A 72089-nucleotide genomic window follows, 5' to 3' on the forward strand; every position below is an offset into this window, starting at 1 on the left:
TGAGAGAAAAAAGGTAGAGAGTGATGATGGTGACTAATTGCAGCATGCAGTGAAGCAGGAATGGAGGAAGTATGAGGGCAAGAGCAAGAAGATCATGCAAGTATATTATTAAACTATTGCACACTTTGATGGTTCAGAACTGTTTGTATGTTTACTAGCACATTTACCTGGCATTTCTCTGGTCCTTAACTCAACTGAGAGGTTTTTTTTGGGGGGGGAGGGGGAGAAGGGAATAAAAAAAAATGTATATGCTTTATTTAAATGATAGTATTTTTTAAAAAATACAGTGTTATTTTTATAAAGTTAATTTTATATTGGATTTCTTAAAAAGACAGATTGTTAAAATATTTCCATTTCCTGCCTGGCTCTTAATACATTTAAAAGGCTAAAGCGCAGTGGGGCATGATTCCAAGCCATGGAATCGGTGGTCTCAGCTCATGCCAGGCCCCCTCTTGCAGCTTCTGGGACTAGGCACAGGCAGAGAATTAGCTGATTCCTGGCTTGTGCCTGGTCCCCACTACCTCCTGCCTCCCCTGCCTGACATGGAGATGGTGCTGGGGGGAACCAGCTTTTAAGCTGGCTCCCCCCAGCACCGGTTCCTGCTCCCCTCTTGCTGCCTCAAACAGAGACAGCAAGAGGGTAGAAGTCACTAGTAAAGGGACTGGTCGACTATCCAATAAGCTTTTGCTTAACGGATAGTTGACTAGTCACCTAGTTGCTTACATCCCCACTCTGGACAGGGCAGTGTGTGTGTGTGTGTGTATAGAAGGGTATCTGGGGAAGGTGGGGACCAAATCCTCCCTACTCCCAAGATTCATACTAGGACTGCTTGCTCTTCCCCATTCTGTCAGTGCCTGGGCTTGGAGCTGGGCAGTCCCAGAGGGGGTCATGTTTTTAGACATCCTCTTTCATCCACCTTCTGGTTCTGTCTCTTTTCTGTTTTATGAGAAGCAATCCAATTCTAGTCACATCCCATTTTCCTGGCACAATCAAACCCTTAACTTGCGTTAAGTGTTGATAAGAGGAAGCTGTATATCAAATTTGGTGGTCCTACTTTTTAGGCTGTGTTTAGAGAGTGGGGCTATTTCGGCATACCAAAAGTATCTTGAAATAACAATTCCGTGTCTTTAAACACACCGGTTATTTCAAAATATATTTCAAAATAATGAGCATGCTATTCCAGCATCCTGTAACTCTCGTTCCATGAGGGTTAAGAGATTTGTCAGAATAGCTCTTTATTTTGAAATTTGGCACTGTGTAGACAGCACCAAATTTCAAAATAAGTTATTTCGAAATTACCTTGAAATAAGCTATGCAATTTTCATATTTGCAAATTGCATAGCTTATTTCGAGTTAAGAGTGCTGCGTAGATGCACCTTTTGGAGGAGTTCTGTTTTGGAGGAGTTCTTGAACAAACAGACAAACAGACAAACGCTTTAAAATAAAGAATAGATGATAAAATAAATAAAGAAGCTGCTCAAAATTATTCAAATGAAATGTTTTCTCCCCAACAACCCCAAAAGATTTTTAATGGACATTGTTTCTGTCAATTTTACAATACAAAAATTTTAAAATAAGACTTGTTTATTGGAGTTTTTTTCTTCTATCTTTCTCTGTTCCTCCTCACTTTCTCCCTCTTTTTCCTTTTTAAAATTGGTGAAAAAAGGAAACAAAGAGGGCAGAAGGAAATCGCAAACTAAAATATTCTGATTGTTTTCCCATCCAACAGGAAACCTGCCCTCAAAACACTGAAATAATGAACATTTATTTTTTTCCATGAATACGCCCCAGATTGAGAGAGAAGTGAGGGGAAAGGGCTCGGGGGAGTTTATGTGAGGAGATTAGAAGATACGTTTTGGCCATTTTGAGGTTAAGCTGACAGCTTGACATCCAAGAAGACATGTTAGAGAATTAGGCTGAGATTTTAGTTTGTGCAACAGGAGGCAGTACTGGAATTGAGAGGTAGACCTGTGATTTATCAGCATAAAGATTGTAGCTGAGTTTCCATTTCTGGATGAGATTACTCTGAGACAGTGAATAGCAGGAACAGAGAAGAGGAGCAAGGATGAAGCCCCCACAGGAAGTTGGAAGGGGATCATGAGGACTTGCCAAAGGACACGCTGAAGGTATGATTTTAATCTTCTGCATTATTCTGTAAGTAAATCTAAAATCACTGCTGATAAGATTTGCTGATGACACAAATATTAGAGTGGTAAATAATGAAGATGCTAGGACAATTATACCAGCTGGATTTCCATTCCATATGGTTATACTCAGTGCCCTGCATATTTAAAAGTCTCAGAGGGCAGCTGTGTTAGTCAGTAACTAAAAAACAAACAAAACCCACCCGCAAAAAACACAACAATGGTCCTGTAGCACTTTAGAGACTAACAAAATACATAAATAGTATCATGGGCTCTGTCACCTGAAGAAGCGGGTTATGCCCACAAAAGTATGATACTATTTAAATATTTTTTTAGTCTCTAAGGTGCTACAGGCCCATTGTATTTTTAAGTTTTTTTTTTTATTACAGACTAACATGGCTACTACTGTGAGACTTTTATACCAGCTGGGGCTACTTAAATAAAATTTGTTTTAATAGAGCCAAAAGCAAAGTTACATTTAGAGACAAGGAATGTGGGTCATACCTCAACTGGGGAATTGTACCCTGGGAAAATGAAACACTGGACAGTCTTCTCAACATGAGCTCCCAGTGTGATTCTGTAGCAGAAGAAGGATTAATGTAGTCCTTGGATAGAGAAACAGGGGAGTGCTGAGTAAGAAGTAATTTCATTTCTGTTTTCTGAAATATCATGATACTAGAATACTGTGTACAGTTTGGATATAAAGCTGCTCCCCGAGTTGTGAATGGTCGACTTATGACCGTTCGCACTTACGACCAAAGCTCCCATTGAGCGGCCGTAAAGGCAGTCCCCGAGTTACGAAAGCGACCTGCGCTTATGAACAGCGCGGTCATGTGTAACTCAATGGGGTCCGAGTTATGAACGGATCAAGTTATGGCCAAGTGTTTGGTCCGTAACTCGTTTGTAACTCGGGGAGAAGCTGTACACATTTTTAAAACAGATGTTGAAAAATTGGAGAGGGGACAGAAAGCCATCAAAATGACTTTAGGGCTAGAGAAAATGCCTTTCAACAATAGATTTATGGAGTACAATCTGTTTATCTTAATATACAGAGTACTGAGAGGTGACTTGATTATAGAATATAAGTATCTTCACAGGGAGACTATATTGGGTTATAAAAGTTTCTTTAATTTAGCAGAGAAAGGTCTAATAAGAACCTATAGCTGGAAGGTGAAGCCAGACAAATTCAAATTAGAAAATAGACTTAAGAAAAAAAACACTGAAGGTGATTAAACACTGGAATAAACAGTCAATGAAAATGGTGGGTTTTCCATCTGGTAATGTCTTTAACTCAAGTCTGGACACTTTTCTGGGCATTACTGATTAGCCCAAAACAAATCATTAGGCTCAATACAGGGATAACTGGGAGAAATCTAATGGCCCGTGATATACAAGAGGTTAGACCAGATGATCTAATGGTCATAAATTCTAGCCATAAACTCTATGAATCTAATCATATTATAACCTGATTACTGAAGAAGTATATTTTAAAATAAGTGAGTCCTTCCTCACAACTGTTTTATTCCCCCCATTTTTACCTAGAATCTTTATGAAGTGAGAAAATGTGCAGTCCTATTATTTCATTTTATGGCATTAAATATATGAGAAGATAAAGTTTCCAAATGGATTTAACATTAATGGTTGAATATTGCAAAAATGGGTCCACTTGGTCTCTAATTCTGTGCCCATAATTAAGTGTGAACACAATTAATGATAGGGGGAAATTTGAATATTACTAGCCTCATTTTAGCCTAAGTTACCCATGTGGCAGTCAGAAGTAACTTCACAGTGCACAGTGAAGTTACACCAGTGCACAAAAAAGGGTAAACAAGACATGAAACAAGATTTAGGGTGAGATTTTGATGGGAGCTTACGTGAGTCAGGAACACACTGTTGATGGTCAGTGGGACTGATGCTCTTGATCTTGTTAGGCTCTTTTGGAAAAATCATCCCAACCTACAGAATCAATGAGAAACCCAAAGCTTTCATTTGTGCCCACAATTAACAGTGAGTACAAAATTAAATTTAAATTCTCATTTTCCAAATTTGGCCCTAAGAAGAAAGGGAAGATTAATATAAAATACATTGAATCTTCTGATGTCTTAAATGGCTAAAGATTAATATGCATGGTAAGATGTTCAAAGGTGCATAAGGAATTTGAATACCCATTTCCTATTAATTTTAAAGGAAATAGATATCTTTGACTATCTCTAGCTTAGTTTTTAAGGAATGCAGGTAATTGGTTTATTATTACCAGACATAAAAACACCATAATATTGTTTTCAAAAATAATAACTTCTTATTCACTTTTTTGGGGGAAGAGTGGGAGTCAAGTAAAGTCTGACTCAAGTGTTAAGTGCCTTCAGCTTCACCTTTACCTTTAAATCTAGGTAAAAATTACCTGATGGTTGGTGCTTTGTGAACACTGTGTACACGATTTAAATATCTTAGGGTATGTCTACACTACAAAGTTAATTCGAACTAACAGATGTTAGTTCGAATAAACTTTGATAGGCGCTACATTAGCACTCCGCTAGTTCGAACTTAATTCGAACTAGCGAAGTACTTAATTCGAACTAGGTAAACCTCATTTTACGAGGACTAACGCCTAGTTCGAATTAGCAAGTTCGAATTAAGGGGTGTGTAGCCACTTAATTAGAACTAGTGGGAGGCTAGCCCTCCCCAGCTTTTCCTGGTGGCCACTCTGGGCACCACCAGGGAAACTCGTCTGCCCCCCTCCTGGCCCCGGAGCCCTTAAAGGGGCACGGGCTGGCTACGGTGCCCATGCCAGGTGCAAGCCTGCCAGCACCCAGCCAGCAGACCCTGCACCTGGCACGGCTCGAGGCAGCCACCTGCTGCCACCCAGCCCTCCGCCTCTTCCCGGGACCAGGCTGGCAGCTCCCGGGAGCCTGCCCGGGTCCGCAAGAGGTGGGCGCCCACCTGGTCTAGTGCGGAGATCGTGGACCTCATCCACGACCTCCGCACTAGGCGCAGGAAAGTGGCCGTTTAGGGCAGGAGAGCTGCCATCCTGGCCACCCAGGAGCAGGTGTGCATGAAAATCAAGGGGGTCCACTGAGACCCCCGACCCTGAGCCCTGAGCTTAGAATGGCCGTACTGGGTCAGACCAAAGGTCCATCTAGCCCAGTAGCCTGTCTGTCAACAGCGGCCAACACTAGGGACACTGGAGGGGATGGACCGAAGACAATGACCAAGCCATTTGTCTCGTGCCATCCATCTCCAGCCTTCCACAAACAGAGGCCAGGGACACCATTTCTACCCCCTGGCTAATAGCACTCCATGGACCCAACCTCCATGACTTTATATAACTTCTCTTTAAACTTTGTTATAGTTGTAGCCTTCACAGCCTCCTGCAGCAAGGAGTTCCACAGGTTGACTATTTGCTTTGTGAAGAAGACCTTTCTGTTATTAGTTTGAAGCCTGCTACCCATTCATTTCATTTGGTGTCCTCTAGTCCTTCTATTATGGGAACTAATGAAGAACTTTTCTTTGTGCACCCTCTCCACACCACTCATGATAGACCTCTATCATATCCCCCTCAGTCTCCTCTTTTCTAAGCTGAGAAGTCCCAGTCTCTTTAGCCTTTCTTCATATGGGACCTGTTCCAAACCACTGATATTGTAGTTGCCCTCCCCTCTCGCACCCTCTCTCTTCCCCTCTCCCACCTTCTTTTCCCAGTCTCCCTGAGTTTTGTTCAATAAAGAGAGTTTCTATTTTTGAACACACGTGTCCTTTATTTTGTACATGAGGAAGGGGGGCTAGGGAGGGGTAAGTGGAAGGAGGTGAGGGAGGAATGGGGTACGAGCCCCCGATGGGGAGGACTGGGGTGGCTCTGCGGGCTTCTCAGGGTGGAAGCTCTCCTGAAGCCCCTTGATTGACCCCTCCTCTGGATGGCAGCCTGCGGCAAATGCAGCCGGGCTGATGGCCGAGTGCTGTGATGTGCCGAGTGTGGGCACTCAGGGCACTCCAAGCCAGGACTGCTTTGCAAGCAGGGCACCCCTGAGAACTGTCTGTCCGGGGTGGGGGAGGGGTCCCTTTAAGCACAGCCCTCAGCTAGCCTGAGGCAGCAGCTCCATGCTCTAAGTCCTCATCTGATGCCCTACCAGCACTGCTTCCAGCCATCCTTAACCTCAGTTCAGGGTCCACTCAGTGTGGACATGCTAGTTCGAATTAGCAAAATGCTAATTCAAACTAATTTTTTAGTCCAGATGCACTAGTTCGAATTAGCTTAGTTCGAATTAACTAATTCGAACTAAGTTAGTCCGAATTAGTGCTGTAGTGTAGACATACCCTTATTTCTTTAAAAGGGTTTTTCATTATATAAAATAACAAAAATAAGAAATGATAATACATTTTATCAATTTGGTTGCTAACAGGGAAATATTAAAAATCCCAAGTGTACAGCTATTAACTGGATGATCCTTGATCCCTGATGTGAGTTATCATCCACAGTCCAGTAGCTGGCTGCTCATCACCCTGTGGGAACCACAGTCTTAAGGGGATTATACTACACAAATAGCAACCAACTCAGATAGAGGAGGAAACAGGAGAGAGTCCATTAAATCTTTCACATAACTAAAAGACTCATTGTTTTGCAAATCAGCAACACAAAGTATAACATGTACATGAGGCTGCCGACAGACTCTCTGGATACCAGGGATTTCAACTATCTGAGCCCTGCTGATTAGTGGTAAATGAATAACCTAGTGATAATCCATCCGTTTTACCAAAGAGGCATCCAGTTTAAATGCCAGGCCATGAAACATGTCAAGATTTTTCTGTATACTAGTTTTGACCCAGTTTTTCCATGTGCTATATAACCATTTCCATACTCACTTGAGTTGCTGAAACTGGCTCTATCTATCTATCTATCTATCTATCTATCTATCTATCTATCTATCTATCTATCTATCTATCTATCTATCTATCTATCTATCTATCTGAATTATGTAGCAAAACTTTAAAGCAGTTTTCAAACATTGACTGATTTAAGATCTCGGCCATCTCTGGAAATTATATTCTTCACAGAGTTGTCAAGCCCTACAGTTATCAATTTCCATGGTTCTGTGTCACAACAAGTGGATAAAAGGTGATTTATTTAAAATTTAACTGTCTGGCTTCTCTTTCTAATGTGCTACTACAAAGGCTATTATTCATTTTCTGTGCTAGGTGACTAGATTGATCATATTTCATTTATCACATTTAATATTTGTTTTCATGTAATGATTTTTTCAGTATTATTTTCCTCTAATGTCAAAATGCTGACTTGTTTATTTTATTTTTGAATTATTGCTATAATAGCAAGGGATTCTAATTATAAAGTACGCACATCAGAGCAAAAGTGTGCTGGTCTTTTTGGTATGTGATCTAATGACAAGGAGTGTATGTGCAGTTAATATTTTGCTAGACTATCCAGAAATTCTCAGACTCACATTTTATAGAAAAAATGGGGTAAAATGGAAAACATAAGCTTTTATGGGTCTATGAAAATAACTAATAAAATAATAGAGTTCCTAAATCCAGGTGGCTAATGATAGCTTTTGCTCCAGGCCACTGGAAGTTGCCAATTAGCTAAAATTAGTCAGGAACAAACAAGTATCATGAGTATTTACACTGACTTTTGATTTACTACAATAAGCAAAAATATTGATTGACTATTCCTTAGCTTTCTTTTTCCAAGTAGCAGAAACTCTTATTACTTTAAAACAGTTTTTTTCACACCACACCAGTAAATTGCTTTGTGTTCTTAATAGCATTAATTAGTATCTTGATAAAGATGCTTGCTTACATTTATATAGCATCTTTCATTCTGAGGTATTTATGGAACAGACAGGGCCTGATTTTGGTCTCACTTGCAGTGCTTTACAAACATGTGACTTTCTTGACTTCAGTGCAATCATGCTTGATTTATGGCAGGACCCTATATTCAGAGGTTTTCGCTTGATCCCCCCTCTTCAGTAGGATTCTACGGAGAGACACGCTAGTGGATTTTGTTTATTCCTATTTTTTTCCTTCCCTTCCTGCTCAAGACTAGACAAATACAGATGGAATGTTCAGTTACTGTTTACTTTTGAGCATACATATTTTCTACATAGGTTTGAAGCCCTTCAGAAGTATAGTGCCACCACAATGAAGCCCACTGTGTATATACGTTTAAATAGTTAAATCAATAAAATTCCTATGGCTCTGGGAACACTGAGTGTGCACAAGAAACTTCCCATAAATGAGGTGGGGTGAATTCTACATGCCCAATAATTTTAGCTTTATTGCTTAGCCTAAATGCTGAAAGTAATGATGGGTGAACTGAAAAGGTTCACAGATTTGCTAAGGATATGGCTAAAAAACAAACAACCCACCAAAACAAATGCTTAACCTCAGCAAATCACCCAACACTATAGGGAACACAGAACTGAGCTGCAAATCAAAATAAGAGACTTTCTCACATGATTTCTGCTACTTATTGCTTCTAGTTGGGCAGAAGTACTGTAAGAACAGCTTCTCTTTTTTAGCTGAGATTTGGCACTACTCTCTTTTGCTCCTTGAAAAACCAAATACAGAGTATGGAGAAAACAAAAATAATGTGGAAAAAAAAGTTGAAAGAACCCTTTAAAATTTCCCAAATGATTTTAATTTGGATTTGGTTCACATTTTTAACAAAAGTTGGAGTTGATTCTGTCATCTATTGAAAATGGTTCACGCACATCTAGCAGAGAGGGATCTATTTGCTCCATGATCAGTAGCCGCTATGAATAGCAAGATAACAATAGATACCTGAAGCATTAGATAATAGGTGCTTTAGGTACAATTAGAAAAAAACACATAGCAGGGGCATTCTATAGATAGATGGACAGATAGATCCCCATTGTCATTGTTTCATTTACTGCCCTTCCTACATTCTTCAAGGTTCCACTTACTTCTCTGCCTAAAGTCCTTGTGACCCACCTAATGCACAAGTCAGCATGACTGGTCAGGTTCTGCTTCTAAAAAGCCTAAGCTTATACAAAAGAAGAGGAGTTGCAGCTTCCTACTCAAAACTAAGAAGTATTTAGTTTATGATTCTTAACTAAGATTAGTCAGTGGTTAGCTGCATGGATCCCATGGGTCCTATCAGTCCTTCATTTTCATGATCCTAAGCATAAATTCATTACACCGACAACAACAACAACAAAACCATAGTATAATGATGCAGTGATTTCTTTCATCTGTTTTTCTTTAAAAATTATTATTGATAGAATAAACAGAACACAGTTTTGTGATGTGTTTGCCACAATAAATATTCTACTACTTGTACAAATATTAAATTCATGCCCATCACATAAATATTTTACATAAAGTCAAGTCCTAGAAACAGAAAAAAATAACTCAGACACATCAAACATTGATGCCACAATAAATACATCTTCCATTGTAAATCAATCACAGTTTGATTCGGTTAAAGGGTAATCATCTACAAAACTATCTGCCTGTAATTTGATGTTGCATTCCTGATGCTCTTTCTATTTCAGTTATACTGTTCTGCAGGTTGAAACTTTCTTCACACAATGATGGGCCCTCACAATTGTTTAAGACAATAGATACACATAAGTAAATTAGTTTCGCTTCTCTTTGTAACCAGGTCTTAGGTCTCTAAAAATGAGTACATTCAAATGCCTATCACATCCTTTAGAGAATTTGCCATTCTTTCCTAGTATCTTTCCTTTTGTTTTCCTTCTCTTTTCCAACTCTCTCACCTTCTGAGCTATGCCATAAACACTGCGGTATTGTTTGAATGTAAAAATGTCACCCTATGGGCAGAGGCTGACCTGATTTTCCTCCTACACTCACTGGCTATCATTAGCTTTCCCATATGTGCTTCCCCTTTTACATCTTTACTATTAGGTAAAGTATTACTAGTCTGGAAGGATTAGATTTGTATGAGTAAATGTGAGTAAACTTCAATTTCACCCCCCAAACACAAAATGATAAAATATTTCTGATGATAATCAAATTTACAGAAAAGAAGTAAGAAAAGTTTTCAAGCAGCATTTATTAGATTTACTTTGTATGTTTTTACATGTGATGTTGACAATCTGGGTTTTATTGGCTATAAGCTTTAAACTTTTTGAATCTCAACAGCTACATTTATTAGATCATTGTCTGATCCTGCTATAAGTTCCTGCAGTTGTGAAAATTTAAACTGATGTAAGTATAGAAAAATGTTTTAAAATAAACATCATTATTATCCATATGAAAAATATTGAATCGTCTCAGACTTTGGTATTATCTGTACAAAAACAGTGTTGACCAGTATGGGAAAGACAAAGAGAAGTTCTGAGGTGTCTCCCTCTGTGTTACTCTGAGTGTGTCCATCACTCCAGTGGTTATGAGGGTTTAGCTATGCTTCCCCTGCACATTGACAAAAGGGCAACAGGCACTTTCTAATTAAACTTCTAATGGGTGATACAAAGTAATATTGTTTACCATGCTGGTCTTCCACTGTCTTTAGAGTGCAATTTGACCCTCTCTGTGTGGGAAATACAATAGCTACTTATTCTAGCAATAACTTAGTTTACAGTAAAAAAGTGGAAATAAATTATTAAAGGCTCTTGCTGGGTCTGAGAGCTTTATGCCAGCCTCTTCCTTTGCCCAACCTATTGTGCTTAAGAAACAGAAGAAAATCTTATGGTCAAAGCAATGAATTGGGCCTCAGGACTTCTGTTTTTGGCTCACCTATAGATTTCCTGTATGGCCGTAGTCAACTCAGTGACTTGGTATCTCAGTACTCTATGTGTAAAATGGATATAAAAATGCTCATGAATATATAACTGAATTTTATAGCGATGGGTACTATAGATAGCCCTACACAAAAACATAACCCTTGTCAAATTCTGGGCTGGATGGGGTTTGGGGTAAGGATTGAAAAGTAAATGGAAGTGCGGGAGGAAATGTCAGCCAGGATGCACTATGAGCAGGATGCTTGATCTAGCCCTTTGTTGCAAAACTCTTGCCACCTATTTTAACTTCTCTCCTTGGCACAGTAATGATGCCCAAGTTCTGGAAATTAACTAGTCCTCAGGGGACTTGACCTTTCTAACTTTCACAAATTCACAACCCACTCCTATTATTTATGGAGAATTACAGAAAACAGATCTTTTAATGGCAGAAAGAGATTTCCTCATCCTATAACTAAAGAGTGAGACACAGCACATACAACTAGAGCTGGATGTGAAATGTTTTTCATGCCTTGTGAGTGTTTACAAGACTTGGAATTTTTTCCCCCATCTCGAATCAGGATATTTTTCGCAAACCAATGGGCTAAAAAGTTTTTCTGCAGCTGGTTGATCAAAATGTTTAGTTTTTGTTATTTCAACAGATTTTTTTTTAATTTTGACATCTCAAGCCCTTTTTAGATAAATTATCTAAATTTTTAAACAAAATTTAGAAGTGGAAAATGAAAGTTTAAACTTAGTTAATATTGAATTGGCACATTTCAACAATTTTGAAAGTTTTTAAAAGTTTTTTTTAGATTGGGATTAATCAAAACTGGCCCTTTCTTGTGAACTGATTTGGTTTTGATGAATCAGAATTTTCCAGAAGAAAAAAGTTTTGATCAGGAATTTTCCAACAACTCTACATACAACCATACAATATGGGTATGTCTACACTACAGTGTTATTTTGAAATATCTTATTTTGAAATAGTTAATTCGAAATAGGTTATTTCAAAATAACGTGTCTACACACAAAATGCATTTTGAAATAGCATTTTACAATTTCGAAATAGTGCGTCCAAACTGAGTGAATGCTGAATTGCATTTAAGTCTGGCTGGAACCAGGTCTGGCAGGGATTCAGATTAGGAGTTATTTTGTGTGGCTGCTCCCTGAGGTTATCTGTGCTTAAAGGGACCCCCCCCCCCCCCGGACAGACGGTTCTCAGGTTTCCCTGCTTGCTTGCCTACCTCGATGAGGAACAGCAAAGCATTTTGTCTCTGTGTGCTCTGGTTGTCCTCACTCGGGACACCACAGCACTCTGCAACATGGAGTCAGAGCTGCTCCTGGGCACTGTGGTGCTTCTTGTAGACATGTTGCCATGAGCTTAGCTGCACTTTCTGCAGGCTGCTATCTGGGAGATCCATCAGGGGTCTGTCAGTATCCAGGCGTCCCTGCAGGAGAGCTTTCACCCTGAGGAGCACTAAGAGCATCCCTGGTCTGCCCCACTGGGTGCTTGTGCCTCATACCTCCCTCATGTCCTTCCGCTTACCCCTCCGTAGCCCCACTTCCTGATGTCAAATAAAATACATGTATTTTCATGAACACAAACTCTCTTTATTTAATGAAACTGGGGCGCAGGGAATGAAACTCTGGTGAGATTGGGGAAAGGAGGTGGGAGAGGGGAGAAGAGAGGGTGAGAAAGGGGAGGGGGAAACCTGGGAGGAGGGAGCTGGAAGAGGGAAGCAAGGGGAAGAAGAGGAAGGGGAAGCTCAGGGCTCAGGATTGGGGGTCTCACTGGACCAACTTGATTTTCATGCAATCCTACTCCTGGATTCGCATGTGGCCTTTGGTGGCCAGGCTGGAAGCTATCCTGCCATAGAGGGCCATGTTCCTCCATCTAGTGCAGAGATCATGGACGTTGGGGGCATCCCCGCCCACTCCAAACTTGAATAAAGTCCATGATCTCCACCCTGGACTAGGAATGGGCCCGCTTTCTCCAGGCCCTGGCAGGCTCCTGGGAGCTGGCAGACTGCTTCTGGGGAGCAGTGGAGGGCTGGCTGCCAGTAGCTTGCTGGCTCATGTTTTGGGGCCATTGGGTCAGGGGCAGTGACTACTGGCTCTGGGCTGGCAGGCTTGGAGCTAGCACAGGCACTGTGGCCAGAGTCAACCCCATTAAGGGCTCTGGGCAGTGGGGAGGGAGAGGAGTGTTCTTGGTTGAGGCTGGAGTGGCCACCAAGGCATCCTGGGAAGGCTGGAGGCCCCCTACTTCGAAATACGTGTCTACACAGCACTTATTTCAAAATAGCTATTTTGAATGTGGTATTATTCCTCATGGAATGAGATTTACCAAATTCAAAATAAGCACTCCACTATTTTGAATTAATTTCAAAATAGCAGTTTGGCTCTGTAGGTGCTAGTAAAGTTATTTCTAAATAACAACTGTGTAGACATATCCTATAGGAACTAATCCAAGCTAAGCTTTTTTCATTTCTGTGGTGTCAATAGTGATGTTATTCTAAAAATGAACTTTTATTTTAGTAGCACTCTTAAGTTCATGAAAAGCTTGGAGGTACAATTTTTAATACTTTCTTTGGGTTCAGGACTCCCTGTGAGCTCTGTGGCTGTATTAAGTTAAACACTAAAAAATCACAACAAATTTGCTCATTTTAGCTCACTAACACTTATTTGTTGCTGTGGCTCTTCTGTTTTTATGTCTGTCGCTCTGCCACAGACAGTAGCTATAAGATTATAATTGTATCTTGATACACCGATGTGAATCTGGATAAATCTAATTGAAATTACCTTCATTTAGAAGACACTCTCATAACATAGACATCAAAGATGCCTTTCAGTAAACTCCTTGGTTTAGACTGCAGTTTGTTCCTTATTTAATTCTGAATTTGAGCCTCAAGACTCAGCTCCATTTCATATCTTTACTGTTAGCTATCAGGTGTGTCCATGCAATCCATGTGTTGATATTTAAATAAGCCTGGAGAAAATTCAAGATACTTCTTTAAAAGAGTAAGAATTCTTCTGTGATGCAATACCCTCATATTTGTATGGAAATATGTTTTTGAATGTGAATATGCGTAACTCAAATATGCTTTATGCAAAATGCCAATGTAACCTCTCCCTGAAAAGCTTGAAATCCACTGAATGTATATATTCTACTTCTGTGTATACAGAATATTGTTCTTCATATGTAAAGCTGCTTATTAATCTAAGTTTTCTAGTGAAAGCTATTAGTAGTACTTAAGGAACTTAATGGCCTATTGGTAAAGACATGAGCTGCAAATGGTTTTGTTTTTCCTGTAAGTTTAAACTGTGGTTGATCCTACAAAGACACATGATCATACCACCTGGTGCTAGAATTCATCTTAAATCTTATACTCTTCAAGGGGTGAAGGTTGCAACATAGGTTTCCCAACCCGGGGAAATTCTATTTAAGGAGGGGGAACAACCAATGATTGTCTTCAGCTTGCTTCACAAACAGCTAGGCTGCGTCTAGACTGGCATGATTTTGCGGAAATACTTTTAATGGAAAAGTTTTTCCATTAAAAGTATTTCCGCAAAAGAGCATCTAGATTGGCACGAATGCTTTTGCGCAAAAAGTGCTTTCGCGCAAAAGCATCCATGCCCAGTATAGACGCGCTTTGCGCAAGAAAGCTCCGATGGCCATTTTAGCTATCGGGCTTTCTTGCGCAAAAAATTAGGGTGCCTGTCTACACTGGCCCTCTTGCTCAAGTATTCTTGCACACGAGGGCTTATCCCTGAGTGGGAGCATCAAAGCATTGGCGCAAGAAGCACTGATTTTGTACATTATAAAGTCAGTGCTCTTGCGCAAATTCAAGAGGCCAGTGTAGACAGCTGGCAAGTTTTTGCACAAAAGCGGCCACTTTTGAGCAAAATCTTGCCAGTCTAGACGCACCCCTACACTCTTCAAAAGGACACATGAAAAGACCTGGAAACCAAGGAACTAATGAGCGGAGAAGCTGTTAGACCCGGATCATGGAAAAGATCAACTCTGGCTTGAAGAATTTTACCTGAAATAAAGACTTGGGTGAGGAATGTTCTTTGTAGCAATCTCTCTTAGACTATGACTACAATGCAATGCTACTTTGGGATACCAGAGTATTCCAAAATAGCTATCCGGTGTCTTCACATCAAACCAGTTATTTCCGGCTTGCTATTCTGACATCCCTGTAAAGCTCAATTCACAAGGAGGAAGGGACATTTCAGAATGGCAGGTTATTTCAAAATTTGGCACTGGCTACATTTAGACTGCACTACTTTTTTAGGATACTGCAGGTGTCCTGGAAAAGCAACGCTGCATCCAAGGAACACATCCGCTTTTTCGAAAAAAAATTCAAAAAAACAGATCATTCTTTCACCATCCCTGTAAACCTCATTCTATGAGGAATAAGGGATGTATCGAAAGAGCACTTTCTTTCGACATTTGGTGCCATGTAGATGTACCACATTTCAAAAGAGCCTCTTTCAAAAGTAAATTGGAAAAAGATATGCAACATGCGTACTGCAAAATGCTTTTCTTTTTCCGATTTAACATTGCAATGTAGACCTAGCCATGGTGTACACAGTGCCAAATTATGAAATAAGCTATTTCAAAATAAGATTGAAATAACATGTGCAGCTTGCATAGCTCAAATTGCGTATCTTATTTCAAGCTATGGTGCAGTTTAGATGGCACCTTTAACATATTAGGCTTAGCTGCTTTTATTTATTTTAGCTTAGTAACTTACTTTGATTGCTCTGTCACCACTTGCAACCACTTAATTCCTACTTGTTACACTAACTATAATCATTTTTGTTTATTATGAAACCCACTGTAAGTAATTGTTATTTTGGGGGGAACAACAGCTGTGATATCTCTTTCATTGATAAAGGGGGAGAACTTTATGAGCATTCTTTGCATAAAACTTTTATACAGTAATATGGATTTATTAAGGGCTTTGGTTTCTTTTGGGGGCTGTGCTCCTGGGTGCTGTCAAGTCCCTTTAACTGAGCCTTCCCATAACTGATCTGTTGTCAGTGTCTGTGTTACTGTGGTAAGGAGCTGTTACTCCAACTATGTGCCTTCCCTGGGGGAGACCAGAGCTTTTGGCTCTGCAGGACAGGGTGGCTGCGATGCCCCAGAGGGCAGGTAGGCAGGCTCAGAGGTATGATCATCACAGTGGGTGACAGTCTCAAGAGGATCTCTCTGATCCAGCTCATCACATCTTCACACACTAAAAACTCCCAGCCAGCTTGAAATTTCTATGATCTCTGACAAACTGCAAAAAAGTTCACTGAAATAAATATATACAATAAAACCTAAACTGAGTTTGTTTAGGATAATCACTCATTTTTTCTTCAACATGAAATTTTAAATTTTTCATTACAATATTGGAACTAGGGTTTTGTGTAACAAAATATTTATTAATATTTTAAACAAAGAATTAAAATAGTAAATCATGCTAATGCTAATCTAAATAAATCAATTAGAAAATTAGGACAGAGTGTTAATCAATACTAAAAAACAGAACATACTTATTGATTTTTATCAGCTTGGACTGTAACAACAAAAGTAAACATTTGCCTAGACCACCTTGGGCCATAATAGAGCATCAGTGGATCTAAGTGACTCTCTTAGGGTATGTCTACACTACAAAGTTAGTTCGAACTAACGTCCGTTAGTTCAAACTAACTTTCCTAGGCGCTACACTAGCGCTCCCTTAGTTCGAACTTAATTCGAACTAACAGAGCGCTTAGTTCGAACTAGGTAAACCTCATTTTACGAGGATTAAGCCTAGTTCGAACTAGCTAGTTCGAATTAAGGGCTGTGTAGACCCTTAATTCGAACTAGTGGGAGGCTAAGGCTTCCCAGGTTTCCCTGGTGGCCACTCTGGCCAACACCAGGGAAACTCTATTGCCCCCCTCCCGGCCCCGGAGCCCTTAAAGGGCCACGGGCTGGCTACACACTTTGTGCCAGTTGCAAGGCTGCCAGCACCCGTGCCTGCACAGCCTGCACCTGCCACAACATGAGCCAGCCATCCGAGGGCTCCCAGCCCTCCACTGCTCCCCAGGACCAGCCTGGCGGCTCCCAGGAGCCTGCCCGGGGGTGCAAAAGGCGGGCGCCAGCCTGGTCAAGTGAGGAGATCGTGGACCTCATCGAGGTTTGGGGGGAAGCCTCCAATGTCCACGATCTCTGCACTAGCCACCGGAACGTGGCCGTTTACGGCCGCATGGCTGCCAGCCTGGCCACCAGGGGCCACCAGCACAGCCGGGAGCAGATGCGCTGCAAAATTAAGGACTTGCGGCAGTCCTACTCCCAGGCCTGCTTGCCAGGGGCCGACCCGGAGGCCTGCCCCCACTTCCATGCCCTGGACCGCCTCCTGGGGGCTCATGCCGTCCCTGCCCCCCGGGACGTGATTGACCCCGGGGCAGAGGGACCGCTCCTGGACACAGAGGAGGAGGAAGAGGGCTCTGAGAGCCAGGAGCCTGCCGCCAGCCTGCCCAGGACCCGGGACCCCCGAGGCACGCCACACAGCCGCTCGCCTGCATCGCCTGAGGCCGGGGAGGCGTCCACATGTGAGTACCCTCGTGTTAATCAATACTTATGTGTACGGGGGGCTGGGGCGAGAGGGAGCCCAGGGACCGTGCGCCTGGGCCTTGCCCACCACGGAGCAGCAGCTGGGGATCCTGCAGGGGCCCTGGCCTTGCAGAGGGGAGCTGGGTTTCACACACCTGGGCCCCTGGGGTAATTGACCGCTGGTCTTCTTGCACCACAGCCGCAGCACCTGGGACTGCAGGGCACACCACCCCGCCTGCAGCAGCCGCCCACGCCCGGGCAAGCAGGACAGCCAGGAACCAGGAGGACTACCAGAGGTGGCACCTCCGGTTCCTGGATCGACAGCTCCGTCTCCAGGACCACTGGGTCCAGGAGGACCTCAGGCTGCGCCGGAGGAGTCTGGAGGCCCTGGAGGAGCAGGGCCGTGCCCTGCGAGGCCACCTCCAGAGCCTGCTGAACCGCTTCCCATTTCCTCCTCCCCCTGCTCCCCCTCTTGCTCCCCCTCTTGCTTCCCCTGCTCCCCTTGCTCCCCCTGCTCCCCCTGCTTCCGCTCCTGCTTCCACTCCTACTTCCTCCACACCCCCTGTCCCTCCTGCCCCCCCCTCCACAACTATTTCCCACCGACGCCCCCGGACCCGCAGTGTGGCGAGACGGGAGAGGCAGCTGGACTCCCACCCCTGAGCTTTCCTTTCCCTTCCTCCCTTCCCTCCCCTCCCCTTCCAGTTCCCTCGTCCCAGGTTTCCCCCTCCCCTCTCCCTCCCTCATTCCTCCCTTCCTGCACTCAGTTATGTTCAATAAACAGACGTTTTTGTTTAAAAAACAGGTGTCTTTATTGTACAGTAGGTAGGGAGGGGAAAGGGGAAGGGAGGTAGGGTGGAAGAAGGCCCCAGTGGGGCATGCAGGGAGAGGTCAGTCCTCCTCCTCCTCCTCCTCCACCAGGAAGCTCTCCCGCAGGGCTTCCCGGATCCGGACGGCCCCCCGCTGGGCTTCCCGGATGGCGGCAGTGTCCAGCCATGCGGTCAGCCTCAGCCATCCAGGCTGGCAGGAAAGCCTCCCCCTTCCGCTCACACAAATTGTGGAGCACACAACATGCCGCCACCACGGGAGGGATGTTGTGCTCGGCCAGGTCCAGACGGGTGAGGAGGCATCGAAAGCGGGCTTTCAGTCGCCCGAAGGCCCCCTCCACCACGATGTGGGCCCTGGTCAGCCTGGCATTGAAGGCCTGGTGGGAGGGATTGAGGTGCCCCGTGTAGGGCTTCATGAGCCAGGGCTGCAGTGGGTAGGTGGCATCCCCCACCAGGCAGACGGGCATGTCCACGTCCCCGACCCTGATGTGGCGGTCGGGGAAGAAGGTCCCGTCCTGCAGCCGCTGGCACACGGAGGAGTTGCGGTACACCCGTGTGTCATGTGCTTTGCCGGACCAGCCCACATTAATGTCCGTGAACTGGCCCCGGTGGTCACACACGGCCTGCAGGATCACGGAGAAGTACCCCTTTCTGTTGACGTACCGGGACGCCTGGTGTTCCGGGGCACGGATGGGGATGTGCATCCCGCCAATGGCCCCCCCGCAGTTGGGGAAGCCGAGGGCGCCGAATACCCGGATGACGGCGTCCGGGTCGGCGAGGCGGACCACCCTGCAGAGCAGCACCCAGTTGATGGCCTTGACCACCTGTGGAGAGAGACACAGCAAAGTGCCAAAGTGCTCCCGGGTGGCTGGGAGCGTTCGTGCCCTGGCAGTGCCCCGCGCCCCACTCCCAGTAGCAACCCCCCTGATGGCATGTAGTACGGCCGGGACAGACCAACCCCTCCGGTGCAGGGCGCTTTCGCCTCCTCCCGCCCCCCCCTTTGTCCCTTGGGCGGCCCATCCCCTCCTCGCAGCGCCCCTCCCCCCGGCTCGGTGGCCGACGAGTGCCATACCTGCATGAGCACCGCTCCGACGGTGGATCTCCCCACGCCGAACTGGTTCCCAACGGATCGGTAGCTGTCCGGCGTGGAGAGCTTCCAGAGGGCGATGGCCACCCGCTTCTGGAGGGGGATGGCGGGCCTCATGCGAGTGTCCCTTCTTTGCAGGGCAGGGGCGAGCCACTCGCAGAGCTCCAGGAAGGTGTCCCTCCTCATCCTGAAGTTCTGGGTCCACTGTCAGTCCTCCCAGCACTCCAGGACGATGCGATCCCACCAGTTGGTGCTGGTGTCCAGACGCCAGACACGGCAGGACACGCCGGTGCCGGGGCACTGCCGCGCCGCCGCGGCTCCTCCACAGCCCCCAGGGCGGCCAGGCGGAGAGGCAGGGGGCTGACGTTCACCAGGTGGTGCCAGGCAGCCTCGAGCCATTGCTGGCAGGCTTGCAGCAGCAAGTCCAGAAAGTGCACCAGAAGGTGCAGGGCGAGCTGTGGCTCCATGTTGCCACCTGCGGCGGCCCCCCCCGAAGGGAAGCACCGACACAGACGGGCACAGAGACCAATGCTTTGCTGTCCCTCGGCGAGGTTGGCAAGCAAGCAGGAAAAGCTGAGAACCGGCTGTCCAGGGGGGTCCCTTTAAGCACGAGCCTCAGATAGCCTCAGACAGCAGCCACACAAAGCAACTACTGACTTGATGCCCTGCCAGAACCGGTTTCAGCTGCCCTTAAATGCCCCCCTGCGTCCAATCAGTGTGGACGCGCTAGTTCGAATTAGCAAAACGCTAATTCGAACTAGTTTTTAGTTCTAGACGCGTTAGTTCGAATTAGCTTAGTTCGAATTAACTAATTCGAACTAAGTTAGTTCGAACTAGCGCTGTAGTGTAGACATACCCTTACAGATTATCTCAAGCAAAATGCAGGACAATGTAGCACTTTAAAGACTAACAAGATCTTGTTAGTCTTTAAAGTGCTACATTGTCGTGCATTTTGCTTCAGCTACCCCAGACTAACACGGCTACATCTCTACCAGATTATCTCAGATCACTTTGAATCATAGGCCCATTTTTCTAAACATGCTATTCTCTTTATCAATCGCTTTCTTGTGCCTCCAATAAAGGCAAAATGGAACTGTTTATACAAAGCTTGCTCACTCAAAACTCTCATGAATGTCAACTCCCATTGGTTAATGTACATGAAATACTCAGACTGTAGTGTTAAGCACTGTAGAGAAGCTATAAGCAAAGCAATCACATTGTGGCACATAGCAATTCCCTGCAATATCATTAGGAAATATTCTTGAATTGTTTCTCAATATCTGCGTAGTGCATTCTATTAATGACAAGGTTGTGTATAATTGTGGGTCTGGATGATCAAAGAACTATCCTGAACAATGTGACAAACAAGAATGATTTTCTGGAATAATATGTGTGAAGTGTATGTCCTGGGAAATGGCTAGGAGGTGGTGAATGCAAATTCTACCTACCCCCCCATCATCCAGCCTCAAAGTTTGAAAGGCCTCAAAGACACAGGCCTTTCAAACTACATCCTGAGGAGAGGGTGAATGTCTGTTGACTACCTGTTCCCTGGGTCCCCAAGGGCAAAAGGACTGTACAAAGGAGTGGCTCAGATTGATGGGTGAGCTTGTTCTGAGCTATTATACAATAACTATAGACAAACTCCTTGGTGGGATTTGAAGGATTGAACACCTGCCAGATACCATGATGGAGTGGGATGTCATTTCTGTTAAGCTTATTACCATGCACAAAGGTTTTATAACTGTTTTAATATGTTTATATGTTTTCCTTATAATGTTTCACCTTAAGGATAAATGTGATTGTTCACAAAGAGGTACGTGGTAACTTATCTTTGGGCAATTATACTGTTTATAGCTTCTGGAATCAAAGCAAAATATTGGCACCAGCCTGCTTAAGCAGTCTGATTTGCTGCGAAACTCACAGTGTACTCAGGAGAATATTCAGCTTAGAAAAGCCCAGATCAAGAGGGAAAGAGACATAGGTCTTCACTCAAAGGAGATGACTCCTGAGAAGCTGGGAGTTTAGAATGGGTGCCCGTGCTGGACCATGATGGGGAAATACGGGCACACCTACCCTGAACACATATGACTTGCTGACTCCTAGGCTTGGGATCTGGTCTTGGGGAACAGGAGAATCATACAGAAATGGATGATTATGAACTTTGTAGGACTATTAAGGAGGGTGGTCCAATGACTTCAATGATACATTTGTAGAAAACATTTGTAGAAAATGTGTCAAAGCCATTATATTTAACCAAGTATTAGAGTCCAGTTAGATTAAATTCTTCCATCACTTTAATATAAGTTTTATAGCTATTGTCACTCATTTTTAAGTGTGCACTCAGTTTACTTCATTCATATCTTACAGCAAATGATAGAAGTTCTTTAAAAACATCTTAACTCAACAATCTGGAACAAACAATTTAGGAACTTAATACATCATACTGAGTATAAAAGACATCCCAGTTGCATTTCTGTATGTTTAAAAAAGTATTTCTGTATGTCTAGAAAAGTGGGTATTTAAACAAAATAAACCTCTATTATGTTAGGAAACCAGATTTCACTGATTCCCATCAGCTGACACAAAAATCTCCACAAAGAAAATTACTTAGACTACATGCCTGTACCAGAGAGTAACAGGAAGAAAGAACTTCTCTTACAGCCCTGCATGGGTTACACAGACAGTGCACCCACTACATATCCACTTACTTCTGATTAGTACTTAGCAGGTGGGTGAATAGTGGGCAAACAGTGTAGCGTGTTGGCTCCTCCTCTCAGCCACATGCTGAACTAGTACAGTCAGGATATAATTTGCTTCTCTTACATATTAGCAGTAAATTATTGCTTTCAAAGAGGAAAAGGAACCCAAGAGAGAGACTGTAACTCAACCTCATAATCCCCCTAGTGCAGAGTTTCTCAACCAATGGGTAAGGACTCAAAACTGAGTTATCAGAATATTTGAAAGGCTCACGTGGCAGCTTCTGTACCACAGGACAAGCTGGGCTTTCCACCCTGCTCCAGGCACTACAAACTTTGGGGTTCCAGCGTCACTCAGGTTGGGCCCTTCTGTCATGGTGACAGAAGTCTAGGTAGAGTGCGTCACCTCAACTCCTTGAGCCTGGTCACAACACTCACACTCACATGGTCCAGTCAGGGTCCAGTCAGGGTGGTGGGGTCAAATCTGAGCAGCGCTGCACCCCAGGAGTTGCAACACAGAGCCAATCCCAGCCAGTCCCACAGCACAGGAGCTGCAGAAGCAACCACTGCAGGATGAGTACTGGTCAGGATCCTTCCCTATCTGGGAGCAGGACTTAACTGAAACCCCTCCAAGGCCTCTCACCTCAGGCTATTTACTGGGTTGCAGCAGGACGTAAACTTTTACAAATAGGCCCTGAGAAGTGTTCCCTCTAAGCTGAGGGGCAGCACAGATGATTAATCAGCCCCGCCCAGTCAGACGCTCAGGGATTGGTGCTCACTGACTGGCCAGGGCTGATTAATCACTTGTAAAGTTGTGCTCCCACACAGTTTAGAGGGAACACTGGTCATGAGCCCCCAAAAGATTGAGACTCACAACCCTACAGTTGTTACTGCTTATTCATCACCTCTTCATAGGGATGGGCCTAAGTCACAATCAAACCCTTTAAAAAAGGAGGAGAGGGAATATTCAAAATCAATGTTACAGATTGTCATTTATTATTTTTATTTATATATTTATTTGTGAAAAATAAATTATTGTCATTAAATCTGAATGAACAATGCCTAATGAATAATATGATTGACTTTCACCTCTTTTTTCCCTTGTCATCATTGCCTGCCACTCAAGGGTGATGGCAATCTCTTTCATAAGTTTTATTTTTCATGGGTCCTTTGGTGACTGAGGAGTCTGATCCTTGAGCCACAGGATATTTGTTAGACACTGCAGACAGTGTTGGAAGACAAGGTTGGGAACGATTGCTGTGCGACAGTTGACTTACCTTTCTTTTCTGGCATTTTTCTGTGACCAGGGCAAGGCAGTTTTCCTCAAACTTTCAAGACTCTGACAGGTTTTTGACAGTACATAGTGTCAATACCATATCTCTTGATAGTGATAGAAATGTAGCCGTGTTAGTCTGGGGTAGCTGAAGCAAAATGCAGGACAATGTAGCAGTTTAAAGACTAACAAGATGGTTTATTAGATGATGAGCTTCCGTGAGTCAGACCCACTTCCTCAGATTAAATAGTGGAAGAAAATAGTCACAACCATATATACCAAAGGATTCAATTAAAAAAAATGAACACATATGAAAAGGACAAATCACATTTCAGAACAGGAGAGGAATGCAGGGGCGGGGGGAAGGAAGGAAGGTAAGTGTCTATGAATTGATGATATTAGAGGTGGGGATAGTGGGATGTCTGTGAGCTAATGGTATTAGAGGTGATAATTGGGGAAGCTATCTTGGTAATGGGTAAGATAGTTTGAGCATTTGTTCATTCCTTCCTGGAGAGTGTCGAATTTTAACATGAATGACAGTTCAGAGGATTCCCTTTCAAGTGCAGATGTAAAAGGTCTTTGTAGCAGAATTCAGGTGGTTAAGTCATTGAGAGAGTGTCCTTTCTGGTTAAAATGGCAAGACACTGTTTTTTCTTTGTGATCTTGTCTGATATCTGTTTTGTGGGCATTAATCCTTTGGCGAAGTGTCTGAGATGTTTGTCCAATGTACATAGCAGATGGACACTTTCGGCACATGATAGCATAAATTATATTTCTGGATGCGCAGGAATACGTATTCTTGATCTTATAACTCACTTGGTTAGGTCCAATAATGGTATCAGCAGAATGAATATGTGGACAACGCTGGCAACGGGGTTTGTTGCAAGGGAAGGTACCAGGGTTGGTATTAGTGTGGTATGTCCTGTGGTTGTTGGTAAGAATCATCTTGAGGTTAGGTGGTTGTCGATAGGGGTATGTCTACACTACCCTCCTAGTTCGAACTAGGAGGGTAATGTTGGCATACCGCACTTGCAAATGAAGCTCGGGATTTGAATTTCCCGGGCTTCATATGCATAAGTGGGGAGCCGCCATTTTTAAAACCCCGCTGGTTCGAACCCCGTGCAGCGCGGCTACACGGGGCATGAACTAGTAGTTCGAACTACCTAGTTCGTGCCCCGTGTAGCCGCGCTGCATGGGGTTCGAACCAGCAGGGTTTTAAAAATGGCGGCTCCCCGCTATGCAAATGAAGCCCGGGTAATTCAAATCCCGGGCTTTATTTGCAAGTGCGGTATGCCTACATTACCCCGCTAGTTCGAACTAGCGGGGTAGTGTAGACATACCGTAGGAGACTATGGGTCTGTCTCCCAGAGCCTCTTGGAGTATGGTATCCTGTTCCAGTATAGGCTGTGGTTTATTGATAATGTGTTGGACAGGTTTAAGTTGGGGGTTGTAGGTGATGACAAGTGGTGTTCTATTGTTGGTTTTCTTGGAGTAGATGGTTTCTAGGTATTCGTCTGGCTCTTTCAATTTGCTTTTTTATTTCTCCGGGGGGGGGGGGTAGTTGAGGTTTATAAATGCTTGGTAGAGATCCTGAAGCTTCTGGTCTCTGTCAGTGGGATTAGAGCAGATGCAGTTGTATCGAAGGGCTTGGCTATAGACGATAGATCGTGTGGTGTGTTCTGGATGGGAGCTCCCATCCAACACATTATCAATAAACTACAGCCTACACTGGAACAGGATACCATACTCCAAGAGGCTCTGGGAGACAGACCCATAGTCTCCTATAGACAACCACCTAACCTCAAGATGATTCTTACCAACAACCACAGGACATACCACACTAATACCAACCCTGGTACCTTCCCTTGCAACATACCCCGTTGCCAGCGTTGTCCACATATTCATTCTGCTGACACCATTATTATACCTAACCAAGTGAGTTATAAGATCAAGAACACATATTCCTGCGCATCCAGAAATATAATTTATGCTATCATGTGCCGAAAGTGTCCATCTGCTATGTACATTGGACAAACATCTCAGACACTTCGCCAAAGGATTAATGCCCACAAAACAGATATCAGACAAGATCACAAAGAAAAAACAGTGTCTTGCCATTTTAACCAGAAAGGACACTCTCTCTGGGTATGTCTACACTACCCCGCTAGTTCGAACTAGCGGGGTAATGTATGCATACTGCACTTGCTAATGAAGCCCGGGATTTGAATTTCCCGGGCTTCATTAGCATAAGCGGGGAGCCGCCATTTTTAAATCCCCGCTGCTTCGAACCCCGTGTAGCGCGGCTACACGGGGCTCGAACTAGGTAGTTCGGACTAGGTGCCTATTCCGAACTACCGTTACTCCTCGTGAAACGAGGTGTACCGGTGGTTCGGAATAGGCAGCCTAGTCCGAACTACCTAGTTCGAGCCCCGTGTAGCCGCGCTACACGGAGTTCGAAGCAGCGGGGATTTAAAAATGGCGGCTCCCCGCTTATGCTAATGAAGCCCGGGAAATTCAAATCCCGGGCTTCATTAGCAAGTGCAGTATGCATACATTACCCTCCTAGTTCGAACTAGGAGGGTAGTGTAGACATACCCTCAATGAGTTAACCACCTGAATTCTGCTACAAAGACCTTTTACATCTGCCCTTGAAAGGGAATCCTCTGAACTGTCATTCATGTTAAAATTCGACACTCTCCGGGAAGGAATGAACAAATGCTCAAACTATCTTACCCATTACCAAGATAGCTTCCCCAATTATCACCTCTAATACCATTAGCTCTCAGACATCCCACTATGCCCACCTCTAATATCATCAATTCACAGACACTTACCTTCCTTCCTCCCCCCCCCCCCCCCGCATTCCCCTCCTGTTCTGATATGTGATTTGTCCTTTTCATATGTGTTCATTTTTTTAATTGTATCCTTTGGTATATATGGTTGTGACTATTTTCTTCCACTATTTGATCTGAGGAAGTGGGTCTGGCCCACGAAAGCTCATCATCTAATAAACCATCTTGTTAGTCTTTAAAGTGCTACATTGTTCTGCATTTTGCTTCATATCTCTAGATGTATATCTTGAGGATATATTTAAAGTATTTCTTTTGGCCTTCCCATTTCCTTTTCTCTTTTGTGAGTTGGGTGTAGAGCAGTTATTTTGGTAAGCATAAATCAGGCATACACACACAATGTCCACTCCACTTAAGCGGGTGCTGGATAATCAAGTCTTCAGCACTAAAGAAGTTGTCCTCATTGCAGACACAGACATTAGTGTGATGATCTTCCCAACTTTATGTTGAGGATTTTCTGAAGAAAGTGCTGGTGCTTGTGTTCCAGGTTTTTCAGGAGTTTTGTCTAGATCCCCCAAATCTCACAGATGTAGAAAAGAGCTGAGATTACCACTGCTTTATAAACAAAAATAGTCTTATAAGCAATCTCAGGTTGTGATTGTTGAATATGTGGTGAGATTGTCTGCCAAAGGCAAGGCTAGTGCAGAGTATTCTGCGCTGAATCATGACATCTATGTCTGCCCTGTGTGAGAGATGGCTTTCAAGGTAGCAGAGTATTCCACATTATCCGATTCTTCTTTTTCAATGTGGGTCTTCCTTGCTGGGTCTGATGATTGACTGGGGACTGGCTGGTGGAGTTCCTTTCTTTTTCCAATATTCAGAGTTAGTCCTAGGCTTTTGTAAGCTCCAGAGAAGCAATTAGGGACTGTTTGTAGATCCTTCTTTGAAAGTATGATTACAGCACATACTGGAGTTTGGTATATTACTTTAGTGGTGGCTTGGAGACAGGAAAGGTTGAAGAGGTTTCTGTCAGTCTGATACCAATGTCCGGTGGTAGATAGTGTTGGGTTAATGTTTTCGTAGCTGCTAAGAAAATGGAGAAGAGGGTGGTGTGAGTACACAGCGTTGTTTTACACCAGTTCGGATAGCAAAAGGCTCAGAAGTAATGCCCCACCCTTCTCCATGGTGTTTCACTTCTGACTAGGTAGGCTGCTACCCTGGCTAATTAAGCAGACTGAAAATCCTTTCCATAGGTAATTAACTCTCCTTATGTTTCCTATAGGTGGTCCATTGCTACCTATCTCAGGGCTGCAAATTCCACAAGATGGCAGGCCCTGTAAGGGGTAGGCCTTGTGACTGTGAGTGGAGCAATGCCTAAATACCTTTGAAATATTTGGGCCTGAGTGTTCATATAATAGTTTTACGATCCCCCTGATAATAAGACTGAAATATGAGAGAATTTGTATACATACACTTTGCATTGTAAATCTCGTTTCTTTCATCGCCTAGCAGCCCTCTTATCTGAAGATAATGGATTTGATATTAACCCAGTCATACGTAATGTATATTTCATTATATTGTAAAGCTTTTCTTTACATAACAGTGCAGTCTGTGAGAACACTGATTCCCTCATTTGGTATTTGCTCACTTTAGGAAACTCTAGAATTGAATGTTGCTATAGATTATATAAAGGATTTAACAGTATTTCCTGGAATCATTAATGGTTTTGGGTGGCATATGAGTTGTCAATCATTTCTCAGAGAACTTATAAACAAGGTTAGGGGTTATTTCAGTGGTTTCATCCATATACCACTTCAGATAAATTGGTAGTGTATTCTGACCTCCTAGACTTTGGTGGCAGATGCAAGAAATAGAAATAAAGGTTATCTATTGGAGAAAGCTGAGTATTTAACTTCCTCTTTGCACTTATATCTTCATTACCCCCAAAAGCACCTTAGTTAGAATATAATGATCTCTCAGTGTCTTCATTCACTGAATAATTTTTTGGACACGGAGTTTGGAAGAGCTTGTGGAAAGGCTAAATCAGTATAAAGGGGAAAAATAAAAGCATAGGAATAGAAATGTGACACCGGGAAGACTAAGTATGTCACTTTCTATTTCACTGAAAGTTTGATGGAAATGTTATAACATGTACACTGAAGAAGGTCCAGCCATCCACACGCAACTCACAAGCTTGCGTTGCAGCATGTAATGGTATAAGGGAAGAAACAGTGGGAATGGTAAATAGATTTTTTATTTTGTTTTGTGAGGCTTGATGGAAAAAGGTGGAATAACACTGCTGCATGGACCGGAGATATACAGAAATTGGGTGCGATGGCATGCTTATTACTGGTGGGACATCACTTGCATGACTTCCATTGTGAAGAAGCAGTCTGACAATGCACACATCCAGAATCACACTCTGAGACTGGAAACAATGGGAATTCAGTAGGAGAAGGGGAGATTTATAAAGAGGAGGTGTGAGAGCTAAACTTAGGAACTCAGCTTTGCAGCAACACAAAGAAAAGCAGGGCCTGCTGTGAGAATTGTGTTCCAGAACTTTGCTTGTTTTGTTGCTGTTAGACTGCAGGCCTTATTCCACTGGAGAAGAGGACTAGAATTTGCTGCATGCTGTGAAAATTGTAACCTGTCATTGCAAAAGCTCAAGAGGAGTCTGAAACAGACTGTGGGATGAGCTCTTCTTTCCCAACATTAAAGAGCTGACATGCCCTTCAGAAGCATTGTTCCCCAGAGACTAAGAAAGGTAAATCTTCTCAAAGAAGAACCCTAGTAGAAAGGCTCCATGTCTTGCAGTCTGCTCTAAGACTCTGCAAGCAAACCAATGCCCCAGCATGTCAGCAGCTTACCCTAACAGGCTGGGAACCAAAGTTTGCTGATCCTTGTTGCAGATCCAGTTCATGACTCGCTTCTTTAAAAAAAAAGTGCTAAGATTTTATTTTTATTTTAATTGTATCAACATGACTAGGTCTGTAGGCAATCTGAAAATAAAACATGCAGAATCAAAATCTTTAATAGAATTTAAAGAGCCTGTTATCACCCCAGACATGCTAATCTTCAGGGCTTCTTTGAAATAAAAAATGAACCATTATAATTAGACAGTGATAAAGCAAGTGACATTCCTCTATAAAAATTTCTACAAAATCTATACATTATCGTCTAAGATTTTCATTTTAGAGTTTAAATGAGCAGCAGTGAAATAGAAAACAGCCTGCTTATGGTGCAGTATTTAAACTTAAAGTTGTTGAATATGCAGAAGCAAACAATAATTGAGCTGTTGCTTGTGAATTTTCCATTCACACGAAGCAAGTAAGAGAATGGCAAAAATTGAAGCAACATTAAAAGATGTGTCAAGAGGGAAGAAAGAATGTCCAACAAGGTGTGCTTCATTTCCTGGGCTGGAGAAAGATCTCAGTGAGTAGGTTGGTGAGCGTCGACAAAATGGGTACCTTTTCATTAGAACTGGAATTCGTTTGAATGCTTTGCAAATGTCAAAAGACAAGAAATACAAGTCAGAAAAGCAACCAGTTGCATCAGCAGGTTGGTATACTCGTTTCATGAACTGGCATGGTCTCTGTCTTTGGCAGCGAACAGTGATAGCGTAAAAGCTGCCAAGAAACCTTGAAGAAAAAATATAATCTTTCCAAAGGTTCATTATAAAACATCGAAAGGAATATGCATTTGAGCTGTCACAAATAGGAAATATGAATGAAACACAGATGACATTTGGTTTCCTGAGCAATAGAACAGTAACTGGTGTTGGTGAGAAAACAGTTTAAATTAAAACCCCCGGCCATGAAAAAATCCAATTTACAATGACTTTATCATGTTTGGCCAATGGATCAAATCTCCACCCAGTTATTATTTTCAAAAGAAACCTTGCCTAAAGCCATGAAGTTTTCTGGGGCAATCATTGTGCATGTACATGAAAAGGGATGAATGGGTGATAGTGGTTCTACTGAATGGCTGGAAAATGTGTGGAATAAGGCTCCATCTAGACTGCAGTGCTATTTCTGGATATCCTACCTCTTAACAGCAAGCCTGTTATTTCGAAATATAATGGGGTCACTATTCTGAAGTCCCTGTAGATCTCATTCCATGAGGAGTAAGGGACATTTCAGAATAGTGGGTTATTTTAAAATTTGGTGCTTAAGTTATTTTGAAATTGACTGGAAATAAGCTTCGCAATTTGCGTAGCTCATATCGCGTAGCTTATTTTGAGCTATGGATGCAGTTTAGCTGCACCCTAAAGAGACCAGGAGTACTACTCAAGAAACCTTCTTTGCTTGTTTGGGACATGTTTGAGAATGTATGAGGTGAAAAATCTGGCAAAAAAAAAATGAAAACTGCTTTGGTCGTAATACCTGGAGCTTAACATCCAGCTTAATACCTGGAGCTACAACAACTTTATGTGAGCTTGAACAAACTGTTTAAGGGCAGGATATGCAAAATGTGATCTGACTGGATGTGCTCAGGCTTGACAAAGTTGACACAAGGCAGGAGTCTTATGAAGCCCGAAATCAATATGGTTGCACAGTGGATCAAGGATGCATGGAGAGTCCATTCCCTTGGAAATGGTACTAAAATAATTTAGGAAATGTTGTATCAGCAATGCAGTTGATGGATCAGAAGACGCCGCCATATTTGATGATGACACAATGGAGGCTGGTGAGTCTGAGGATGACATTGATGATGTCTTTGGTGACAATGCAGGAGCAACTATTGTTGAAACTGAGTTTAATAAACTGGTGAATTGGAGACAAATTCTGAGTTTGAAGGGTTTTAAGACTTTAAATAAGTGTATTAGAATAATATGAGACATTAAAACATGGATTGTGATTCTGAAGGTATGTGAATATATATTTGTTCAGTTGTTACAGCAGGTTCTTTGTTAGATTGTGTTAAAATACATTTACTAAAACTTTTGTGTGTTTCTTCTGACTCCAACATTTAGAATATAGCTGAGTCCACAATACTTTCTAGGGTCCCTTCCCAAGCAAGCAGGGCAAACTATTGGCGTAATGGGACATTTTATCCACATGGAGAATCTGCAGGCTTGGAGCCTATCAGCTCCCAGTCACTGCTATTCAGTCTTCCAGGTCAAGGGGAGTGGTAGAAAGCAGTGGCCAGCAGGTCCCTTGGCCCATGTTACTTCTTCATCTCCCATTGGCTGGGGGAGCTGAGGAAGCAGTGTGGGGACAAGGGATGTGCTGGCCACTGCTTTCTACCACTCCCCTTGACCTGGAAGACTGAATAGCAGTGACTGGGAGCTGACAGACTAAAAAGTCCCAGTAAACCAGCGGTTTGTCCTGCTGGGCTGGAAATTGAAGTTTGCTGATCCCTCCCCTCCCCATGGAAAAAATTTACACTGACCCATTTATAAGTTGGCCCCCATGCTTCACAGCAGGATATTTTTCAAAAAAGGACGGCTTATAAATGAGTATATATGGTACATTAAATTTGTTCTTGACAATATTAATAATTGTTTAATGAGTTATATGTGTTTTACAGATAGATAGATAGATAGATAGATAGATAGATAGATAGATAGATAGAAAAAATATTTTACTGATTGTGACAGTTTTATACACTCTCTCTCATGGTAGTCTTTCCTGGACTTTTTGAAATAGAGAAATTCTGGTCTTTACCCCAGCAAAGAGGTAAGCTGAGGTATAGGAACAGGGAAAAATATCAAACCTAACATTATGATTTCTTCAAACCTATTGCCCACCCATGGATTCTCTTTCACCCCCAAGTCGCATATTAATAATTACATACAAGCATCCAATTAAAATTATTGTGCCTTTGAGCTGAATACATACTATGTGGGACTCTGGAGATCATATTCCTTTCTATCCAGACAAGCTAAAAGTGAATACTTAGGCTACGTCTACACTGTTTGTTTTTTGTGGAAGAGGAAATGCAAATGAAGTGCCCATTTGCAAATCTTGCACTCTCATTTTCATATTCTCTTCTGATCCTTTTTGCGAAGAGTTTTTTGCAAAAAAACTCGCAGTGTAGACGGGGCTGTTTTTTGGAAAAAAAAAACCCTTTTGCGCAAGATCCCTTGTTCCTCAAAAAATGAGGTTTACAGTGGCCCTGTCTACACTGCAGTTTTTTTCCACAAAAACCTCTTCTGCAAAAAGGATTGGAAGATAATATGCAAATGAGAGCACTTCATTTGCAAATGAGCACTTCATTTGTATTTCCTCTTCTGCAAAAAAAGTATGCTTTGGCATAAAAAGTACACTTATTAAGTTTGCAGATGATACCAAGCTCTGGAGGATAGGGTCATAATTCAAAATGATCTGGACAAATTGGAGAAATGGTCTGAGGTAAACAGGATGAAGTTTAATAAAGACAAATGCAAAGTGCTCCACTTAGGAAGGAACAATCGGTTTCACACATACAGAATGGGAAGTGACTGTCTCGGAAGGAGTACATCAGAAAGAGATCTAGGGGTTATACTGGACCACAAGCTAAATATGAGTCAGCAGTGTGATGCTGTTGCAAAAAAAGCAAACACGATTCTGGGATGCATTAACAGGTGTGTTGTGAGCAAGACACAAGAAGTCATTCTTCCACTCTACTCTGCACTGGTTAGGCCTCAGTTGGAGTACTGTATCCAGTTCTGGGCACCGCATTGCAAGAAAGATGTGGAGAAATTGGAGAGGATCCAGAGAAGAGCAACAAAAATGATTAAAAGTCTAGAGAACATGACCTATAAAGGAAGGCTGAAAGAACTGGGTTTGTTTAGTTTAGAAAAGAGAATATTGAGAGGGGACATGATAGTAGTTTTCAGGTATCTAAAAGGGTATCATGAGGAAGAGGGAGAAAACTTGTTCATGTTGGCCTCTGAGGAAAGAACAAGAAGCGATGGGCTTAAACTGCAGCAAGGGAGGTTTAGGTTGGACATTAGGAAAAAGTTCCTACCTGTCAAGGTAGTCAGACACTGGAATAAATTGCCCAGGGAGGTTGTGGAATCTCCATCTCTGGAGATATTTAAGAGTAGGTTAGATAAATGTCTATCAGGGGTGGTCTAGACAGTATTTGGTCCTGCCATGAGGGCAGGGGACTGGACTCGATGACCTCTCGAGGACCCTTCCACTCCTAATATTCTATGAGTCTATAAGTCTATAAAAATCAAACAGTGTAGACCCTACCTGCTTACCATATGATTAGCCTGCTCAGGAATCTTCTGTCTGTATCTTGGATGTCTGACTTTTAGGTGAAGAAGGGTTAGACATGCTAAACCAAACCTTCCCAATCTCTGCTGTTTCCAGATTAACCTGGAAAACAAGAAGAATAACTGGAAAAAAAGTGAAGTAAACTTTATCTGACCTTAAAAAATGATTGGTTTTAATTTAAGGTGAAATTCTGAGCTAGTTTTTTTTTAACTTGGTTTCCTTGTGTCTTGTTCTAGCAAGGTGAAAATTAGTTCAATACAAATATAAAACTCTTTTTGCTGTAGGGGCTCATGTCAAATACAACGTATCAAATTATCTGTCATTCAACTTCTATTATTGTACACTGTAAGCAGTGCCTAGAACCAAAACATTTTTCCAAGACATGTTCTACAGCTAAATAACTTATATGAGGAAAAGAACAAAGCATACTCCAAGTTTGCTGTAAAGAATGAATACATTTCAAACATAAATGGTTGCTAATGTTCAGCTTTGGATGAGTTGAGTTTTTGCTAGCTATGTAAGAGAAACTGATGAGCAGAATGACTGTCCTCTTAAATCACTTTTGAAGAATCAATGAAATGGGCAAAAATGTGATACCAGCCGGTTCACAAGGAATGTCAAGTTCCTAAGAAATAAGTTTAGAAAATAGAAAGCAAAGTGGAATTATGAAGTACTTAACAAGGAAATGAGTCATCAGAACTAAACTGTGGCAGAAAGCAAAATTATCTCTATGAAAAAATTATATTACTTTGATCTATGTTATTTAGACTAAAACCTCTTGAATCACAAGGTTTCTCTACAACAAAATGTTTTCATTATGAATATGTCAAGGTACAGCTCATTACATTTTTTCAGTCATAGATGATTAATATCTTGGGGTATGTCTACACTACCCCGCTAGTTCGAACTACCGGGGGTAATGTAGTCATCCGCAGTTGCAAATGAAGCCCGGGATTTGAATTTCCCGGGCTTCATTTGCATGAAGCCGGCCGGCGCCATTTTTAAATGCCGGCTAGTTCGAACCCCGTGCCGCGTGTCGGCACGGAGTTCGAAGTAGCTGGCATTTAAAAATGGCGCCAGCCGGCTTCATGCAAATGAAGCCCGGGAAATTCAAATCCCTGGCTTCATTTGCAACTGCGGATGACTACATTACCCCCGCTAGTTCGAACTAGCGGGGTAGTGTAAACATACCCATGCAGTGGTTCTCAAACTGTGGGTCAGAATCCCAAAGTGGGTCACAATACTGTTTCAGTGGAGCAACCAGGTCTGGCATTAGACTTGCTGAGGCCAAAGCCAAAGCCCTCGATGATGGGACTCAGGTTACAGCCCTTCCTCTAGGTACTAATGCTTTCAGGGTTTGACTTTGTCCCCACCCCCAACCTCTGCCTGGGGCAATGGAGCTCATGTGGGGTCAGGCTTAGTCTTGTAGTGCACTGAAGGGGGTTGTGGCATTCTGAAGATTAAGAACCTCTTATTTAATAAATGCTATTAACTACATGCATTTTATGGTGTAATTGAGAGCACTTATGCATACTACGTATTAAGTTAACACCCCACAACTTATATGGTCCAAGTATATGAAGAGGCTAGTAACTAGGAAATTGTAGTTGGTAGCAGAGGATTGGTCTTGATGGAATTAAGACTCATAAATTAGTCTAAGTATTATCTAAAGGTGGCTAGGGGAAAATTATGACCTATGGGTAACAAAAGTATGTTTGATCAAGGCAACAGCTTCATCCAAAATTAAAGACAATAGTAGCTTGGTCAGTCAAAAGAGGTTAAAGCTGTTTCTCATTCCTGTTATCTGAGACAGAGGCAATGCTAGTTACACTCACAAGCAGAACACTTTGGTGCTAGGATGAATAAGACTGAGTCAATTCTTCAAGATACTTCCCCCTATCCAATCTGACAATAAGCCAAATGTTTTCATCCAGTTCCCTATTTCTGCTGGTTGTTGGGATAGTAGGTACCAGGCTTCATCTGCTTTATAAAAAAACAAATTTAGACATAAGCGCCAGTCATCATATTGGTAACATACATGTATAGTCTCACTATCTATGTAAGTGGTGTAACATAAATATTGAACTAATCGCTTAGATTCATGTCCCTTAACATGGTGCTTCAACCACTTTCTCACCAAGCTAAGTTGTAAAGAGTCAGGTTTGTCACAATTGAGGTCCACAATGATAAATTGCTTGATCAGGTACAAAGGATAAATATTTTGTTTTAAGTCTTTATATATCTTCATTCCATATGTAAGTCTGTGCCTAATAACTGTGGCAAAGGCTAGTTTGGTACTATGCTGTGTTTGCACTTTCTCACAACTATAAAATCTCTCTCCATTGCATCAAGCATAGACAAAGATTTTCTGTTGGCAATAGCAACAGATCCTGCAGAACTACACGAATATCAATATGGTTGCAATATAAACATAAAATGTCTGGTTCAGGTCCAATTACACAATAATTGTACTGCACTCTCAAAGACAGGTTAGTATTGTAATAAAAGACAGGCAGCGCTGAGTCAACTGACGCAGGCTCGCAGGGCTGATGCTGAGAGGCTAACAAGAGCAACACAGAGATACTAGCTCAGCCTTGAGCCCAGGCTCTGAAACCTGGGCTGGGGACAGGGTCTTAGAATACAACTCCAGCCTAAGCTTGAACATCTTCGCTGCTGTTTTTAGCCCCTGCCGCCCAAGCCCCATGAGCCCACACCAACTGACATATGCTCTGAGAATCAGTGTTTTGCTTTGCAATGCAGACATGCCCTCTCTTCCCATATGCCATAGAGAAAGCTCTCTAAAATAAGGGGGAAGGTATTTTATCAACACAGCTCTTTGTCTTGCAGTAGGTGGAGAGAAGCTACTCATGCAGCTCTGACAGGCAGTCTTTCTTGTGCAACTTTCCAACAGCAGAGGTATCCTGAAGCCTTCCTATAAATCCGTGGTCACCAATCCATCAATTGTCGACTGGTCAATCCTGGGGGCTAGACCAGTTGATCGCAAGGCTTTTGGGCTACCCCCTCTTGCTGCAACCCCACCCCCAAGATGAACCCCGCGCTAATGCTACCTCCCGGGATGACAGAGATAGTGCGGGCTTCCTGTGGGCTGAGGGGGGGAGTCCCAGAAGTGCGCGGGCTGCTCTTCACCCCTCCCCAAACTGTCATCATGGTACCTAAAACACCAGTCTGTTGCACGCTGGGGACTCTCTTCCCCTGCTGCCTTCCTGTGCACGGGGGAAGGAGTGTGAGAGGGAGTGGAAGTTTGGAACTGCATCAGCTTCAACTGCTCAGGCAGTGCACACTGCCGTGGGGAGCAGAGGACCAAGACGCATGCTGCCTGAGCAGTTGGAGCTGGCGCAGTCCAGGACTTCCACTCTTCCCCTCCCCCCACCGCAGGAAGGCAGCAGGGGAAGAAAGTTCACAATCAAGTAATAACTCCAATGTTTCATCTGAAATAACCTGGGCTGTGTCTAGACTGACATGATTTTCCGGAAATGCTTTTAACAGAAAAGTTTTCCGTTAAAAGCATTTTCGGAACAGAGCGTCTAGATTGGCACGGATGCTTTTCTGCAAAAGCACTTTTTGCAGAAAAGCATCCGTGCCAATCTAGACGCGCTTTTCCGCATAAATGCCCCGATCGCCATTTTCACGATTGGGGCTTTTTTGCAGAAAACAAATCTGAGCTGTCTACACTGGCCCTTTTGCGCAAAAGCTTTGCGCAAAAGGACTTTTGCCTGAATGGGAGCAGAATAGTATTTCCACAAGAAGCACTGATTTCTTACAGTAGGAAGTCAGTGCTTTTGTGGAAATCCAAGCGGCCAGTGTAGACAGCTGGCAAGTTTTTTCCGGAAAAGCAGCTGATTTTCCGGAAAAACTGGCCAGTCTAGACACAGCCCTGATGTTTCTGCTCCATTCATTTCTTGAATAAAGCAATAGAATCATGCTATCTGATGGGCTTTTTCATGTCCTCTCAAAATGAAGAGTCACCAGCAAATTCAATTCCATGTATTTAGCTAAACCAAGATTTGAGCTTTTGAATCCATAAGTGCACTATTTTGTTGCATTAGTACCCCTCTCAGCAGCAATCTCTTCTGACCTAAACTGGGTCACTAACGAAATGAAGACCATATATCAAAAATTGTCAGAGGAAAACATTTAATTTCATTTCCAAAATATGTTTAGGGCTGAAATCTTTAAATCTTCTTTGAATCAGAAAGGCTGAACAATCCACAAAAGTTGTAGTAGATCATATTTTCAATATGCTTTTTTGGGCAAGATTCCTTAAAAAAGTGGTACTGGCAGACCGAATGTTACAACAGATACCAGTCTATTTACATGTTAAAGCTGTCTATGTGTATTCAGGAACTTAAAATAACATTTAGGAGCAATCCAACTTAGAAGTAAATGGATATTTCTTTTATTTGTTTAAAATGCCTAGACAGACTAATAAACTAAGAAAGTAAGTTCCATAAAAGATGTATTCCAAACATAAAAATACAGTTGCACCAAGTATTTGCACTGAAAACTTAAAAGTTATATCTTGGACAAATTCTATAGTTTGTTGTTTCTGATCTTTACAGAAAGTCTGGAACCACATGTGACAATGGATTTGAAAGATGTATTTAAATGCAGACTTATAAATGAGTAATAAAACTTAAATATGTAGATAGATTTGTGGACACTAGATGGATTAAAGAGATGTTGTCCATTTGAGTTACCATGGCCCTGCTAATCAACCATTTACATGCAGCTAGTACAATTTCAACTTAATGTAGATTTAAATTTGTTATATTTTCAGATATTTCTACCTGACTTTTGTGTTATAATAATAGCAGTTATTAATAACTGCTAATTATGTGCTAGGTGCCATGTATTTAGAGTAGCATTCTACAGAGAGAAAAGATAATATAATGTTTAGAACACTAATCTAGAGTTTAAGGAAGCTAGGTTTGAGTTCCTGCTTCGCCAGAGACTTCATGTGGGAACTTGGTCAAGTCACTTTATAAAATTAAAAAATGATCTTATGGACTCCTGTTAGGAAGTCACAGATACATCTGTCCCTGAATTAGTATCTATCACCTAACATGACAAGGGACAATAATGGAAAACTAAAAGGGTACTTTATTTAACAAAAGATAAGTATGCAAACAAAATAACTCAGAGCATGTCTACACTAGGAAATTATTTTGAAATAACTCCTGAAATAACTTATTTCAGAATAAGCTTATTCCCCAGAGAAAGCAGGAGTTACTATTTCGAAATAACCAGCCCATTATTTTGAAATAACGGGCTTAGTGGTGTGGATGTTCTGATTGTTATCTTGAAATAAGGGGAGTTATCTCAAAACAACTCCCTACTATAGACCAGGGCTCAGTGATTTGTGTGGGCATGAAACTCAGAACCCCCTTTTCTCTTAGGGTACATCTACACTGTGGCGCTATTTTGGGATACTTCTGTTATCCCAAAATACCTAGTCCACATCTTTTAAACAAGCCTGTTATTTGGAAATAGCTTTCTAAATAACAGGGTCACTATTCCGACATCCCTGTAAACCTCATTCCATGAAGATTCAGAGACATTTTAGAATAGCGCTCTATTTCAAAATTTGGTGCTGTGTAGACAGCGAAAAATTTTGAAATAAATGACTTCAAAATACACTCAAAATAAGCTATGCAATTTGCCTAGCTCAAATTGCATAGCTTATTTTGAGCTATGGGTGCAGTGTAGACGCATCTTTACATATGTTAAAAAGGACTATATTTGTATGTTACAGATCTCAAGAATCTAGACTTTGAGATTTCAGCTTTCAGGGATGTGGATCTAAACTTATTACTGTGTTTCAGGATGGCAGATAACAGGGGAAGAACTCAGACCCAGAATCAGGATCTCAGAATCCAGATCAGGCTCAGGATGCCTCAAGTGGGTATGTGTGGTGTTGACTCTCAAAGATTTTCTTATCTGACAATGAGAACATGGACTTCCACTAGGGAGTACAGCATTCAGAATCTGTGGGTAGAGTTTTATATCCTTCAGTCTCTGCGCAGATTAGTGATAATCTCACCAGTCCAGTTCCCACCTTTTCCACTAAAGAGAGCCAAACCTGTTAAAAGGGTATCATAGTTCCAAGAAGAAAGGAAGCCTACATGGTTGTCAGATAACTACTAGGTACCATTCAAGATGGCAATTTTAACAAACTTGTTGACATTACCATTTCTCAGGAAAATAATATAAGTTATAACAGACATAAATCAGAACATGTATAGTATAACATAAGCATATGAAGAACACTGACTATATTTCTTCTCCTTAAACATTTCATTGAATTATAGAATCATAGGGCTGGAAGAGACCTCAGGCGGCCAACGAGTCCAACCCCCTGATAAAAGCAGGACCAATCCCAAAAAATCATCCCAGACAGGGCTTTGTGAAACTGGGAATTAAAAGCATCCAGGGAAGATGATTCCACCACTTCCTTAGGTAGCCCATTCCAGTGCTTTACTAAGCTTCTAGTGAAATAGGTTTTTTCCTAATATGCAAACTAGACCTCCCCCACTGCAACTTGAGACCATTGCTCCTAGTTCTGTCATATGTCACCAATGAGAACAGCTTCTCTCCATCCTCTTTGGAACCTCCCTTCAGGTAATTATCAAATCTCCTCTCACTCTTCTCTTGTGTAGACTAAATAAGTCAAAATCCCCCAATCTCTACTCCTAAGCCATGTGCTCCAGACCCGTAATCATTTTGGTTGCCCTTCACTGGATTCTTTCCAATGCGTCCACATTCTTTCCATAATGGGGGCGGGGGAAGGGCAGAACTGGACACAATCCTCCAGTTGTGGCATCACCAGAACCAAATAAAGGGAAATAATCACTTCCCTTGACCTGCTGACAAGGCTCCTATTAATGCACTCCAATAAACCATTAGCCTTCTTAGCTACTAGGGTACACTGCTGAAACACATGGAGCTTCTCTTCCACTGTAAGCCCTAGGTCCTTTTCTGTAGAACTGCTTAGTCAATCAGTCCCCAGCCTGTAACAGTGCTTGGAATTCTTCCATCCCACATGTAGGACTCTGCATTTGTCTTTGTTGAACCACATCAGATTTCTTTTGGCCCAATCCTCCAATTTATCTAGGTTACTCTGGACATTATCCATACCCTCCAGCATGCCTAACTCTCCTCCTAGTATAGTCACATCTGTGAATTTGTGGAGGGTGCGATCCATCCCCATACCCAGGTTATCAATAAAAATGTTGAGTAAAGCCAGCTCCAGAACTGACCCTTGGGACACTCTAATTGATATCATTACCTATTGAGCCCAACAGTCCAGCCAACTTTTTATCCATCTTAAAGTCTGTTTATCCAATCCATACTTCTTTAATTTGCTGGCAAGAATCCTGTGGGAGAGGATCTAAAGTTTTACTAAAGTCAAGGTCTATCATGTACTCTACTTTCCTGATATCCACAGAGACAGTTACCTCATCATAGAAGACAATCAGGTTGGTCAGGGAAGACTTGCACTTGGTGAATCCATGTTGATTATTCCTGATCACTTTCCTCTCTTCCCAGTATTTCAAAATGGATTCCTGGAGGATCACCTCCATGATTTTTCCAGTGACTGAGGTGAAGCTGACCATTTGGTAGTTCCTTGGATTCTCCATCTTCCATATTTTAAAGATCGAAACTACATTTGCTATTTTGCAATCATACAGGACCTCCCCAATGGGCATGCGTTTTCAAAGCTAATAGCCAATGGCTCTGCAATCACATGAGCCAACTCCCTCAGCACCTAGAGATGCATTAGTTTTGACACCATGGATTTTTATACGTCCAACTTTTCTAAATAGTTCTAAACCTGTTCTTTCTCCACTGAGGGCTGCCCACCTTCTCCCCATACTATGCTGCCCAATGCAACAATCTGGGAGCTGATTTTGTCTGTGATGACACAGGAAAATAAAAACATTAAATAGTTCAGCTTTTTCCACATCATCTGTCACTAGGGGTATGTCTACACTACCCTGCTAGTTCGAACTAGCGGGGGTAATGTAGTCATCCGCAGTTGCAAATGAAGCCCGGGATTTGAATTTCCCGGGCTTCATTTGCATGAAGCCGGCTGGCACCATTTTTAAATGCCAGCTAGTTCGAACCCTGTGCCACGCGGCTACATGCGGCACGGAGTAGCTAGTTCGGATTAGGCTTCGTGGAACGAGGAGTACAGCTAATCCGAAGCCTGATCCGAACTAGCTACTCCGTGCCGCGTGTAGCTGCGTGGCACGGGGTTCAAACTAGCCGGCATTTAAAAATGGCGCCGGCCGGCTTCATGCAAATGAAGCCCGGGAAATTCAAATCCCGGGCTTCATTTGCAACTGCGGATGACTACATTAGCCCCGCTAGTTCGAACTAGTGGGGTAGCGTAGACATACCCTAGGCTACTTCCCCCATTCAATAAGTGTCCTGTACATCTCCTGACCACCTTCTTATTGGTAAGATGCCTGTAGAAATCTTTCTTAACTTCTGTGTCCCTTGGTAGCTGCAATTCCAACTGGGCTTTAGCCTTCCTGATTACACCCCTGCATCCTCGGGCAATATATTTATATTCTTACCCAGTCATCTGTCTAAATTTCCACTTCTTGTAAGCTACCATTATTTGTGTTTAAGTTCACCAAAGACTTCACTGTTAAGCCAAGATGTCGCTTATCATACCTGTTTTTCTTATTGCACATTGAGAAGCTCTATTCCTGTGCTTTCAATTATGCTTCTTTAAAATACAGTCAGATCTCCTGGTCTCCTTTTCCCTTCTTGTTAGCATTCCAGGGGATCCTGCCCGTCTGTTTCCTGAGGGAGTCAAAGTCTGCTTTCTGAAGCCTGGGGTCTATATTCTGCTACTTTTCTTTTTTCCTTTGGTCAGGTTCCTGAACTCAACAATGTTATGATCACTGTTGCCTAGGTTGCCCCACACATCTATTTCCATTACAAATTCCTCCTTGTTTGTGAGCAGTAGGTCAAGCTGAGTATGGCCCTGATAGGTTCCTTCAGCAGTTTCACCAGGAAGTTGTCCCCAACATTCTCTAAAACCTTTTTGAATTGTCTGTGTACCACTGTGTTGGTCTCCCAGCAGATGTCAGGGTGATTGAAGACCCCTGTGAGAACCAACCAAGGCCTGTGATCTGCAAGTTGAATAGTAGTAGAGAGGTAGCCGTGTTAGTCTGATCTTGCAAAAACAAAAGGAAAAATGATGTAGCACTTTAAAGACTAACAAGATGTTTTAATAGGTGATGAGCTTTTGTGGGCCAGACCCACTTCCTCAGATCATATTCTGGAAGATTCTGTTATTTGTCTGAAGAAAGCCTCATCTCCCTTATCTACCTGATCTGGTGGTCTATAACAGACATCACCCTTCTTGCTCTCACCTCTAAACTTAATCTGAAGACTCTCAGCAGACTTTTCTCCCATTTTATATTGGAGCTCTGAGCAATCATACTGCTCTCTTATATAAAGTGCAAATCCTCCACCTTTTCTCCCCCCCCCCCCCGTGCTTCCTGAACAGTTTATAACCTTTCATGACAGTGCTCCAGTCATGTGAGTTGTCCTACCAAGTCTCCATTATTCCAATCAAATAATAGTTCTTTGACCATGCCAGGGATTCCAATTCTTCCTGCTTGTTTCCCAGGCTTCTTGAGGTCATGTACAGATACTTAAGATAATTAGATGATTGCCTTACTTTCTCTGCTTGGAGATCTTAAAGTCCCAATACTGTCATAAGCACTCAAGCTAATTTAAAAGAAGGAACAACAAATCGCTTGCTATTATTTCAGAACTTTTTCTTTATCCAAAATGTCATAGAATTTAGATAAATAATAATAACCCACTGACTGACTAAAACTACAAGATGGAGTAAGATATTCCACACTCGACTCAAATCTACCAATCCACCAAACAAATGCTCCCATCAATGAGAGCTGGCAGATTCACTCTGGATTTATCTTAATATTATTTTAATATGATTTGATGAGTGATAAATGATGACTATAGTTTCTCTACTTTCTTGAGGGTGTGTGAAATTGACATTGCAACCCATAATTGTAAAAGCAGAACAGAGACATATATTAATATAGAGGTTTTGGGGGAGTTTATGGAAAGAATTAACTAAGAACTCTGAACATCGAGTCCTTAAGCATATATAGGAAGAGTCTACTAACACTAGAACTGAGTTATTACATATAGTAATAATCACACTTGTCTGCAAGTGGTTTAATCACAGTAGAGGTGTTTCCATTGTGTCTAAGTCACATATATAACCCAGCCCCTTCTTTTCCAACCATGCTTTCATGTTGATACTGCAATAGGATCCAGATGTCTCATGGACTTCTTTACTCAGTCCAAAGGGAAGCAGCTCCAAGCCATTCAAATTGAGACCAGGGACAGAAAGGGATGGATCTCTTCTTCTTGTACATTAAACTGGGTAAGAACATAAGCCACTTTGTTGTCATTATTGGGAAGATATATGGAATTAATTAATTTCCACTAGACTTCGTGGAATATTTCAAAATCACTGGTGGGATTATTCCAATATCTTTCTATATCTCAGTAGGAATGAGGCCATTAATCCCACTCCTGAGGATCTTTTGTCACACTTGAAACCCATGCCTGATCATAGATACTCAGTTGCATTAATGATGTTGATAGTGGATTGGATATTAAAGTGGGATGTTTTCTTTTCTTTACTAGTTTCCACACGTGGATAAAATATTTAGCATGGGCTATTAGTTTGTTGTTTGGGGACCTTATGTCTCTGGTACCCATCACAGAATCCATTTTTAGCCTGTCAGAATCCAAACAGATGGTTACTAGTGCTTCATTGCTACTTGCATCCAGTATTGCCAGCATAGCAATAATTTCAGCAGCTTGTGAAGACTTTGGAGGTACCATTTGTTGCAAAATAATGTCCATCAATACCTATAATGCAGCATAACCTGCACATGGCTTGCCTGGATGAAACTGGCAGCTGCCATCAACCCACTCACAAATCAGCGTTAGTCTTTTTGAATGATGTATTTAATTTAAATGGAGAAGGTTCCTTCATAATGTCACGATTCATGCTTCTAATCCTGGACGAATAGTGTAATAGACACTTTATTTACCTGAACATCTCTGTCTAACAAACTCAATGTCCAGCCTGAAATGAAGGGATTAGACACCCAGTCTTTATTAGCCTTCCCTTATAACCCTCCAGTACTTTAATCCCCTGAACTGGATGTCTCTTGATTTTAGGAGTGACTCCTAGTGAAGATGAGGGATGTTGTAGCACCTGTGTCTAATAAAGTGATGTAATGACTTGTTCCAAACTCTTCCTTAAGAATAACTGTAGTTACAGGCACATATTATTTGAGATTGGTGCTACACAAGAGGGAGGAGGGAGACTGGTTCTGGTCCATTCTCTGAAGGGGGATTTTAAAATACAGAAAGAAAGATCAGATCCACAGTCTTTGATTGAAGAGATTATTCAGAAAGTTTGCACAGTATGAAGGAGAGGGAAAGGGCCCCATACTTATTGGTATTATAGGTACTTATTGGTGCCCCAATACCAATACTCTTCAGAGGATGGTCCAGAACCCACTTAAGTCATTCTCATATTTTCTATTAAACTACTTCTCTTCATCAGCTTTAGTCTGATTTTGATAGCTTTAGTTATTTACCATTGCTTAGGATGGACTAAGGTCTAAGAATTCATTAGGGGTGCAATGGTTGCCTTTGTTTTCCTTAACCGCAAGAGTTTCTATCTTTTTCTTTCCCCAGTTCTTTCTGTAATTCAAAGCTTCCTACATCATGCTTGATAGATCTTTCAAATTAACAGCATGTATATTCACATGGCCCATGGAAATCTTGATAGGTAATAAACCTTCGATTAAGGACTCTTTAAACTCAGAGGTTTCACTTTCAGCAACTCTATTCCATGGAAAAGACATCATATGAAACAACCTTTTTTTTTTTTTTTTTTTTGTTTGCACCAGATATTTTTCAGGCTCCTGGTTTGTTTCTCAGAATAGAACTTCCCAATGATATTCTCATGAGGATAGTATAACTTGAACACCACACCATATAGCTCCCCAACGTCCCTGGCATTTGCCACTTGCACATCTACTGCCAATGCCTCACAATTGTCTCCATTTATGCCCTCACATATTAAGGCGACTGTATCCACATGGCTCAGAGCTGGAATACTGCTGGTCTTGATAAGCCAGTCAAAAACAGATTCTTTATTGAGAGCACCCAAGTTTTATCCATGGACTGAACCCTTTCTGGCTTGAATGGTTTTGTTTCATACCCAGTTTCCAGTTGTTTGTTCATGCCATATTGCACCACTATAGTTGTTATTAGGACTAATGAAGGACGTAAGTTCCCTTTCCCCTACGTGGTACCATTTCTTGGACATCTAAGTGTTGCAGAAGGCCATACTGATATTGCCAGTTTCCTTCCTTCATTCCACACATCCATGCTATCAATGGACACCTTTCTATTCAAATCTGTATCACTGGTGCTTTGGGACTTGTATCTCCTTAAGGGATCCATCTGGATGGTACTTACCACCCCTTGGGTTTTTCTGATAATTTCCTTTAATACGTTGATCTTAAGATTACAGGAAGAATGGTTGGTAAAGCTCTCTTTAGCATTTTTGACCTTTTTAACCATATCTCTCAGGGTGTGTCTAGACTACAGAGTTTTGTCAACAAAAGTGGATTTTTGTCGACAAAACTATACCTGCGTCTACACTACCACTGAGTTCTGTCAACATAACGTCGACAGAACTCAGCAGTTTTGTTGATGCTGGTAAACCTCATTTTACGAGGCATAACGCCTTTTGTCGACAGAGTTCTGTCAACAGAAGGTGTTATTGCATCTAAGGTTGTGTCTAGACTACAGGGTTTTGTCGACAAAACAACTTGCTTTGTCGACAGAACTGAATGTAGTCTAGACGCTCTTTGTCGACAGAATCTTTGTCGACAGTATCTGTCGACAAAACTTCTGTCGACAAAAGCCTGTAGTCTAGACGTACCCTTAGTGCTTGAGAATCTCCCAGTTCGGTTGCCAGCATAAAGTTATCTTTGTCCTTCTCTGCTAGACAGAAATTAAGATCTTTCACTTGTTTCTCCAATTGATTGGTCTTCATCATCTGATTACAGACTTGAGCAGACAATGCATTGGTATGTACCATTAATCACAGGGGTCTGATGTCATTTAAACTCTAAAATGGCACCATGCAGGGACTTGATACGTTTGCCCAGCTCCTTCGCAACTATTGCAAACCGCTAAATCAGAGCCCATTTCCTCAGCTTTTTACTGGGTTTTAGTTTGGATGCTACAAAGCCTTCTCAATTAATGTTCAGTGTTTAGAGCATTGTCTGCAACAAATAGCTCCTCCTCCCATAGATTCTTATCTCTCCCGAAAAAATTCACTCTGTACACCAATGAGATTGTATTGCACTGCTGTTTTCCATCTGTGAGATTTGTACTTCTTGTTGCTGCTCATTTTCTGCTACTGATGGTCTTGTAGTATTACAGTAAAATAGGACAGCGTGTATGTGGCTGTCATTTGGTACAAGATGTTCTGTAGACTGTGAAGGTCAGGCAGTTGCTTAGCTGCTGGACAGTGGTGTCAGAGCTAGCTCTAAGGTGCATATGTTGCTCTCTGGGTCTTAGTAAAAATCAGAGAAGAATTCAGCTCCTGGGAGCATTATGATGGAGCAAAAGCTACCAATTGGTGGAGTGTGAGCTGATTCTGTATTTATTCTCTATGGGCTTAAAACTTGGAACAATAAACTGTGTATTCATTGAGTCCTATTGACCAAAAATTCTATTGAGTCACAAATTGCTTCCCTAAGCTTTTATAACCTGAGCAGAGAACAGCAGCTCCTTGGGTCTTATTGGCCAGAGATACCAGAATTCATGGCTTCCATGGTCCTTACAACCTGAGCCAGAATTGCCTTCATATTACTATTAAGAAAACAGCTTACCTTCTGCAAGGTCAAAGGACTTTGGCAACATTTAATCTTATAGAAAGAGGTATAACTAAAATAATGCTATGATCAAAATCAGGGGTCCCGCTGCACTCATCAATTTGTAACTGAGGGAAAATTAAAAGATGATGTTATGGACTCCTGCTAGGCCTTATGGCTGTCCCTGAACTGGCCTTATGGACTCATGTCTGTCCCTCAAATGAATTAGGATTTATCACTTTATTAATCTCAGTGTAAATTATGATAAGGAACAATAAAGGTAAACTAAAAAGATACTTTATTTAACCCAAGATAAATATGTGAACAAAGGAACTCAGTAGCTTGCATGGGCATGAAGCCTGGAACTCCTTAACCCTTATATTTAATAGGAATAGACTCAGATGTTATAGATCCCAAGAGTCTATGGACTGGATCTTGATGTCTTGGCTTTCTTGATGATGGATCCAGTCCTCCTCCTGTGTTTCCAGATGACATACTATAGGAAGAACTCAGACCTTGGAGACCAGGATCAGAATCTCAGAATTTGGATCACGATACCTCAGGTGGATGTGTGGCATCAACTCTCAAAAATCTTATCTGATGATATGAATGTGGGCATCTACCAGGGAGGATAGCACCCTTTAGTCTTTGTGTGGTGCTTTTGAAGCCTTAGCTTCTGGACAGACAGTGGTCACTTGTCTAGTCTTTTCCTTGCCTTTTCCACTTATATAAAAGATGTCAAAGCTCCAGGAACAAAGGTAGCCAACATGGCTGTCAAATGACTACTAGATATCATTCAAGATTATAATAATTTTAACAAAATGTTTGACATTAATATTTCTCAGGTAAACAAGGTAAGTTATAACAGACACAATCAGAACATGTATAGTATAACATAAGCTTATGAATTACCAATTATTCTCTCTGAATCTCTGGTCCCTAACTCTAAAATGGGATGATGAGGATGATAACACTTCTCTACTTAGTGGAAATGAGGCATACAGATGCTATGGTAATGGAAGCTATACAAGTATCATATATAGCTGTTTTTCTTGACTGAGACGACCTGGATTCGATTAATGGCTCTGCCACTTTCCTGCTATGTGTCCTTCTACCTCTGTTTCCACATCTGTAAAATGAGGATAGAGTTATTGACCTCCTTTCCAGAGTTCTTTGAGCTTTACAGATTAAAAATCCCATTCCAGAGCTGAGACAGTATTATAAAAATATGACTTTATTTTATAAAATAAATTATAGCTAAAATATAGGAAATGATTGTTTAAGTAAGTACATTCATGTAAATACTAATATAAAAATAGAAACAGTCTGTTAAACTGATATTTCATGTTCAGAGATTCTCAATCAGTTCTTATTGCATTAATGGAGAAATATGGGAGCCCTCCAGTGGCCACAGAAATATTTCTAAATTTCCATAGATTAGCTACATTTCTGTGAATCTTTCATATTTAGTTAGATGCAGTTTTCTGACAAAGACAGACATAGCTTGGAATAACAGGAATTTGTATCCCCTCCCTTTCACTTGGAATTTCAGGGGAAGCCAATGTACCATCTCTTTTTTCCTTATGCACTCCCTTTTCCCAATAATCCCAGGCCATGCGTATTTCTTCCCATCGATACTCTAATGACTCATCTTTTGCCCTTTCACTGGCTCTCTCATCTTCAAGTATTTGCTGGTGAAAAGAATTCTTCCCCCTCATGGGAATGTTTGGTTGGCTTGCTCCTCCCATACTCAGATTAGCTATATCAACTTGTTAGTGTACTCAGCACAAATCCTCTATGGGAGTTGGGAAATGGGGCTGCTCTTCCCTTTTGGAGACAATAGGAGCCTCATGGGAGAGCCAGCTGCCTGCTTAGCTATCAATTCTGCAATATGGGCACAGGAAACACTTGTGCAAAGTTGATCTGAGATATACCAAGGTGATCAGTAATAAAACCTAGATCCTAGGCACTTCAGGGTGACTGCATAGGGTTACCAGGTGTCCGATATTGACCCAAATATTCCAGTATTTTCGCCACCTGTCAGGGGAAAAAAATCAGAAAATACGGGACATTTTAGGTGTCCGGTATTTTCTGATTTTTTTCCTTTCAGGAGGTGAAAATAGCAGACACCTGGCAACCCTATACACACTCATCAACTGGGCCTAACCCCCAAGCCACTGGCCCCAGCCCCTGGTACCCTCCCGGCCACTTACCTCGTTCTGCATGGAAGCTGTCTTTTTTTTTGTATTTTTTTTTTTATAAATAACTGGGGTGTTTTATTTTTTGATAAATAACTGTCGGGGTCTTTTTTTTTTTTGTTGCTGAAGAACTTTGGTCTCCCCATTTCCTCAACAGTGTTTTTTTTTTTTGAGGGGGGTGTTCAGTATTTTTGGATAAACCGTCTGGAAACCCTATGTTTGAAGCCCTATACTAAGTTAGTGGGAAAATAATTATTTCCTATTTGTACTAGCCAGCCATAGAATAATAGATCATAGAATCAGAGCTGGAAGAGACCTCAGGAGGTCATCAAGTCCAGCCCCCTGCCCAAGGCAGGACCAATCCCAACTAAATTAACCCAGCCAGGGCTTTGTCAAGCTGAGACTTAAACACCTCTAGGGTTGGAGATTCCACCACCTCCCTAGGTTACCCATTCCAGTGCTTCACCACCCTCCTAGGCAACGTCTAGACTACCTGGCTCCGTCGACGGAGACATGTAAAATAGTTTATTCGACATAGTAAAAGAAACGGGGAATTTAATAATCCCTGCTTCATTAAAATAAAAATGGTCACCACACTGTGCCAACGATCAGTTGATCCAGCACAGCACGGCAGTCTAGACGCGGTGCGGTTGACAAAGGAAGCCTTTGTCGATCGCTCCGGTAAACCTCGTTTCATGAGGCATACTGGAGCAGTTGACAAAGGCTTCCCTTGTCGACCACGCTGTGTCTAGACTGCCACGCTGTGCCAGATCAGCTGATCATCAGCACAACGCCGTGACCATTTTTATTTTAATGACACAGGGATTGTTTAAATCCCAGCTTCTCTGACTATGCTGAATAAACTATTTTACATGGCTTCGTCGACGGACACATGTAGTCTAGACATAGCCCTAGTGAAATAGTTTTTCCTAACATCCAATCTAGACCTCCCCCGCTGTAACCTGAGACCACTGTTCCTTGTTCTGCCATCTGTCACTACTGTGAAGTGCCTTTCTCCATCCTCTTTGGAACTTCCCTTCAGGAAGTTGAAGGCTGCTATCAAATCCCTCCTCACTCTTCTCTTCTGCAGACTAAATAAACCCAAATCCCTCAGTCTCGCTTCATAGGTCATGCGCTCCAGCCTCCTAATCATTTTGATTGCCCTCCACTGGACCCTCTCCAATGTGTCCACATCCTATCTACAGTGAGGGCCTGGACACAATATTCCAGATGTGGCCTCACCAGAGCCAAATAAAGGGGAAAAATCAATTATCTGGATCTGCTGGCAATGCTTCTCCTAATGCACCCTAGTATGCCATTAGCCTTCTTGGCTACAAGGACACACTGTTGACTCATATCCAGCCTCTCGTCCATTGTAATCTCCTGGTCCTTTTCTGCTGAACTGCTACTTAGCCATTCAGTCCCCAGCCTGTAACAATGCTTGGGATTCTTCCACCCCAAGTGCAGGACTCTGCATTTGCCCTTGTTGAACCTCATCAGATTTCTTGTGGTCCAATCCTCTAATCTGTCCAGGTCACTCTGGACCCTATCCCTGCCCTCCAGCGTCTCTAGCTCTCCCCCTAGCTTAGTGTCATCTGCAAACTTGCTGAGGGTGCAATCCATCCCCTCATCCAGCTCATTAATAAAGATATTGAAAAAAACTGGTCCAAGAACTGATTCTTGGGGCACTCTGCTAGAAACCAGCCACCAACCTGACATTGAGCCGTTGATCACTACCCTTTGGGCCCAACAGTCTAGCCAGCTTTCTATCCACCTTAGAGTCCATTTATCCAGTCCATACTCCCTTAAAATTCTGGCAAGAATATTGTGGGAGACTGTATCAAAAACTTTGTTAAAGTCAAGGTATATCACATCCACTGACTTTCCCATATCCTCACAGCCAGTAAAGAACATAAGAACGGCTGTACTGGGTCAGACCAAAGATCCATCTAGCCCAGTATCCTGTCTGCCGACAGTGGCCAGCACAAGGTGCCTCAGATAGGGTGAACCGAAGACAATGATCAAGCCATTTGTCTCCTGTCATCCCTCTCCAGCCTCTGACAAACAGAGGACAAGGACACCATTTTATCCCCTGGCTAATAGCCTTTTATGGACCTAACCTCCATGAAATTATCTAGCTTCTCTTTAAACTCTATTATAGTTCTAGCCTTCATAACCTCCTCTGGCAAGGAGTTCCACAGGTTGACTACACGCTGTGTGAAGAAGAACTTTCTTTTATTAGTTTTAAACCTGCTACCCATTAATTTCATTTGGTGTCCTCTAGTTCTTCTATTTAGGGAACTAATAAATAACTTTTCTTTATCGGCCCTCTCCACACCACTCATGATTTTATAGACCTCTATCATATCCCCCCTCAGTCTCCTCTTTTCTAAACTGAAAAGTCCCAGTCGCTTTAACCTCTCCTCATATGGAACCCATTCCAAACCCCTAATAATTTTAGTTGCCCTTTTCTCAACCCTTTCCAAGGCCAAAATAACATTTTTTGGGGGAGTGAGGAGACCATATCTGTACACAGTATTCAAGATGTGGGCATACCCTAGTTTTATACAGGGGCAGTGAGATATTCTGGGTCTTATTTTCTATCCCTTTCCTAATAATTCCTAGCATCCTATTTGCCTTTTTGACCGCCGCTGCACACTGTGTGGAAGTTTTCAGAGAACTGTCCACGATAACTCCAAGATCTCTTCCCTGATTTGTCGTAGCCAAATTAGCCCCCATCATACTGTACATATAGTTGGGGTTATTTTTCCCAATGTGCATTACTTTACACTTATCCACATTAAATTTCATTTGCCATTTTGTTGCCCAATCACTCAGTTTGGTGAGATCTTCTTGGAGTCCCTCACAGTCTGCTTCTGTCTTGACTATCCTAAACAGTTTGGTATCATCTGCAAACTTTACTACCTCACTGCTTACCCCTTTCTCCAGATCATTTATGAATAAGTTGAGCCTTCCAGAGGCTGGAGAAGGTGGGCGCCTTCCTGGTACAGGGTGGAGATCATGGTCCTTATTCAGGTTTGAGGGAGATGTCCCCAATGTCCATGATCTCTGCACTAGACAGAGGAACACAGCTGTCTATGGCAGGATAGCTGCCAGCCTGGCCACCAAAGGCCACATGCGAACCCAGGAGCAGGTTTGCATAAAAGTCAAGTTGGTTCAGCAAGACCCCCAATCCTGAGCTTCCCCTCCCTCTTCTTCCACTTGCTTCCCCCTTCCAGATTCCTTCTCCCCTCTCCCACCCTCTCTCTTCCCCTCTTCCACCTCCTTTTCCCAGTCTCCGTAGAGGTTCATTCCCCCCAGTTTTGTTCAAGAAACCCAATTTCTATTTTTGAATATACGTGTCTTATTTGACATCAGGAAGGGGGCTAGGGAGCGGTTAGTGGATGGATGTGAGGGAGGAATGGTGCACGAGCCCCAGGTGGGGAGGACCGGGGAGGCTGTGAGAGCTCCTCAGAGTGGATGCTCTCCCTCAGGGCCTCCTGGATCCTGACAGCCCCCCGATGGACCCCCCCAGATGGCAGCCTGCAGCAAGTGCAGCCGGGCTGATGGCAATGACCCCATGAGACACACCGACATGCCCAGGGGCAGCTCTGGCTCCATGTGGCCGAATGCTATGGTGTCCCAAGTGTGAGCATTCAGGGCACTTCAAGACAGGACTGCTTTGCTGTCCCTCATCGAGGTAGACAAGGAAGCAGGGAACCCTGGGAACTGTCTGTCCGGGATGGGGGTAGGGTCCTTTTAAGCACGGAGTTCAGTTAGCCTCAGGCAGCAGCCCCACACACGGGGTTCGCACTAGCCGGCTTTTAAAAATTGCGGCGCCGGCTTTATGCTAATGAAGCCCAGGAAATTCAAATCCCGGGCTTCATTAGCAAGTTCGGTATGCATACATTACCCCCCTAGTTCGAACTAGGGGGGTAGTGTAGACATACCCTAAGTCCTAACCTGATGCCCTGTTGGCACTGTTTCCAATTAAGAGTTAACTATTTCGAATTAAGTTAATTCAAATTAAGCTAAATCAAAATAATGCATCTAAACAGAAAAACTATTTTGAAATAGCGTTTTGCTATTTTGAAATATTGCATCCACACTGAGTGGACCCTGAACCTAAGTTAAGGCTGCACGGAACCAGTGCCGACAGGGCATCAGGTTAGGACTTAGTATGTGGGGCTGTTGCCTGAGGCTAACTGAGCTCTGTGCTTAAAGGGACCCTACCCCCACTCTGGACAGACAGTTCTCAGGGTTCCCCGCTTGCTTGTCTATCTCGATGGAGAACAGCAAAGCAGTCTTGTCTTGGAGTTCCTAGAGGGCCTGCACTTGGGACACCACAACACTCAGCCACATGGAGCCAGAGCTTCCCCGGGCATGCCGGTGCATCTCATAGGGTCATTGCCATCAGCCCGGCTGCACTTTCTGCAGGCTGCCATCCGGGGGCTGTCAAGATCCAGGAAGCCCTGTGGGAGAGCGTCCACCCCAAAGAGCCCTCAGAGCCACCCTGTCCTCCCCACCAGGGGCTTGTGCCCCGTTCCTCCCTCTTGTCCTTCCACTAATGCCTCTCTAGCCCCCCTTCCTGATGTTAAATAAAAGACTTTTTTTTTCAAAAATAGAAACTGTTTTTTGAACAAAACGGGGGGGGGGGGGGTGAACCTCTGGGGAGACTGGGGAAAGGAGGTGGGAGACAGGAGGAGAGAGGGTAGGAGGAAAATTGGGAGGAGGGAGCTGGAAGGGGACATCAAGGGGAGGAAGGGGGAGGGGAAGCTCAGCCATCAGGGGTGGGGGTCTTGTTGGGACACATGTCTCCCAGCACAGCGGGTGTGGTGGCCTAGGCATCCCCAGGGGGATGGGTGTGGAGGTTGAGTTGTGTTGTGTGGAGATTGAGGAGGGTGAGGAGGTTGAGGAGGGAAAGGCAGGAGGGGGAGAAGAAGTGGGAGGAGGAACGGTACCTGGGGGAGGGGGCAGCATGCCCTGGAGCAGCACGAGGCAGTACACTCTGCACCAGGATCTGCAGATGGGTACAGATGGTATGACCCTGGGCAAGCAGATCCCTCCGGAACTCCCATTCTTCCTGTGCCCAGTGCTCCATGATGCAGGTCAGGGCTTGCAGGGCTCCCAGGTGCTGCTCTCAGTATGCCTGCTGTGTTGCGGTCTCCTGTGGAGCCCTCGGGTTTGGGAGCATTTCCCGGGTGGGGTGGTGTGCTCTGCATGTGTAGCTGGTGCGGCTGTGGAGAAAGTGGTCAGTTCTCCCTGGGGACACAGTGGGTGAAGCCCAGCCCCCCTCTGTGAGGTGAGGATGACCGTGCCCTGCACCATCAGAGCTGCTGTACTTGCACAGAGGCCATGGTCAGAATATCTGGCTATCCCCAGGAGTGGGAGCTGCCCCGAGACCGCACTCATGCCCCTGTGCTGTGTATAGTGTGGGTGAGGTGCGGGGGGAGATGTTAGAGGGGGCTTGTGAAGGGAGGGTGTCCTTCTGTGTCCCATCCCGGTGTCAAGAGCATGTCAGGTCTCTTCACACACGCATGTGGCTATCAGGCCATGGCCCCTGTGTGGCAAGCAGCTGGAGCCACCTGCTTGGGAAGGGGACAGTGACAGCACTTACATGGTGTGGTCTCCCTGGACGACCCTGCTGACTCCTCTCCTGGGACTGCTTGGGGGTTCTGCTGGAGTGGCAGCTCCTCCTCTGTGCCCTGGTCAGGGTCCTCTGGTGGTCCCCGGGGTGGCATGGACCGCACCGCCCCCCAGGATGCAGTTCAGAGCATCAAAGTAGGGGCAGGTGTTTGCCCCTGCTGAGGAGCTGCTCCGAGTGGCCCTTGCATACCCCTGCTTCAGCTCTTTAATTTTCAGGCGCACCTGCTCCTGGGTGTGCCTGTGGCCATAGATGTCCGTGTTCCTCCATCTAGCGTGGAGATCATGGACATTGGGGGCCTGCTGCTTAACCGCAATAAGTTCCATGATCTCTTCACTAGTCCAGAAGGAAGCGTGGCATCTACAACCAGTGGCTGGCTCCTAAGTGCTGGGGGACAGCTGGCTGGCACTGGCTGCCTGGCTCATCATGGGGCCACTGGATCAGGGGCAGAGACTGCTGGCAGGCCTGGATCTGGTTCATGAAGTCTGGCCAGAGTCTACCCCTTTAAGGGCTCCGGGACTGGGGGAGAGGAGAGAAGTTTTCCTGGCTTGGCCCAGTGTGGCCGCCAGGGAAAACTGGGAAGGACTGGAGGCCAGCAAATTCAAATTAAGTGTCTATACAGCACTTATTTCAAATTAGTTATTTCAAATTTGGCATTACTCATCATAGAATGAGGTTTACCAAATTCAAATTAAGTGCTCTGCTATTTCAAATTAAATTTGAAATAGCGGTTTGCATATATAGATGCTATTAAAGTTAATTCAAAATAATAGCTGTTCTTTCGAATTAACTTTGCAGTGTAGACATACCCCGATAGATCATAGGGTCAATACTTGGGCCTGTAGTCCTCTAATTTTTTCTTCCAAAATTGTGACTAACTTGCATTTAATACAGCTGAAATCCCTTCTTTCTTCTAGGAGGAAGACAAACATGGCACATGATGTGTAGGTAACCACAGCAGAGCTATCACCATCCATACCTGCCTTTCTTCTGAGAGATTCCTCAGTTGTTATTCAATGCCTCCCTGAAGGGAAAACTCCCTGTTAACAGCTCCTGTTCCCAAGCTTCCTGGTCACTGACTCACTCCTTTATAAAGCCCTGGACTGCCTGATAGCTCCTCCCCCTGATTAAGGCTCAAGCAATGAGCAGAGGCTTCTGGTATTCAAACCCTGATTAGAAGTTCACAGCTTCCACCTGCCAGCCATAGCACACACTCTGTAAAGGGGGGGGGGGGGGGGGAGGGTAGATGGGGAAAGGGAAAAAACCAAACAAACAGCCAAACACAAGCTCAGCACACAGCAAGAAAAACACAAACACACAAACTAGAGACAGACCACTTCCCTTAAGGTTCCTGTATTAGCTTCCTCTATTTGGAGAGCTCCCTCTCCAAACTCCTTGTTAACAGCTCCTGTTCACAAACTCCCTGGTCACAAGACCCACACTGTCTGCACCCCCTTGAAATCCAGTAGTAGGCATGCTTCCCTATATGTCAGCAAAATTCACTGAGACTCCATTCTACCTTTGTGCAGACTAGTCTCCTAATAGCACAAAAGAGGCTGGAATTTGTGCCTATAATGAAGATTCAGATATCTTTTATTTGGGTTTGCAGTTCCTGGAAACTATTTTCTCTTTTTTAAACACTCAAATTTCACTCCCAGGTAGTGCTCCTAGTTAGGGTGAGTCAGTGAAGTTACCAGAAGTTCTTTGTGGGTGAGAAACATAATAGACTACAAATGTCTGAAAATCAGCACACTTTTCAGCTATCACTACTTAGAATAATAACTGACCAGGAAAAAGGGCAAAAGATATTAGAGGCTGGTCTTTGTTCTTATTTTAACCAAGATAATGTTAATTAAAATTTGTTCTGATAAGTGCACAAATGATACTTCATAGAACTCCTTAGCATCCAGTGTATTCACACACAGCCAACAGAAGAAGCTATAGAATCATAGCCCACTGAAGTATTATTATCTGCAATACAGTTATCACAGGTGGGTTCAGCAGAAGTTAATGTTTTTCTTTCTTTAAAAAAGAAATCACTTGCACTTTGTTTCATGCTATTTAGCCAGGGAATATTTTGGAACTATTTTTGCTGTTTTCATTTTGCATATAAAGCTGCTCACTGAAGTGGAGAGCACAGCAGATACCAGTTGTGAAAGGCTTGGGAAGCTTCGTAATGCCAGCATTCAGATTCCAGTGATTTTTGCCATATTTTATATAGCAGCTGCAGGGTCCAGGCCCTCCCATTGTCATGGAAAAATAAAGGCCTCATTTAACTGCTGGTGGATCTATAGAGTGTGTTGTGTGTTTGTTAATCTAAGGCATCTGTTCTTTGTGTCAGCGACTAACTCCGGACACCACTGTGCATCTCCTATCCCCTGCTAAGCTGTGTGTGGAGGCAGCAGGTCATTGCTATAGTCTGTCATCCAACAAAGAAAAAGGGGTAAGGGAAATATTTGTGTACAGCAGGGACTAAGTGACAGGGGAAAAAAAACTTTCTGTTGTGGTAGAAAGGTTACATGATTAACATATGATTGCTTCTGGCCCTTTAACCATGGGAAGGATAAAAACGATTATCCATCAGTGAGATTCTGAACTATATAATCTGACCAAACTGTGCCAAGAGGATGATGATTTTAGTTACCAGACCCACGTTATGCACAATTCCCTTATCAGGAGATATTCAAAATATACAGTGAATCAGGTAGCACTGACCTACAACGTATGAGTAGCACTATTGTAACTATGGGCTACCTTGTAACAGAGAAGCTTGACAGATCACACATTCCATGATTTCTCCCCTTTACATGAACATGTTTCCCATTTGTGAGATTATTACATGAAATTTTCCATCTCAGAGAATGACCTGGGAAGCTCCATTCTTTCAGAGAGATTTATTCACTTGTAACCTTCAGACTCTCTTAGTCTGCAATTCACTATGATTATAGAGAGAGCCTTATTTCTGCTACATTTAGGCCTGAAACAAGCCAAACTTTACTTAGTCTGTCTTCGCTTAAACAAATCAGAAACAAAAACCCTGAGATTTCATAGCCATTGTCAGATTTCACTGACATTGTTGGGGGTGGTGAGGTGGGAAAGGCAGAGAATTGGGCAAATCAGAAAATATGTACATTCAAAATTGAAGTTTTTGGTCATGTTTGTAACATTTTTTGCTGTGTTTAATAGAAAAAGTATGTTGTTCTGATGTTCCTCTTACACTGGTTTAAATCAGGCATAACTCTGTTAGAACCAATTATTTGATTTGGTATAAAACCAGCGTGAGAGAAGAATTAGGTCCTTTACAAGTTAGGCTTGGCTGAACTGGTACATTGGAGTAGTAATGTTATTAGTATGTACACATGTGTATTTATGCAGTTATATTTAAAGCTTTTTCTATCTATTCTAATTGGAAATTTTTTGACAAAACTTTTTTGTTGTTGTAATACAGTGATAAATTGGAACTTTTATGTGGGAAAGGATACATTTTTGACAAATGTCTTCCTTTGAAAAAATGTCAAAATAATTAACTGTTTTATTTTGACATTTCCAAAATGAAAACTTCCTATTTTTCAATTCAAAATGACTTGTTTTCTTTTGCAACTTCAATGAAGTAGCAAAAACAAGTAAGTAAATAAGCAAACAAATAAATAATGTTCAACATCACAATAAACCATTGAGAAATTATTTAAACAAAATATTTAAATTGATCCAGACCATTATCTGTGTTAGATAGGATGGAAGTTTATGAATTTTGTGTAGATTTCAACTTTTCATTCTTTCAAAAACTTTCAAAAAACTTGAAACAGTTGATGGACAATTAAATTGTTCCCTGTCCAGCAGCTCAAGCACCTTAGTATTTTCAACACCCCCTCACCCCCACACCAAGAATATATGTACATGGTGTTCTATCCAAAATGCAGTACTGTTATATGTCGCAGATCTCAGTTGTCACAGGAGACAGGCTTACTATAGAATGAGTTACAGCTCTTGGGCCAGACCAGGGACCATAGGGTGTGTCTACACAGTACCTGAAACCCGAAATAAGATACCCAATTTGCGCTACACAAATTGCGTATCTTATTTCGATTGGATTTCGAAATAGTGTATTTTGAAATTTGATGGATCTACACAGTGCCAAATTTGGAAATAATGCACGATTTTGAGACATCCCTTAACCCTCGTGGAATGAGGGTTACAGAGATGTGGAAACAGCAGGTCCTCTAGTTTGAGACCTATCTCGAAATAGCAAGTATGTTCAAAAGATGTGGGGTAGCTATTTCAGGATACTTCCGGTATCCCAAAATAGCCCCTCTGTGTAGACTTTTGGAGAGCTATTAGAGAGACTCATAGGCTGCACAGGAGTTCCTTAGACTATATAAGCTTTACAAGGAATTCCATTTTTCTTTGATGAGATCTCAGTTACCACAGTGTCTCCTCAGATTCACCAACAATTACAGCGTTATATGGCTACTTTATTAATCATTTCTCTTCAGCAAGTGTTCACTGCTCTGCCTCTTATATCTGACTACTCTTGTGTGTACACTGCAAACTGATTTGTTTTTCTTCTTTAGAGTCATATGCAATCTTCTAAAAACACCTTCAACAACATTCTGAATAAAAACAACACTGAATGCTGGCAACCGTCACTTCATGCTGCTTCCCAAAGTGCACTTGCCTTCAAATAGCCAAGAATTATTAAATATCATAAGAATATAAGGATGGCCACACTGTGTCAGACCAGTGTCTGTCTAGCCCAAAATCCTGTCCTCTAACAACAGTCAATACCAGGTGCTTCAGAGGAAATGAACAGGCCTGGCAATCACTAAGTGACCCAGCCTCTTGCCCACTCCTAGCTATTGGCAGTCACAGACTAGGGATGACCAGATCATGGGGTTGCATCCCTGATTATCTTGACTAATAGCCATTGACAGACCTATTCTCCATGAATTTATTTAATCCTTTTTAAGCTCCATTATAGTTTTGGCCTTTACAGTACCCTCTGGGAATGACTTCCATAGCTTGACTGTTTGTTGTGAAGTACTCCCTTTATTTTTTAAAAACTTGTTGAATAATTTCACTGTTGACACCTGGCTTTTGTGATATATGAAGGAGTAAATAACATCTCTGCATTCACTTTCTCCATCCCAGTCATGGTTTTATAAACTACTATCATATCCCCTTTTGTCCTTGCTTTTCCAAGCTATATAGGCCCAGTCTTTTTAATCTCTCCTCATATGGAAGCTTTCCATACCCTTAAAATTTTTTGTTGCTCTTCCTCATAATTTTTCAATATATAAGATAGCTTTTTGAGATGGGGTGCCCAAAACCGCATGTGGTAGTAAAGGGTGGTAACATGGATTTATATAGAGGCATTATAATGTTTTCTATCTTATCTATTCTTTTTCTATGGTTACTAACCTGTTAGCTTATTGACTGCTGTTTCCTATTGAGAGGATTTTTCAGTGAACTATTCACAATGATTTTCTTTCTTGAGTGGTAACAGCTAATTTAGATCCCATTATTTTGTATGTGTAGATGATTTTATGTTTTCCAATGTGCATTATTTCACATTTATCAACAATGAATTTCAGCAGGCATTTTGTTGCCCACTCACTCAATTTAGTGGGGTCCTTTTGTACCTCTTTGTAATCTGCAATGAATTTAGCTATCTTGAGTAGTTTTATATTGCTTATCTCACCGTTTGTCTGATTTGTCATTCACACGCTCATCTATTAATGTAATATATGCCACTGTGTGGCAACATACATGCCTTCTGCTATGTACATTGGACAAACCGGACTGTCTCTATGTCAAAGAATAAATGGACACAAATCAGACATTAGGAATGGGAACATCCAAAATCCAGTGGGGTAAAATTTTAACCTCTCTGGGCACAGTTTCAGACTTGCAAGTTGCCATATTCTTAAGGCATATAAAACAGAAAAACTCCAAAAACTGCAAAGAAAAAGTGCTGAGCTGGAATTCATATGCAAATTTGATACCCTGAACCAAGGGTATCAAACACATGGGCTACGTCTACATTGCACTCTCTTGCGCAAGAACATATGCAAATGAGATGCAGTGATGAATATCTCTGCACCTCATTTGCATACTTAATGAGCCACCATTTTTGTGCAAGGGACTTTTGCGCAAGAAGAAGCAGTCTACATTGCTCCTGCTTGTACCAAAAAACCCTCTTGCGCAAGAGCCGTTCTGCCTGAAAATAAGCGGCAGAACAGCTCTTCTCTTGTGTAGACTGTTCCTTCTTGTGCAAAAGTCCCTTGCACAAACTGACGGCTCATTAAGCATTCAAATCAGGTGTGGCAATAGTCATCGCCACGCCTCATTTGCATATGTTCTTGTGCAAGAAAGTGCAATATAGACATAGCCATGGAGTGGTTCCTGCATTACAATACGTAATTTCCTATTCAGGTATTCTCATCTTCTCACCACTGTTGGAGATGAGCCACATCCACTCCGATTTAATTAGCACTGATATCACAGTCCCATCCATCCATCTCTCTCTCTCTCTCTCTCTCTGAGGAAGTGAGTTGTAGCTCACAACCCTAATACAGGGGTTCCCAAACTTTTTGACACTGGGACCAGTAAATCCATTCATGAGCTTTTGGAGAACTGGTAACATTCATTTGCATATTTGCATATTCATTAAGCAAATTATGACTATTCAGATAAGTTGTTTCTGGTCCTCCCAAAGCCCCCAGTGCCAGCTTTAGCAAAGCTTTTGATACAGTCACCAACAATATTCTTGCCAGCAAGTTAAGGGAATATGGATTGGATAAATGGACTGTAAGATGGATAGAAAGCTGGCTAGATCAGGGTTTCCCAAACTTTTTACTTTAGTTGAAACCCATTTTTTTTCAGTACTGTTTTTTGCAGCCCAAATATATAAAGAATGAAAAATGCATTTTCTGTGTTTCACCCGACTGCATCCTCCGCCCAGCCTGGGCCAGGGCTTGGGGGACCCGGTGCCGCAAGGGCACTCCATGACGTGGGAGCAGGAGCAGATTGGGGTTAGGCTATCTGGCTAGGAGGGAGGGTGCAAGAGGGGTAGGGTGGCCAGGTGTCTGGTTTTGTACCGGACAGTCTGGTATTTGAGGGTTTTGTCCGGGAAACAAATTGAGAAATTACCAGACATATAAAATGTCTGGTATTTTCTAATTAGGTAAGTTTTATTATATTTAGGTGTATTAGTCCTTAGCTGCGAACTGCCTGGATGGTAGATGTGCTCATGCTGTCTGAGTGTGTCTACCTGCCAGGCAGTTACTCGAGGGAGGGCATGGGGGGGGCAAAATGGAATCCCCGGGGCCAGACTCACTCGTGTACCTGGGGTCAGTCCCGCTCCCCCCCCTCCTTCTGATCTCCCCAGTCCGATTCCTCCCCGCCCCCCACCAATCTCCCCCAGCCAGCTCCGCTCCCCCGACGAACCACCTGACCAGCCCCATTGCTCCTGTCCAGCCCTGCTTCTGGCAGCTGGTTCTCCCATCCTCCTCCTCCTGATCTCCCTTGGCCTGCCTCGCCGCTCCCCCCCGTCTCCTGTCCAGCCCTAGTTTCGCCACCTGACCTCCCCGATCTCCGCCGGTCAGCCCCGCTACTCCCAACCCTGCTTCCACTGGCTGGTTTCCACCCCCCACATACCTCCTCCCAGCCCACCTCACTCTGCTCCCCTCCCGGCAGCCACGCTGAGGCTCAGTATTTTTTTCCCGTGGCCTGGTACCAGGCCGTGGCCCATAGTTTGGGAAACGTTGCCCTCATAAATTTTTTAGTCTTTAAAGTATTGCCTGACTTCTTGTTGTTTCTGCTGAACTAAGCTAACTCGGCTTCCCCTCTGAAAAGAGGCTATTCAGATGATCTTACTGCTGTAGCTGAGTTTTGTAAAAAAAATTTACTGCATTTCTACACACAGTAGTTAAATTACAGGTTGATCCTCTCTAGTTCAGTACCCTCAGGACCTGACCAGTGCTGAACCAGAGAATTTGCCAAACCGTGAGAGGTCAATATTGTAGTGAATGGGTCTCTTTTTTTTTTAATTATTTCACCAAGGTGAATAAATGGAACAACACTTGTAATGCTGCTTAATATTGTATGACTATATTAATATACACTACATGGGCTTATGCCTAACCAAAGCTTATCAGGTTTCTTCATAACAAAATATTAGTGGTGTTACATCATTTTACTGTTTTGGCACAAGGAAACAAGTAGATAAAGCTTAAAAGCATGCTTATACTTAGCAGCATTACCAACACTTCCACTGCTTGTTGGTTTCTGAGAAGACATTTAGGGGTAATTTAGATCTAAATAAGAGCACAGAACACTGATAGGCAGGACTAACAGCTTTAAATAAACTTTACAGGACTTTGGGAAAATTGGCCACACCCTCCATAAGCAGACAACCGACTAACTAAAATCATACTAGACTACAAATGTTGCTAGACCAGAGAGTGCCAGACTACAGAGGTTCTATCTGTACTACTAACTTCAAGTGCCACTTAAACTTATTCGTTGCACGTGATTTTAAATTTACAGTGTTATTTATTTATTTTTCCTTTTAATTCACTGATAATTTCTCAGTTTAATAATATATTGTTCTTTCTTTCTTGTCTAAAACCACTTCTTAACTAGGTGACTTCCAATGTAATACAGCCTATATTCTAACTAGAAACTTTACCTCTGCTATTAAACCTAAGCAAGAACTTGCAGATTCTCTGCATGTTACTAAGAAGTTCTAATGCGTATTCTGTTATAGCATTTATTACATTTTCCTTTCAAATATGGATTTATTTTTGACTTGGAAACAGCCAGATGCCTTCATGACAGAATCAGGTAACGCCTCATGGCTGTTAAACATGGCAATTTCTCTAGACAGATTGATTTTTCTCATTTCACAGGTGTAATTTTCACAACCAGCTTTATACCTCATACTACAAGGAAAAACAGCTAACATCAGTCTTGCTATTTTTCAGAGGTCCTGACTCTTCTGAACATTGAACATACAAGCTAAATTTGGTCACTCTTTTCTATGTATTTAATTGGTATTCATTGGTTATCCTTCCTTTGCTCATATGCACTTATAAGTATAGCATGCAATTAATAGATTTCAGAGCCCTATAAGAAAGCAAAGCCAAGTAGCAATACATCTGCTCAAATGTAAACAACCCATCACCAAGTATAAAGGCAAGATACTCCTCAAGGCTATACTCCATAAGCTATATTTCCTTGAATCTCTGGGAATAAAACCATTACAATACATTTTCTCAGTATAACTCACAGCAAAGAGCAATCACACTAGGAAGGTGTGAAGTATTTACTTTGGTTCCAAAACTTCACAGAAATGAGGTGAAAGTCTAAACTCATACAACTTTTATTCCAAACTTCTTAGAACCTTCTATAATTGGCTCAGAAACAAATAGAATTTTATTAGCTTTTTTGAGCCAGTCTTTGGAAGTGATTCTGTCTCTCTTTCATGCCCAAAATAGTGGCTGACTTCAGTGGGAGTTCTCACATATTAAGAAAAACAAGATTGGGTTTGATATTTGAAAGGATGTCAGAGCCATTTTTATTTTATATTTTACAGTAAGCAACTGATCTGCAGTACAATAAATGATGTGATTATGCCTCTGTAGTTCCATTGATTTCAATTGCACTCCTTCTCTCATCTTAAACTAGTGTAACTGGAACCAGAATTAGGCCTTGTGTATGTAAAGGACATCATACTTATTACTCTTAATTAATTTCATTTCCCTGAATTTGCAAGTTCATGAACTTTTAAATAAGAAGCATTGTACATGCATTCTAGGCTGGCATATTCTGTGATGTAGTAAATAATTGCAAGGTTTGCTAACAAGACATTTTTAAGAACTGTAATGAGAAATTCAAATTTCTGTAAACATACTATTTTTGGTAATGTGACTTCATTTGAACTTCTAGAATAAAGCTAAAGCCCTGGTCCTAATTTTGAATAAACGTATTAGATCCCTGAAAATTCCTTGAAAATTAGTACTTAAATTTCATTAAAATGTATGAATCATTAGATATCTCTGCTCAGTTTTAACTTAACATACCAGATGAAAAAAGAGGATATGATATACAGCAAACAACTACACTGTGATTTACTGTGCAATATAGAATAGCTGTAATTAAGTATTAGCTTGCAAACATATTTGCATAATATAAATTTCAACGTGTATTTATGGTGAATTGGATGCTCCATTGTTTTGAGCTGATGCCAGCTGAGTACTATAGTTTGTGACATTGAAGTAAACTGAGCAGTAATCACTTAGATGTCCAGCATGTTGTTTTGTGGGATCAGTATTAATAAAATACTCTATATTATGTTAACATTATTAATCTTTGTATTCATATTATATATATATATATATATATATATACACAAATCTGATAATATTACAGAAAATAGAATGTGGATATTATGGGAAACAAAGCCTTTAACTCTCTGACAACAACTGCTGACATTTTATAGTACTACTCCTGAGGGTCTTAATGACCATAACGTCAAGTTGAATCTACTATTAATAAACCTCAGTGTTAAGGGGTGAGTGTTATGATTTTTATCCTGAGTGTGAAGGGTACATAACTCATAAGGATCATGAGCCCAAACTGAGTTATTAAATGGTTTCCCGTAAGCAAAGAAACAGAGCCATTCTTTTCTTCTGACAGCTTCTACTTATGCTAGTGAAACTTCCTTAATGGGAAAAAGTGCTCTATGCTCAATTTTAAAACTTAGCATTAGGGAGAGTATGAAATGAGGTTCAGCTGACATAGGTAAGTGAAAAGTAAGGCCTATTTGAACTGTGTGTTTTCTTACCTTGGGACGTTATATTTTACTAGAAGTAAAATAAACAATTCTCCCCTCCTTTTGGGGGGGAGGTCAAAATTTTCTACAGGGTAAGGCTTATTTGATTCTTATGAAATATTTATGAATTACACATTGGTAGGCAGATATCTTATAACATACCATACTCCAAAGTAAGTTACTATTCAATATTTATATTGAAAAGCATATATTATTATGACTGTTGCTTTTTCATCTTCTTAATTGTGAAGCACTGTTGTGTAGATCAATCCTGCAAGTGGTTCTCATATGAAACTTTCACTGAAGTTAAAAAGAGCTCAGTGCAGAAAATGGTCATGGAAACTGCTTTAAAATAGGAAAAAATACTTCTTGGATGAAGACATAAAATACATGGGGGGAGGGCAGGCAAAGATTTCAAAATCACAAATGAATATGATAGCTCAATTTTTGGATGCTCAATCTGAGACATGTTTAAGAAATCTGATTTTCAGAGAGTGCATGTTATAGATGTTCCAAAAGTCAGGTCCTTTTACAATGTCTCAAATTGAACACCCAAAAATGGATGCACCTAAAATAACAAGGTACTTTTGAAAAGCTTGGCCATGATGGCTTTGTCTTTTGCAAATATATGAATGCGATACACTGTTCATCAAATAATTGATTCCAGAATGTGGCTCATAGACAAGTCATACAGAGACATAGTATCCATTTTTTTCAAGGAAAAAAAAAGTTGATCCAGAGTTGTTCCCAACTGGCTCAACTCAACAGTAAAAATTGTTTATTTTACTTTATTGATACATTCGTTTTTACAGTTACATACTAATTCTGAAGCAATCTTAGCTGTGTTCCTCCTAGTTCATGTTTGCAATACAGAGCAGTTGACAAGACACTTATCATGTGATTGGAAGTATTTTTACAATATCGAGTATGTAATATGTCAGTAATTCATGGTCTGTTGATAGAATGAATTTAAACAAATGAGTTTTCTTCTTGTATCTGTTTCCACTTTCATTACAAACTCCATAAACTGAGAACTGAAACAAATGAGAAAAATATCTCTTGAGAAGTGAATGTCTAGTGAAGAAGAAATATATATCCATGGTATGTGCAGAATAATGAATGTGATTGTGCTTTAAATAAGATCGATAGAGGAACTGGTGTCACTAATGCATCTATGAATGTTTTGTTTTCCTCCAGTGATAAAACTAGTGATTTAGATAGACCAAGGCCTGTCATGAATAATGGCCTATACATGCCCCTCCTGTGCAAAAACAAGTGCAGAGGAACAAATTAATGCAAAATCTCCTGGGCTCCAGTGGAGTCAAGGAATTCAGCATTCATCATGTTTGTCTAAACAGATTGGGGGGATAAGGAAGTCACATAAGGGAATGGAAAGCCAGGGATCTGGGTTCCCAACCCCACAGGAATGCTGAACTGTGAAGAAAAATTCTCTCCAGACACTCTTCTAGCAATGCCAGGACCAAGGCTAAGGACCTTTCCCTCCCATTGATTTCATTTGGTGTAATGGATACTCAGTAGTTCTGCAAATCAATCCCTTATATTTTAATTTATCGGTGGTTAAATATTCCTTCTGGTGGTCTTATATACTACCAGAAACTAACCCTCCCATCTTGTTTATTTTAGTTGTTGGGTGTTTGATTTTTGTAAAGATTTTCCCCTTCTCTTAACACCATAACCTGCCAGTGTCAAGACACCATGCAGACTTGTGTAGAAGGATAAGTGTATACTAACTTAGGAAAATGGAGACCAGTGCTAAATGTTACATGTTTTTAGTATATGGAAGTTCAGATGCTGTATCATGTCAAAAAACAAACAAACAAACAAATGAATTTTGTCAGCAGTGGGAGAATTAAAGCAAGTAGGGAATATTTTAGAATCTGCACATCTCTATTTTGTTTATTGTTAAAGGACAACAAACAGTGACAGTTTTTTTTAGCTAACCACATAATAACTTTGGAGATTCCACAGTGTACTCTGACAGTAATTTTTTTTTATTTCATGTGTTAAAAGGTACCAGCTAACTGATACCTGAAGAGAGGAAAATGTTCTTTGATAAGTCCACAGAATAAAAATAAGAAAATCAGAAACAAGAAAAGCTTTGCATGCTAGTCTTGCTTTTGTCACATATGGTTTAATGCTTGTAAATGCTAACACTTCAGCAATGCTGAAATTAAGTTTAACTATAAACTAGAATCTGACCATAAAAATGCGGCTGCGTGGCTAGTTCAGACCACCTATTTCAAGTATTTTTTAAAGCTTCATGTACAAAATTTAATGTTTCATTTTAACTTCCACACTGTCCCATGCTGTGATGTTTTCCTTGTTCCTTATGTGCAGGTCATTCTGCATATTTCCCACAGAATTCCCGCAGAGGACCTTTGACATGTTCATGAAGTTATAAAAACATTTGGATGAGCCAGACTACAAAAATGGATAAACATTCCAAATTCTTACTGAGTAAAATAACATGAAAAGAACCACCAAAGGAAAGTTGATTACCTTTGTAAGAATGTGTCTTTTCAATTTCCCCATTGTAAGGCTTTCTGTGGTGCCTTGATGTGCACGAGTGACATCTCTGAATGACATTTTCAAAAGTAAATGTTGGTATGCTAGCATCATACGCATATGAGCCAATGACAATATATAAGACACTTGCATATGTTTTTTTCCCCCCTGGATATTCTGGTGGGCTAGTCATAAGGAATTGGGGTGGGGGAAGGCTAGGTTCAGCAGCATATCTCTGAATAACAAAAACTAGAAGAGCTGCCGTGAGGAACGTGTTCAATTCCTAAAGATTACAGATAGGAGTAATGTTTCATACTGACCAGCAACTATAAGGGATTCTAGTCTCAGACACTTTAAGGTCAGAAGGGACTATCACAATCATATAATCTGACCTCCTGCACATCAAAGGCCACAGAACTTTACCAACCAACTCCTGTAACCTCAGTCCATAGCTTCTGACTGAATTTCTGAAGTCCTCAAATCTTGATTTAAAGACTTCAAGTTACAGAGAGCCCACTGTTAATTCTAGTTCAGTCCAGCTAATGACCCATGCCTCAGCCTGCAGAGAAAGATGAATCTGCCCTAGGTGCCTGCTAATCTTACCTGTGGGAAAAGTCTTCCTGATCCCAAATATGGCTATCAGTCTGAGCATGGGAGCAAGACCCACCAACCAGACACCTGGGAAAAAAATTCTCTGTAGTAACTCAGAGATCTAGTATGCCATCTCTGGCTACAGAAGATGTTTTCCAGTAGCAGTTGTTGTTGGGCCATATGCCATCATAAGCAATCTTATCATATCATATCATCCCCTCCATACATTTATCAAATTTATTCTTGAAATAAGTACATATTTTTGCCTTCATTACTCTGCTTTGAAGGCTGTTACAGAATTTCATTTTCTTCTGGTTAGAAACCTTCATCTGATTTCAAGACTAAACTTGTTGATGGCTAGTTTTATATATATTTGTTCTTGACCCAATATTGGCTCTTAATTTAAATAACTCCTTTCCATTTCTGGTGTTTGTCCCTCTGATGTATTTATAGAGGGCAATCATATCTACCCCAGATTTAATTTTGTTAGACTAAACAAGCCAAGTTCCTTAAATCATCTTCCACATGGCAAGATCTAATTCATCTGGTCTTCCTAGAAGGCATTCTCTGCTCCTGTTCTATTTTGCATTAATCTTTCTTAAACATGGGAGAACAGAAATATACATTATATTCCAGATATACACCAACATCTGGTATAATGGCAATACACTTTCCTGTTGCCACTGTAAACACACGTTTCATGCATCCTAGGGTTGCTTTAGCTTTTTTTCATTATCACATTGCATTGGCAGCCCATTGTCACCTTTCAATCAGCCAATATACTCAGGTCTTTCTCTTACAGTGTCACTTCCAACTGATTAATCTGTAAGTTTTTCAGAAATTCTTGTCTGTAAATGCATGACATTGCACTTTGAAGTATTAAATTCCATCCCATTTCTATTGCCCCAGTTTTCAAGGTCAGACAGACCTTGTTATTCCGATTCTCCTCCAGCCATTTTGAACTCTGTTGTTCTCCGCGGCACACCTCCGACCGCCTTGCGGCCCACCGGTTTACTGTGGAACACAGTTTAAGAAACACTGGACCGGGGAGTTTGCTGGACCAGGGGAGGTCAATGTTCCCTTGCTGGCTGCCCTGCTCCTGGGCTCCTCCCCTTGGTGCTCCCTGCCCTGCCACTGGCTCCCCTAAAAGTGGCCTGGCATAGACCCCCATCCTACTGCCCACCTGCTGCCCCAGGCTCTTCCAGGATTCCGGCAGAAATGCTTGGCCTGGTCCCACTGCCATGGGGTGTTCCTGAGGGTTCCTGGCTGGGGTCACTCAGTTGCTGCTGGCCTTACTGCTGCCGGGGGTTCCCCAGCCAGAGTGCCTAGATACCTCACTCTGTTGCTGGGGCTAGTCCTGCTGCTGCCGAGGATTTCAGCTGTTCGCCTCCACCAGCCACGTGAGGTTCCTCAGTAGGGGCTGCCTGGTCATCCCAGCCCTGCTGGCAATGGGGGGTTGCCAGCATCCTGGCTGGGGCCACCCAACTGCCAACAGCTCCACTGAAACTGGGGGGGTTCTCCTGCTGGGGTAGACCCCAGACACCTGGTTCTGATAATGCTGGGATCACTTCTGGGGTGGGAGCTCTCAAGCTGCTGCCTGGCTGTGCTGATGCTGGGGGTACCCTAGTCAAGGCGGTTGCTCCCCAGATTCCTCCTGGACCAGCTGGGGCTCCTCAGCCCCTGCGTTGCTCCTGCCTCTGGTACTCTTTGGTCCAGCAACATCCATGGCCCTGCCAGAACATGGATTGATGTTGCCAGATTAGAGAGTCCCAGATCTGAGAGTTTCAACATGTATTAGTTTAAAGGGTGGGCCATATCTAGATTATCTTTAGTGTCCACCTATCTTCAGTGTTTAGCCATCCTGCTTTGTTCTGCCATTGTTTTATTTTTATTTGAATGGTTAAAGAATCTTTTATTATTGGCTAACTTCCTATGAAAGGTCCGGCTGTGTTTAGATTTTGACAGTTCACTTTTTACCAATTTTTTTTATCTTCAAGAAGTAATTCTCCTTGCTGATCAATCTCTTCTTCCAGTAGTAGGATTTCTGCTTTCCCTTATTCGTGTGTTTGAGATTCATGTTCATCTGTTTTGACCGCAACCCTCCCTACAATATTTTCTTTCTTGGGAAGTACTCTGATGCATCTTGGAGATTAAGAGTATGAAAGATAGAAACACTCAGGTATCCAGGTATCCAACAAAAAGAGGCAGGGAATTTTCAAAAAAAATGATTTTCCCTAAATTTAGTCAACAATAAAGCAATATGAGAGTGGTGATACCATGTATTATCATGTATATTATATTGGCTTAGCATTGCCAACTATCTTTGATTCTAAAAGATGATCCCAATATAAAAAGTATTTTTTTCTTCTAACATGATGGTGAACAGCACAGCTCACAGAAAACTTACAGGAACTTTGCTATGAATTATAACCTACCATTGCATTATATTGAAACAAAATGTAAGATGTTAATCCTACTGCATTGTAATAATCCAAGTAACAATTTCTTACTTTTCCTGGAAATTTCTATAATGAATGTTCAGTGTGGAGAATATCCTTTCATAGATGACATCTGCAGAATTTTAGTTGTTCACGTCCTTAATGGAGCTGGTGATCACATGATCCCCAAGCAATAGCTCATTATTTCAAATCTAGTCACATAGTCTTAATTTAGTTTTGTATCAGATTGTGCTAATGTTATTTCACATTTTGTTCTTTAAAATTATTTATACCACCATGAGTTTATGGAAAATTGTATACATGTTTATGAAAAAAATCACTCATGTCAAGTATTCTATTATCTTAGTTTTTGTTACCTATCTCATATTGTGGCATACATTCACAGGCCAGTATGTCACCCCTTTTCTCTAGTAAATGGCTTTACTCATGTGGCTAATGCAATATAAACTGATTAGGGTAAAACTGAGGAAAAGAAAATTGCCATTTAAAGTTAGGAATCCATGAGAAACCTTTGCTATTACATGTTGCTAT

At 42.1% G+C, this 72089-nt stretch overlaps 1 long non-coding RNA gene across 2 annotated transcripts; it reads left to right on the plus strand.

The window, feature by feature from the left end:
* Window positions 1–30888: 30888 nt before the first annotated feature.
* LOC149524658 (uncharacterized) lies at window positions 30889–56351 on the plus strand. 2 transcript variants are annotated; one of them, XR_016349047.1, is made up of 5 exons: window positions 30889–30975; window positions 39159–39238; window positions 43659–43774; window positions 47795–47869; window positions 56066–56351. It is a non-coding gene; the product is annotated as an uncharacterized LOC149524658 (long non-coding RNA). The 2 variants fall into 2 exon arrangements; XR_016349048.1 differs by lacking the exon at window positions 47795–47869.
* The last annotated feature ends 15738 nt before the right edge of the window (window positions 56352–72089 follow it).

Source organism: Pelodiscus sinensis, chromosome 3 (assembly GCF_052426305.1).
Source record: "Pelodiscus sinensis isolate ZL-2025 chromosome 3, ASM5242630v1, whole genome shotgun sequence".
Lineage (NCBI taxonomy): Eukaryota > Metazoa > Chordata > Testudines > Trionychidae > Pelodiscus > Pelodiscus sinensis.